The sequence below is a fragment of the Populus euphratica genome, unplaced genomic scaffold (assembly GCF_000495115.2).
Source record: "Populus euphratica unplaced genomic scaffold, PopEup_1.0 scaffold1.1, whole genome shotgun sequence".
Taxonomy (NCBI): Eukaryota; Viridiplantae; Streptophyta; class Magnoliopsida; order Malpighiales; family Salicaceae; genus Populus; species Populus euphratica.
This window is the reverse complement of record NW_011499845.1, coordinates 6,036,131-6,088,586: the sequence shown is the minus strand read 5'-3', so window position 1 is coordinate 6,088,586 and position 52,456 is coordinate 6,036,131. Positions and strand designations below refer to the sequence as shown.

Below are 52,456 nucleotides of genomic sequence, written 5' to 3'. Positions count from 1 at the left end.
CCAAGGGTAGCATGAGCACCAGGTCTTACGTTTTTTCGCTCAAAAATTTACTTCCAACTAATTTTTAATTGAAAATACTTAAAAAATATCATTGACATTTTAATAAACTCATATATAATATTTAATAACCTAAGAATAGATTGAAAACCCAAAATAAAAAAACTTATTGATGTCACGTCTACTTTTTTAGATAATTTAATGGTAAAATAAAATATAAACAAAACTTTTCTTTAAAAAAAAGTGTTAAAATCAACATTAATAGTTTTTATTATTTAAATCAGTGTCAGCCTACTATTTTTCTTTTATTATCTAAAATTAGTGATTTTTTCTCTCTTATCTCAAATAAAGAATTGAAAAAACAATAAAAATAAAGTTTTAGACGGAAATTAACTTTTCTTGAAATTTTAAAATTTAAAGAACCTAATATTACAAAAAACTATCAATTTCATTTATTGTTTTCACTTTAACCCTTTATTTCTTAATCACGTATTTTTTCAAAAAATCAAATCAAATTAACTTTTAATTTTAATTTAGTCTATCAGGACGAAATAAAAAATAATAATTACATTGTAATTGTCCAAGATACACTAATTCCGTGTCTACGGTGATGTGAGTGGTTTGCCCACACCTTTTACATCATAGTTGATGAAAAGGTAATGCAAAAGTGGGACATTTGAACCCAAATTTGCCATTAAAAAGCAAAGTGACCATGGATTCTAAAAAAAACCATTACAAGAGGAATTCAACAAAACTTAACATAAGCCCTTGCATGGAAATGAGTCATAGATGATGATGAAGAATTTTCCTTGGGGGCGGCGGGTCGTACTCTACTGATCCACGTCTTGTCTCTCTAGTGACTATACTTATGCGGAGGTGAAGTAGCTTTCTACTAGAGTGGGGGTGCGTCGACCGGTGGACATCAGACTTCCCAATTTGGTCACACCCCTTGAAAGCCATAAAAAAAAGAAAGAGAGAGACTAGGGGCATGGAAGAATTTAATTATTGATCAAAGAAGACGTCAACAAACAACATGATAAAGCACACGGAAAGGGCAAAAATGTGGGAAAAAAGCCTCCACTTTCGGCATACCCTCGGCAGCACACACGCATCTCCGGGGATGTTGTCTTCTCACCAAACCAATTCCCTCACTACCAAACCACCCTACCTTACCTGTAAATGTTGCATGAGACATGCCATCTTACACCACTTTCCTTCTATCAAATTCGGCTTTGAAATTTAGTGATATTTTATTCGAATACATCAAGACACAGTTTATGTGATGTAAACCTATAATGATTACAAGCGATAGCCAATGACGAATTTCATACATTATATAACACTGGATATAAATGGTGTCAAATCGAAGAAGCAACGAAGCTTTAGGTTTTTTTAAGATGAGCTTTGAAATTAAATTCTCCTTTCTATTTTTTTCATCTCCGAACGACATTGGAATTAAATTATAATGCAGGGCGTTATTTAACACTGGATATAAAATTATAAGTTGGAATTAATATAATTCCAAGAAAAACCCACCACCGAAGGACACAGATGAGCGCATTCTAGAATAGATGCTGCCCAGGAAGCGTGAAGCGCACGCTCGACTAGAAAAGCGTGGTGCGGTAATTAAATTGCGTGAAGAAAGAAATCTTCTTTATTAGTTTATTTCCTTTCTGTTTACCATAAGTAAAAAACTGCAAGAAAGAATCCTTCTTCCGTGGAAAAGAAACTGTGAGGCAGGTTTGAGCTCAGCTTGTTAAAGAGGGATACGGTTGGTTAGCATAAGTTTGTATTTAAACCTTTTTTATTTTTCCTATTAAATAAGGTTGAATTAGTTTGATTAATTCTTAATTAAAAATGTATATTAAGTTATTAACCACCAGAGAAAAAAAAAAAATATAAGAACGAGATCTGCAGGTTTAATTAATTACATATGGGTGCTGGCCAATGAACTGAGAAATCTTGAACTTGAAATGCAATAAAAAAAAATTCAGTACCCTTTAACACAAACCAGCCAATAGGAGAGGACAGCTGATATCATATTACAATAATGAACATCAAAAATCCGAATCCAAAAAACAAGTACCTGTGGAGAGAGAAAGGATCATGAAATGCTTCAAAACAAGAGAGAGAAAGAAAGTGAGGGTGCGCTGCTCATTTCTTTTAAGTTCTTGAGGAAGGATAAAGAGAAAAAATAGAGACACATGGAGTACCATTTTTATTAAAGAAAGTGAAGAGAGAGGATAATAATAATAAATAAAAATAAGAAAAAGAAAAGAAAGCAGGAAAGATGGTGGTAGCGTTACCAGGAGGAGTCATGGTATTAGAAGAAGAAGAAGAAGAAGAAGAAGTGCAGAAGAAGAGAAGAGAATAAGTAGTAATCGAGATGCGTGCAAAAAATAAGAAGAAGTAGTAATCGAGATGCGTGCAAAAAATATTATTATCAATAATAATAATAATACCAACCATAACCCGGACAATTTGTCCTCCTCCTTTTGATCCTCATTTTGCCCGGCATTTAACTTCTCTCTCCTTTTGTCTTTGTTTTCTTGGGATTTGATTCTTTCTTTCATATGCTCGAATCGATCTGCGGATGCATTCTTGATGAATCCGGCAACGGTTAGTGAGATGTTTCTTTTCTTTTATTTCTTAAGCTTCTTTCTCGTGCCTCCTTTGGCGGCTGCTGCTGCTGCTGCTGCTGCTGTTCTTGTTTAGAATATCTTTTTCTCGTTGTTGTTATTGTTGGTGTTATAATGGTGTTAACTTTAATTGTGGTGTAAATACTAGTTAACAGTTGTCAGATTTGCTAGTGACCATTGCTGTTGCTGTTGTAAGGATTCGTAAGCCCTCCCTGGATATATTTTGTGATTCTTGGAGGATTTTCTTAATTTGTTTCCTCTTCATCTTGATTTCTTCTTAATTACATCTTCAATATCAAGATACCATACAAATTAACCGCACCCACCTTTCTTTTCTTTTCTTTTTCCTTCTCGTGGATTTCAACACTAGTCAACCGAGTTCATTTCTTGATTTTCTTTCCAAATCCCCTCCAAATTCTGCTAAAGTCAAAGAAGAGGGGCTTTTTTAAACAGTGGGGGTCGTGATTTGATTTGGGCTGGTTTTTATTTCTATGGGAATACCTGATACTTCTCTATTGGATCTACTAGACAAGGTTAGGTCTTGGATTTCTTGGGGAGCAAGTGATCTTTCAGCATCTTGTTTGTCTGCTAATTTTCAGATGCCTAATAACGGAACTGTCGAGATGTGTCGTGAGTGTCATTCAAACAACAACCAGTTTTTTAATGGATACCATTGCCAAAGTTGTGGCAAGTGGTTGTGTTTCAATTGTATGAGAGGTTACCAATCAAATGGTGATTTTGGGGAGGCTATCAAATCTTGCAAGTTCTGTAATGGGGTTACTGTGAAACGTGATGGTGGAAGGAAGAATAGTGATAAAGTACACCCTAGTGACTCTCCTAGAGGTAGCCCTGAGCCACCATCACCTTCTTTTAGTGCCCAGCCAGTCCAGAGTGATCTTCTTCCCCTTTATCTTGAATCCAGGGATTGTGGGTTTTCTCCTAATGCAATAACCAGGAGCATGACTTCTTTAAGTGCTCGCCCGTCTCCTGTTTCTGTTCGTCGCTCATCAAGCAGGTAATAATTCTCAAAACTCCTAGTGTTCCATTAAAATTTTCATGTTTTCCTTCTATTCTGTGTATCATTTCAATTTTCCCGTGTCTGTCCCCCCTCCCGGTAGAGAATGGGTCTTTCATGTGTATTCACTAATGCAGGAGTGATGAAGAAGCAGCAGAGGATTCTGGGAAACTCCTTTACAGCCCATCGAGTGAGTACTGTCATGATATTTCAGATATAGATTCAAGTAGTGTTAGTGCTAGGCTTGAGTTTTACAATTGTAAGTCGGTGGGATCAAGTCCTTTAGACAGCCCTTCTCGGATTGATTTTAGTTCTTGTAGAGTTGGGCATACTGTACAGCAGCGGCGAGAAGGAAGCCCATTGTCTCAAAGTGATGGTCCCTTTGATCAAGAAAATATGGCTATTTTAAGCAGGCCTGACAAAAGGACTGAGGATCCAGAGAATACTGATGATTGCTCTGATGACGCGTCAGTTTTGAGGGATCAATATCACAAGTCTCCAAAGCCATTGGATTTTGAAAGCAATGGCCTTATCTGGTTTCCCCCACCTCCTGAGGATGAAAATGATGAGGAAGAGAGTAATTTCTTCACAGATGATGATGAAGATGATGATATTGGGGACTCTTCTGCAATTTTCTCATCGAGTAGTAGCCTTTCTAGCACATTTCTATCAAAGGAGAAACAGAATAAGATTAACAAGGACCCTACTAAAGCTATGATACAGGGGCATTTTAGGGCTCTTGTGGCTCAGCTTTTACAGGGAGAGGGTATCAACGCCAGCAAGGATGAAAACAATGGAGAATGGCTTGACATAGTCACAGCAATTGCATGGCAAGCTGCAGCTTTTGTGAAACCAGATACCAGCAGAGGAGGCAGTATGGATCCTGTTGATTATGTAAAGGTTAAATGTATAGCATCAGGAAATCCAAGAGATAGGTATGACTTTTACATGTTCTGCTGATGCATTATGTCAAAGGCGCCCTGTACTTTTCATTCAAACTTTGGTATGCCATTTTTTTAAGCTGGGGATACCTTTTGTGCTGCAGCGCCCTTGTAAAGGGAGTCGTTTGTACAAAAAATATAAAGCACAAGCGCATGACCACACAATACAAAAATCCCAGATTGCTTCTTTTAGGAGGAGCGGTCGAATATCAGAGCGTTGTGAATCAGTTGGCTTCTTTTAATACATTAGTGCAACAGGTACATTAGTAATTTGTAAATTTGTTTAGTTTCAAGTATATCAAGATTTATGGGTTGAGTATTTGTATTCTTGTCTTTGACACAGGAAAATGATCACCTCAAGCTGATCATGTCGAAGATAGAGGCTCTTCGCCCAAACGTTCTGCTGGTTGAGAAAAGTGTATCTCCGTATGCCCAAGAATATCTACTGGGAAAGGAAATTTCCTTGGTGCTGAATGTAAAAAAGCCTTTACTGGAACGTATAGCTCGGTGTACAGGTGCTCAGATTAGTCCATCGTTTGAGAATATTTCTACAACACGACTGGGTCATTGTGAACTATTCAGGGTAGAGAGAGTGAGTGAAGAACATGAGACAAGCAATCAGTTCAACAAAAAGCCATCTAAAACATTGATGTTTTTTGAAGGGTGTCCAAGGCGTTTAGGTTGCACGGTATGTAATCAACTCTAAATTATTATTAGTTTTCATTGAATTTGGATTCAGCTAGGTGAGGTTCTAAAATATATAGAGATGCACCTTGTCCAGTTATTTCCTCATTGCTGGTCTGTGTTGTGAATTTACCCCCTTTCAACACTGGAAATGGAGGTTTCTTTGACTTGTGTTTACTTCAGTCCAGACATGTGTAATAATGCATCCGGTTGCGTAAAGTCAATAGTGTCCGTGATCTTTTAAACATTCTGCAAAATGCAGTTTTCTGATTGTTTTTTCCTCCAAATAATTTACATCTTATAGAGTGGAATGCTTAAACAAGAATTGTTAGGGAGAGAATGTCACCTCGTTTTGGTTTAAGATTTCTTTATATACATTTGTGGAAGAATCTCATATTTATTCAACTAAAGCAAGTGCATGTGCTTCCCATATAGGAAATTGTCTCTTTTAATTCCTTTCCAGTTAGGTCTGGTCCATTTTACCAGGGTTAATGGACCACGATAATGAGAGAAAAAAAGATGTCTACTACATAATGAGGCCATCCTATGCTGCAGTGCTCAAAGCATGAAGGCTGCCCTTCCCGGGTATTTTACTAGCGACTTTGTGTAGACTATTGATGTATTAAATAAGTGAGAAAAGGAAGTATGCTGGCTTGTTATGTTGGTGATTCGGTTCATTTTGAACACTTTGATTTTGCTTCATTTTCACATGAAAGTTGCGTCATACTTTTGAAGCAATACAATTAAGTTTGGAGCTTCATATTTAAAATACATCTTCAAACACCCAATGGTTATTTTCTATCACCAAAATTATCTTGTAATTGCTCTGTGATCCTACATGGTCTTCTTAAGATTTGCAAAGAGAAAAGTTTCAGAGTTTGATTTTGGTTTCTGATAAGGTTGTTCCTGTCCATATCTTAGGTCCTTCTGAGGGGCACATGTCGTGAAAAGCTAAAGAAGGTCAAGCATGTTATTCAATATGCAGTTTTTGCAGCATATCACTTGTCCCTCGAGACTTCTTTCCTTGCCGATGAGGGTGCAAGTCTTCCTAAGATGACAATTAGACCCTCAATTACTATTCCTGAGAAAACAGCAGCAGATAATTCCATTTCAGTTATCCCTCCAATGATTTGCCATGCCGAAGTTGCTTTGTCTACTCAGGATGATGGATCACTGGGTCTTAAACCAGAGCATGAAGGATCAGAATCATTGACGGGGAACCTTGATGCTGGTGTCATTCATCCTTTATCTCCATGTTCCGTCCCTTGTAGGTCTGGAAATGAATTCTCTATTGCATGCCATGGTGATTTAGTGTCTAATGCGGGGGGATTGGATGCATTTTCTGCAAGTCGATGTGAGGGTCTAAAGATGTTTGCTGTTTCCCCTGGTATCAAAAATCTTTCACAGCCAGAACTACAAGATATCATGGCTGAAGAAGAGGGACAACTTTTGGCAACTCATGAACCAGTAAAATCTGAGAAGATTGAGGAAGATGAGGTTTCCAGTGAATATTTCTCAGTCTCTGAAACGTACCAGAGCATATTAGTATCATTTTCAAGTCGCTGTGTGCTGAAAGGAACTGTATGTGAACGCTCTCGGCTTCTGCGCATAAAATTCTATGGAAATTTTGATAAGCCACTTGGAAGATATCTTCGTGATGATCTGTTTGATCAGGTGACTCATTATCGGTTTCATTTATCTTTCTCATGACTTCTGTTACCCATCTGAAACCTAGATATTAATGGGTTTGTTGTCTCCAGAAATCATGCTGCAGGTCATGTAAGGAGCCAGCCGAAGCACATGTTCTGTGTTTCACTCATCAGCAGGGTAATCTTACAATCAATGTTAGATCCCTTTCCTCTGTAAAACTACCTGGAGCACGTGATGGTAAGATATGGATGTGGCACCGATGCCTAAGATGTGCTCATATAGATGGAGTCCCACCAGCAACTCGTAGACTTGTCATGTCGGATGCTGCCTGGGGACTTTCTTTTGGGAAGTTTTTGGAACTGAGCTTTTCAAACCATGCAACTGCCAATCGTGTTGCACCCTGTGGTCATTCATTGCAGAGGGACTGTCTTAGATTCTATGGGTAAATTTTGTAGTTATGGAATTATTATTTATCATTATTGGCTTTTTCTGTGTTGTCGGTATTCATGGAAAATCCTCTCAGGTTTGGGAGCATGGTTGTGTTCTTCCAGTATTCCCCTATTGATATTCTCAATGTCTCCTTACCGCCATCAGTGCTTGAATTCAACGGCATTGTTCAGCAAGAGTGGACAAGGAAAGAGGCAGTAGAGGTGCTTTTTAAGAATGCAGGCTTGCATACTGCATATTGTTAAATTAGACTGATTTAATGTAGAACTAATATTTTGAACCTTTTTTCTTCCCAAACAGCTCTTGGGGAAAATGGAAACCTTCTATGGTGAGATATTTGGTGTGCTTGACAGCATGGAACAGAGAAGTAAATATTTTGGAAGTGAATTGGCAGATACCAATGAGTTACAGAATCGCATCATGGAGCTGAAAGATCAACTCGTAAAGGAAAAAAACAATTACAGTGTAAGTACATGCTGATTCTTAAAACTTTCCCTTGGAAAATTAGTGTTAGCTCTTTTGATCTATGGAGTGTTATTACCTGAGGCGTATTGTCTAATGCTGTTATCAACCTGTTTATCCTTGTGCATAATGTTTACCATTTCCATTTGATGAATCTTTTAATCAGTCCCCTTGCAAACAGGGCATGCTACAACTGGCAGTTATGGAGAGTTTACAGTTGGATCAAACAGCCATGGACATTCTAGAACTCAATCGCTTAAGACGTACTCTTCTAATTGGTTCTCATGTTTGGAATCGGAAGCTTTATTCACTGGACTGTCTCATTAAGACAAACTATCTTGTCAAGGCTAAAGAAGGGGATGTGTCTTATACTGAGCTGAAAGATTTGAAGAACGATATATTTTGCGAGGATAGCAAGCTTGACCGTGATCATGAAGAAAATATCTCTGGCTATTCAAAATCACAGGAACATGTTGGGAATGATTTTCAGTCAGAGAAGAAAGAAGCAGGTCTGTCCTTCGAACATCGTGTTCTTGAACATTCGATGTTGCCATCATGTTATCATAACACAGAGGATGAAGTGCATGCAGATGAGGAAACTGCGAGTAAGACATTATTTAGTGACATCCCTTCCCATGCTTCCAATCTGTCTGACAGAATTGATTCTGCATGGACGGGTACTGATCAACTTCCAATTAAAGTTCAACCTCTGCATGCATCTCAGGCAGAGGCAGATGGATTCCAACCTGTGTCTGTCAGGCAGCCAAATTTGTTTGATAATGCTCCTTTTCGAAGGATGGTGGCACCAGAGAGAGTTCATTCTTTTGATTCTGCATTGAGAGCCCAAGAAAGAACCCAGAAGGGGTTGCCTCCATTGCATTTGTTGACTGCCAGATCATTCCATGCATCTGGAGATTACAGGAGTATGGTGAGAGATCCTGTTTCAAATGCAATGAGGACTTATTCCCAGATATTGCCACTGGAGGCACATAAGTTGAATTCAATGCACAGTTCCACGCACTCGTTTATCTCCTCTGCAGCTAATATGGCTGGAGGAGCTCGGTTATTGTTACCAGTGAGGGCCAACAGAGACTTAGTTATAGGCGTTTATGACAATGATCCTGCAAGTGTAGTTTCCTATGCCCTCAGTTCTAAGGAATATGAGGATTGGGTTACTGATAGATCAAATGAGAGTGGAGGGATCTGGAGTACAATTAAGCACAGTAAAGAAGATTCTGCAGCTTCCTCTTTTACAGCCTGGCAGTCTTTAGATTCCATGGACCTAGATTATATGAGCTATGGAAGTTATGGGTCTGGAGATCCTTTTTCAACCTTGGGCACCTTGTTTATGGATTCAAAAAAATCTCCACACTTGACAATTTCATATGAAGATGCTTCTTCAATTGCTGAAGGCAAAGTGAGGTTTTCTGTTACTTGTTATTTTGCAAAGCAGTTTGACTTTCTTAGGAAGAAATGCTGCCCTAGTGATGTTGATTTTGTTCGTTCACTGAGTCGCTGTCAGAAGTGGAGTGCGCAAGGAGGAAAAAGCAATGTATACTTTGCTAAGTCATTAGGTGAGAGATTCATCATAAAAGAAGTAAAAAAGACTGAGTTGGAGTCCTTCGAGAAATTTGCCCCAGAATATTTCGAGTATCTGATTGATTCTCTCAACTCAGGGAGCCCCACTTGCTTGGCTAAAATTCTTGGTATTTATCAGGTTAGACTTTGTCCTTTTCTTTTATGAGAATGTACAACTTACATGGGTGGGTGATGCTGGGTGTAGGTGTGAAATTCATATGATCTCATGTGAGTCTTATCTAACGAGTTTGGTGGCAGGTTACTGTAAAGCATTTGAGAGGTGTCAAGGAAAAAAAAATGGATTTGATGGTGATGGAAAACCTCTTTTTTAACAGAAATATTGTGAGAGTCTACGACCTTAAGGGCTCTTCTCGATCCCGCTACAATCCTGACACATCTGGGTCTAACAAGGTGTTACTAGATACGAATCTAGTGGAAAGACTGCGTACAGAGCCCATATTTCTTGGAAGTAAGGCGAAGAGAAGCCTTGAGAGAGCTATATGGAATGATACGTCATTTTTAGCAGTAAGCTTTTTGTTTAACATCTCACCACTGTAAACATGAAAAGGTTTGGAGTTTTGGCACTGAGTCTTTTATACTCTCTTTTTTGGTTTTGTTTTTCTTTTTTTAGTAATTGCAATAAACATCAAACATCCCGTTTCTGAAATTTAAATTCAAAAGCAGTAGCAGCCAGAACCCAGAAAGACCTGAAACTTAGGTTTTCATAAACAGTCGCCTTCCCCTCCCTGTTCAGTACATTCTTTTGATAATTACATGAGTGATCAAGGTCTTCAGTTAATATGTTAATAAACCGAACACTATTATGGTTGTCTTTGAATGATATGTAATCTTAAGCACTTCCAATCTTATCTTTTCTACTTAGAAATCTCCCATAAAATGCTCCCATCATATTAATTCTTCAATGCGGACCTCTGTATACTGTGAGAAACTAGCAGGTAGATTTCCAGGTTTTAATTGTCAAGACTGAAAGAAGGCTTGATATGCTTGAAACGAAAATGGTATTTGTTGTTTAATCAAAAATGAAGTCATGGCATCACTGGAAACCTAAATAATTTTTCCAGTTTTGGTATTGTTTAGATATCTTCTTTCTTTTCCTTTTCTTTTGTTTCGAGGACCTTGCTAAGCCATGGATCAATGAATTGCATTTTTCTTTTCTATGAGATCACTGTTATAATTGTTTTTCACGTCTCTCTATGCTTGTACAGTCTGTTGATGTTATGGACTACTCTTTGCTCGTTGGAGTGGATGGTGAGCGGAAGGAGCTGGTTTTGGGGATCATTGATTTCATGAGACAGTATACATGGGACAAGCATTTAGAGACGTGGGTTAAGGCATCTGGAATACTTGGCGGCCCGAAAAATGCTTCCCCAACAATTGTTTCTCCAGAACAATACAAGAAAAGATTCCGAAAAGCCATGACTTCATACTTTCTCACTGTACCTGATCAATGGTCTTCATGGACTGAATCACTGCATTCTTGTCATTCATAATCATTTGTTCATGAATAAGGAAGTCAGAGAGATTAGTGGGGAAGGGAGGGACGCCATCCAATCCCAGTAAATTTCTCTCTCTTCCCTTCTTGTTTTTTTTCTTCATTTGGGTGGAATCTTTCGTGTATGGGCAAAGTGGGGCCCAAACAAGAAACTTATATACGAGGGAATAAAAATTCCTTGTCGAGAGGTCTTTGTACATTTCTTTTTTTATACACGTGCAATTGCGACCTCGGAATAAGAAACCAAATTATGCTTTGCACTGTGATCTTTTTCCTTCGTTGGCAAGAATAGCTGGTAAACTTGGATTCGAAGTTCTTAGCATATGAAAGAGCAGATTATAACCCCGTGCATTCAATAAATTTGAATTTATTATTTCATCAGTACATTCAATATTTGTATTATTTCATGTTTACCATTGAATAAAGAGATGAGCTCGAAAATAATATATAAAATAAATTGTAGAAAATCAGAAAAAAATGGATTTATATAAATATACTCTTAAAAAAAGTCCTTTAAATAGGTCCGAATATTTTTTTCTTTCTGCACGTTTTTATCAAATCAAATTTTTTAATAAATAAATTGTGTTTATATATATATATATATATTCTTCTTTATGCACGTTTTTATCGAATCAAATTTTTTAATAAATAAATTATGTTTATATATATATATATTAACACCAGAAAAAAAAATTCTTTCTCATGCTAAATACCTTATTTATTCATTTTGACTTTTGCATTTTCAATACATAAATATCAAGAAATCATCTCAAATTAAAATCTAAACTATTTAGTAAATCTCAATGAATGGTGTTTTTTTAATATTACTCTTTAAAATAATACTTTCTCAAATGAATGATTTTTATATTACTCCTTAATATATCCATAAAAGCTTTTTAAACTTGAAATTTAAACACATCAATCAATATCTTATCAATCAATATCATGTATTAAATTTTATTGATTTAATTTGTAAGAATATAGAAAATAAAATCTAAATTATTAATTATTTAATTATTAAAGTTTTATTACCATGTCAAAGAAACATCAATTGTTAGATAAAGTTGACAAGTAAATTTATATTACTTTTACTGTTGAACTGTGATTGTTATTGCTAATAAAAGAGATCACTCCCAAAAAATACAACATATATTTTGTGATTAGAAGACAAACATAACTCTAGCTATATATCCTAGAGTGATTGTGGAATGTTTCTCAAAATAATTAATTTACGGCCAAAGACAGCTCTCTGATCAGCACTCTAAGCTCTTTCATAATGCTCAAAACCTCAAAGCTCCTTGGGTTTTATGCACAAGAACAAGACATAAAACCGAATATATATATTTGCGGTAAATGGGAATCAGCAGGCTGACGTAGAGGGAATGCGAGCAGCTAGGTTATCTCTTGATCGATCGCTTTGCTAATTTATTTAATAAGACTGCTTTTTCTTGATTGCATATTTGGATCATTTGCTAATAAGAAGCCACAGCTATCTGCATCTCTCCTTCGCTGAAAGGAAGGAAACTCACTCGCTTCTGCAAAACAAAACGAACAAAATTGTTTATTCATAAAATATATAGTCCAGACATTACTAGATTTGGGTATTTCAAGCTGAAGTTCGATAATAAATAACAAGAACAGAAATCTTAACTCAAACATTCAATGGTCATGTATAAAAATCAAAAGAAAACATAATAGCTAGGGATGTAAATTAAAATGCTCGGTAATTCAGGGTTTCTTTGTACATTCGAGCCTTAATTAATTAATGGTTCATATACGTACGTTGGCAATTTCTGTTTTGATGGCGTGCTCAACTAAATACTTAGTTATAATCACCAAGCAGCTCGTATAAGATAAATAAGTAAAATAATATATAAATTAAGAATGTATCAGACATTATAACATTTAAACTTTTAGATGAACTCAAATTTAATTATAAAATTCAACAATGGACGACTCGGAGCTTTTCTTTTTGGAATGAATAAAATAAAGAAAGATTTACATCAGAAAAGAAAATTACAAGTTGCATTTTGGTGTATGTGTAATAGTAAATTATCTAGGATAAGTGCATGCATGACGCCATCGACAACGTACAGGCTAGCTATTGGAATTTAAATTAATTGTCAGTCCATAATATTATTTTATTAGTGGCCTGTCGTCTTTTTACTGGGTCTAGGTTTAAACTCTCTAAAAATACTACTTAATTACAAAATAAAATTAAATCCACCTCCATTTGATACGAAAGTCAAATTTTGGTTGAAAATAATTTAATGAAACCGTGTCCCCCAACCTTAAGTCACAAAATTTCAATTAAAACCTCAATTAAAAAGAAAATGTTAACTAGAACCTTCATTAAGTACTTTTATTATTATTATTATTATTATTCTTGTTATTATTATTATTATTATTATACTAGTTCCCTAGCTCGAAAGAGTTCACATTTGCAAATAATCAAACCACATGACGTGAACCAAAAAAATTTCAAATCCCAAAAAATATTTTATAATCGAGACCTCAAATTCATTATATATATATAAAAGAAAATTAAAGGCAAAAACCTGTGAACATGCCACAAAATCAGGATTGATGTCGAAATGAACATACCTCACGTGCCTTAATGATCCCTTGGTTGCCGACTCTCCCGTGGCCGCTCTTCCAATGAACTTGTTGCGACAACCCACTCTCTTGACCATTTTGTGCAATTTCACGAGAGCTATTATTGCTGCCACCTGCGGTGTTTGCTATGCAGAGATCCAGAATCTTAGCAGCCGCCTCAGCCTCATCCTTACTTTCTTGCATCAACTTCTCCACTTCTTCCTTTGGTAATCTCATTTTCACCCTCATTGCACCACGTTTTGCCTCCTCGGAGACAATGCTAGAAGGTTTCATTATCGAAAGATCAGATGTTGATCTCCTAGAGAGCATTAGGCTCTCGAGCCTGTCTTTAGCACTCATGTTAATCCCTGAACGAACCCTTCTTGGAACCCTCTCAGTTGGAGTCTCTGGCAACTCTACTAGGAAGTAGAGCCTTTTTGGCACCAAATCTTGGTGTGCTTCCAATGGCTTTGCCCTAGTACCATAATGCTTAACTGCCTCAGATTCTAGCAAAACATGCCCTGGATAGTCCTTAACTACATCCCCAGCCTTCACTGGTGTCTTGAACTTGAATGTTTCACCATTTATCTTCATGACTTTTGCAGTCTTTTTCCCACCTAAAGTGTTGCCCATACTTGGTATTTTGGATTAATTTCACTCTTTTGAACACACAATTAACAAAATGATCGAACCCTTAATTAATCAAGGTGAACAACGCTCCTTTGTGAATACTTCATACTACTAGGGATCGGATCATATATAAAGCTGACAAAGAGGCGCCTGTGTGGTGGGTGGAAGATAAGGACGCCTCGATTTTGGTTAGTTGTTAATATTACAGTCAACGAAGAAGGCAAGATTTGAAATTGAAAGAGGCAAAAGTTTGACAAATGAAGAAAGTACGTATGTGGTTTGGTTTTCAATATTCCAAGTAAAACTGAAGGGTTATTTTTGTTTTCAGTTTAGTTTAATTATCTTAATTGTGAGGGTTTTTTCGTAGACTAGCACAACGCTTAAAACATAATTCCCAAACTAGCACAGTTCAGGCACTACATGCGTAATTAAATATGTTGCGTGGTTGCTGCCTGGGTAACTCATAAATTTAATTTCTCTCCTTGCATCTACATGATTTCCCAAGAGTTTTTATATATAAAATTCAATATGCATGTTTTTTAAAGTTCTAATAACCATATGAAAAACAAAAACAATCTAATAGCTAAAAAAACAAGATGACATGATATAAAAAACTAGAAATGATAATTCGGTATCATTAAAATATCTTAAAAATATAAATTTATAAAGAATATAAAAAGTTAACCTCAACAAAACAACATGCTTATTTATTGACATTTCATCATCAATTTCAAAGTTGATTTTTCATATTATTTATAATTTTTTTATTAAAATCTTTTTCATGATATATTATTAGAGTTTGATAGATTTATGATATTTTTTATTTAAATTCTTGTTTTTTGTGCCATATTATCTTTCTCGATCTATCAAATTATTATTTTTTTATTTTATAAACTTTTTATTTTGACTAAAAAAATTTTATTTTATAAACTTTTTATTTTGACTTTTGTATATTTACACTCTTTTGAAAGCATGTAGTAGCAAGGAGAAAAATTATATTTGTTCTAATGTGAAGAAATTCAACGGCTAGCCACATGTCTTGGAAAATGTACGACTAGCTAGCTAGTAACCTCCAAAAAACCCGTGGGTGGGGAAAATTAACGTTTCGATCTTGAAAACGAATATTAACTAACGTTAATCACGGCGATGTTTCACTTCATTGACTTGGGAATCGTTTTATTGGCAATATTAATAATTTATTTGATATCGTGATAATGATTATTTTTAATATATTTAAATAATATTTTTTATTTTTAAAATTTATTTTGTTATTAGAAAATTAAAACAATAAAAAATATAAAAAGAATAACTCTAAACAATGCCATGGTGGATTTTTTTTTATATACCTTTTGGATTGGATGAAAATTAAGTAATTTATTGGTCGACATAACTTTTCTTTGCCTTTCTTCGGTCTCCCTGGCTAGTCTAAAGAAAATAAAATGCATAAAAGTCCGCTTTAGAGAACTATAAATTAACACGTTTAATTGCTAGTTAAGATAACTACATACTGTGTTCCTACTTTAGAGAAGCAAACAACTTGAGTGTGAAATCACGGCCTTGGTCTAGATTGATACAACGCTGATCAACTTGGACGGGGTTGTTTCTTTCAAGGTTATCTTCAACAAGGAGCGAACCATCTCTGGCTTTCTTCATTCTGAATATAAGATCCCTCTGGCTTCTATTCCTCTTCTTCTTCTTCTTCTTCTTAGGCAGTATAAATGATTGAAGTTTTCAAAGAGACTATTTCAGCCCCAAGTTTCAGGGAAATAACCTTTAGCACTCCATGATATAATATCGTTAGAATTTCTATGAAAAAACAAAAATGTCACTAGTTAACACGTATATATAATGGTGATTTTGTAATAAATATAACGTTTTTTAATGGAGTGTAATGGCAATGCGCTGTGCTAAACAGTTATAAACTACATGATCTTTAAGTGAAAGTAACACAAAAAATATATAGAGCACATTGTAATTTTTTTTATTTTAAAAAAAGTAGGGTATGAAAATATTAAAAACACTGTGCCATAGGATACCTAAAGTAATTTTCCCTATCTTTTTTTACCTGTCAGGATCATAGGCTCGGTCTTTAGGTTATATACAATGATACTACGATATGGCTAGCCCTATCCTGTCACAGAGTCCCACCCCTCTTGGAATTTAACCTAAAATCTCTTCATAAAAATTCACAAGCATTAACTTACGGACTGTGCCCTCGAACGATTTTTTTCGTTTTATTGGACTGGATCAGTTGTGTTAGGCACTCGTGCAATTTGAGACAATATTCACTATAATCATACCTATTAAAGACGCATCACCACTAACATTTTAACCCAAAAGAAGGGATATTTGTAGTTTTTAACGAACGATTAAGAAAATTAGAATTATTCAACCAGGAAAGAAGGAAAAAAAGAACACCTTGGAGTTGCTTGGGTGTAAACAAGCTGAAAATCGTGCGAAAATGACAAAATGGTTGTTGAAGAGATCACTTGGAAAATGAAGACAATACTCATTGAGCTAATAATATATATGCATCCGCATCCTGCTCAGAAAAAAAGAAAAGGAAAGGACATGAACAATTATACTAGCATCATATCTATATATCTCACGCAGCAACCACTGCATAATCGTGGTCCTATATATTGTCTTTGGTCAACAACTGATCAAATTGAACCCAGAACCATACTCCATCGATCTTGCTAGTTTACCAGGTCTTCATGGTCATATCTGACATGTTTCTGTGCCCTCCATCACAAACAGTTTTTCCCACGTTTTATTTTACCCTCTCTTGCTTTTCTCCTACTTTGCCATATAATTTCCGTGTCTTTGTTCAATAGTCGCCCCATGATCGTGCTCGATCTGTTTTTCTCGACCTCGTTTATTAATAATCAAGGCAAAAGGAGAAAAGTCTACTATGAGCGACGGCTCCATGCTACTAGTGTTGTTAAAATCAAACATATGGACCCCGGTGTATATAAATATTAACAAAAGGCTAGCTGGTAAGGGATTTTTCAATGTAGCATAGCATTATTCCCTGCTAATTAGAGAGAGATTTTTACTGTAGTGTGTGAATAAAAACATTGTTATTTGAAATAGTATTTTCATGGTTTTGATCCTCACATTACAAAATTTAACACCGGTTATTGAGGCATTTAAAGTTTTTTTTAATGATACTTATTAGCTATTATCAAATTAATAAAAAAAAACAAAACAACTCAAATATTATTTCAAGAAAAAAAAATTGGTATCAAAAGATAGTTTTTTATTATCACAATAATTTTTTAGTTATTATCATATCAGCTAGGGTTAATTTAATATTTAACTAAATATAAAAAACACGATAAAATGATCAAAATATCTCTAATAAGCTAAAAAATCAAAACAAACCTCAAGGGATTTTTTTTTCTATTTTTTTACAATGGTATTTTTGTTATTATTAATTCTCACCTTATAAGCAATTTAGTAATTGATCAAAAATAAAAAAATGCTAAAAACAAATAGGGTGCATTTGGCACGCTTTTTTGTCCTGTGAGAGGTGGTTATGCTTTTCGAGCAATATGTGCAATGTTTTTTGGTGTTCAAAAATATTGTCCCGCCGTGTCGTGCTACCTCATATTTTTCTTGGAGGTGCAGTGTATGTTGGTAATATTTGTTAAGTTTGTTGCTATTAGATTTTTTTCCTCTCTTCTTTTTCTTTACTCCCCAGAAAATTACAGCTCGATCCTTGTTGTTATTGGTATATCAACTTCAGTCCTTTTTTATTTCATCATTTGATCCTAATTTGCTATATTTTTTTCTTTAATTTGGACCTTAATTTATTTTTTTAGACTTTTTTGTTGAATTAATTTTCTTTTTAATTTCACCTTTCAATCGAAAACTAGTGTTTATTTTTTATTTCAATTTCAATTTTTATTTTTTTATTGTTTTTTAATTTTTTTTTCAATTAATTTTTTTTTTGAATTTCACTCTTCAATAAAAAATAAATTTGCTTTTATATTTCAAATTTAATCTTCATTCTTTTAATTGTTATTTTGGATCATTTTGTTTAATTGATATTCATTTTCCAAGATAATCCTTCAATATTTAATTATTTAAAAATTATGTTTCGTGACTTCTTCAAATATGGTGCTTTTGATCTAACGCACTGAATCATGAGTTTAAAAGATTAACAGGGGTAGACATCATTTTTTTTACTTATATTCTTTCTAGCTTTGTGATTTCTTATATTTTCTTTTCCATTAGATTGTCTCGATCTCTTGACTTGGGCTGCAGATTTGGTGGATTAACTCGGGTTGAGTTGCCTCTTATTCCCCGAGTTATATGTTTGTCATGTTAACTCAAATTGACTCAAACTAATCTTTTTATTTTTTTATCTAATTTTATATTTTCATATTTAATGAGTTGAGAATTGAACTACATTATTTGTCTTTTTTTACAAAAATATTTTTTCTCAAGTTATCTTTTTTTTTTTAATTTAATCCATTTATTATTATTTTTTATTTTTTATTATCTAATTAAAATAAAATCAATTTATTTGACTCATTCTATTTAATAACAAGTTACTTTTTTTTTTGAAAAAATATATTAGCATCCGTAAATATCATTTTTAACTTTAAAAAAAAAAAGGCATCCGCATTTTAGCGAAGGTACACTGCTAGTTGATAGGCTAATTGGAAGGAGAAAAGGTGATCAAACCGTGCTCAATTAAGGTACATCTTCTGGGTTCCCCAAGTTGCCACCAAATAAATAATTAGTATTCGTAACAAAGTTGATCTTTTTTCAGCCTATTTGACTTTTATGAGCTCAGCTAATTAAAGAAGAAATTGTGTATCTTTAAGTGGACGTGCACACGAATTGAGCTGTGGTGCGTAGTTTTTAAAACAATTCTTTACTTAGAAAGTTTATTAAAATATTTATTTAATTTTTTTAATGCTAGTATATTAAAATTATAAAAAAACTAAAAAATATATTAATTTAATATTTTTTAAAGTAAATATATTTTTAAAAAAACACTCAAAAGCCAAAACTACCGCCCTTCCAGACGGTGGACAACCTTTTCAGTTCGACAATTACTCTTTTACCACTTAATCAAACTTCTATTTCAGGTAAAGCTAACTGTGTCCCCCTTTTTTTGATACTTGTACTCCACAATCCAACAAAGCTACATCGTTTGAATGTTGACTATCCATGTCAATTACCACCAACCGTGGAGCAAAACAGGATGCTGCCTCGTTTGTTTAAAAAACTAATTTTAAAACTAATATCCATGTCATTTATTGTGTGCCCGCCATTGTAGTTTGAGAGGTGGTTTCATATGGCTTTTGGCATAAAATATTCCATTAAAAAAAAAAAAACTGAATGTACATTAAGCTTTGGGATTGAATAAAATTGGTGAAATATATTGATATTGAATAAAATTTTGAAAGATCTTGGATTTTTTTATTTTTTCAGTAATTATTTTAATTTCAATTTAAAAAAATCAAAGATCAAATCTTTTTTCTTTTTTTTAAAAAATTATGTTTATTATTTGGAATTGTTTAGTTATAAATGGACATATCAACCATTTATTGAGTTAATAATTTTGATGTACACTGTAAGGCCCATAATCTATGTTTTGTGGTCGGCCTACTAGTTGAGGCCTAAATTTTATATTATCTTTGCTAGCCCAATAGATATATAAAACCAAGAGGTGACAGTGCATTCTCAAAAATACCATCTCCCTCTTTTCTTTCTTCAAACGCCAGTATACTCTTCCTCTTTTCTTTCTGCAGAGTTTCTTCAAAGCTCTAACTTGTGATGATTGAATATATAAGCTATCTTTTTGAGTAAGTTTTTCTTAATCTCTTTCTAATTGATATATATTCTATCTTTTTGAGTAAGTTTTTCTTAATCTCTTTCTAATTGATTTATAGTATTGTTTACGAGTCCTTTTCTTTACAATAAACTTGTTGGAAAGGTTAGGGTTTGTGTAATGTTAATTGACATGTTAGTGATTTTATTTGATGTATGGAATGGTATATGTGTATGAATATGAATTGAAATAAAACAGGAATGAATTGATGTATATCTTTGTTTAATTGATGAATTTTGAGTAAGACTTTAAGTAACTTAATATTAGACAGAAAATAGTTAAATATAGGATAATTGAGTTGAAAAATCAGCCTTGAAACCTGGAAAAAATCTGTGTTGAGGTTGAAGATGACAGAACTTCAGTCTGGCCCCCAATTTGTGAGAAGTTTAATTGTAATTTGAGCCCTGGAACGTATTTTGAGATCCTAGATAGACTGACAGTGAGGTTAATAAAGATGAGTTTCAAGTTTCACTTTGGTCATAAATTTATGATATTTTCAGTTTGGTCCTTAAACTGTGGAAATTATGATTTTGCCCCTGGATTTTGGAAAATTACAGTTTAGTCCCTGTTCATGAATAAAAAAAAAATTAAGATAGGTTTTAATAAATGATTGATATTTATTGGTGATTTATTATCAAGTTTTATGGTTTCCTTTTTAATTGGGAATTGATTTTACTTTGTGATAAAATGTGTTTTGGTACTTTGGAAGCCTCGTATATACTACTCCTATGTGATTGGTGGATGTTTATGCCTATCCCAGTTTTTTATCGTTGTAATATGCTATGAATAAATACTACTGATACATGGCAATGGGATTAATGCTAATATATGTATAATCATGAATATGAATAATATTATATATGAATTAAATTGATTGGTTTGCTTATTTATTTTTTATTTGAATTGTGTGATATTGGAATATTAATCTGAAATGGATTGTAGAGTTATACAAGTTATAATACCTACGCTAACAACAGGGCAATGTTAATTCATGTGCACATAGAAAAATTTGATTACCCTAGCTAGTTGGAGTTGAAACCAGCCTGTGTGAAAGAGCATCACACATATATGTTATGATGCTCTACCTAGCAGGGGTTCTTTTGCTATTTCTTCTGCTTTCCTTTCTTATATTTGATTTTCTGACTTATAACACCCTAAAAGAGCAACATAAATTGAATTATATTTATAAGTGTTATTGGTCTGCTTATATACACCCTTATCATGTATAGACTTAACATATCAATCACATCATAACTTGGTCTTTTATTTGCATATTTGATATTATTTATTCATTGAACAGTGGGAAATTCATCATTATATTATTTCAATCTTTTCTAGTATACAATGAGTTGTTGTCAATGCTCTAAGTTGGTATGCCCAACACCTTTTTCGTGTGGACTTTTTTTATTTTTTTACTCCCACCTTGTAAATATGATATGTGATTTTGTGTATAGCTTAAGATTCATCATTACAATAGTTCATGGGCTATCCTTTTGAGTTGGTATGTATACAAGTACATATGTATATGATCTAGTAATCCAGAGTGATGGTTGATCTCTGTATATTGCTTTAATTTTTAGTTAATATAGAATTATGTTCAGACCTGGAGCTTAGTATAGACGAGGCGAAACCAAGAGTGTCTTGACCTGTGTGATGTTCAGGTGCTCAAATTTAGGTTGTGATATCCATAAAGATTGCATAAGACTAGTAGAAGAACTCAAATCAAAACAATTCAAGGATCATCGGAACTAATTCTAGGTAAAACTCACATGTTGACAAGAACTTTCGGTTCACGTATGGAGTTCACAATGTTGCAAAGTCGGTAGTTGACGAAGACCTTGAAAAGCAGTTTCAAAACATTAACATGCATATTGAGGAGGCATGGTAAAACTCGTCCTTTTCCACCATTCCATGCCGAAAAGGTTTGTTTTTTCGTATTTATTGTGATCTAAAACCCGAAAATAACGGGGTGGAGTCATATAAATTTATCCTGGTACCGTTAAAGTTGAAATATAGGCATTCCTTTTTTAATAACGCAACTCATCAAACCCATTTCGATTTTGAAATGAAAACAAAAAAACGATTAAATTTATCCTTGTTAATTCTGTATTTAATCTTCTTGTTTTGCCCTAGGATCACTTTTAACACGATAAAAGGCAGATGAAGCTGGGCCAAATTTCTTTTGCAAAATCGTTGCCAAGTTTAATCTGGATTTGTTCCTCCTACTGGGGGGTTAGGTTAGTTTCACCTTAGACAATTTATATTTTTAGCCCTAAAAATAAAAAATTCTGAATTTTGCCCCCCTTAAAAAAAAAATTGCCACCCCTAAAAAAAACGCTATTCCTATCTTCGCCCAGCATGCAGTTATTAAGAACTCTTACTAGTGATGCAACCAGGGGAAAAGATAAACCCAAAGACATTGGCAGCAAGGAGCACATTGTGCATGAAAATATGCTTAGGTTCAAATCTACGCTAAGAGATCAAGCAGGAAGGCAATGTCGAGAGAATTTCCATAACAAAGAATATTACGGTATTTGTTTTTGCACGCGTAAAAAAAAGAAAACAATACACAGAGCAATGAGAATGACTTTGTATCTCACGCTCGTATTCTCAGTTTTCACACAATGAGCGGCGGTCATTGCCAAATAATTGGGGGAACAGAATTACGAAAAAAAATTGAAGATTATGAAAAAATGCCTCTCCTTACAACTACCTCGTCAGTGCTGTTGTAGCCTTCGAAGATGTTCCAACATCGATGTAGCCTTTCGTTTAGCCCTCTCCGTGCCACCTTTAGCGAGCTCTGTCAAAGGTATGACAGCACCCAGTCTACTTACACATGCAAGATTCTCGGAATCTCTCTTGCACAAGGAGAGCAAAATGGCTGCTGCACTCTCTTTGTTGCGCGGCCCTCCCGTTCTCAACAAATCTATCAGAACAGGTAGGGTGCTGGCTTTTACTATAGCAACCTTTGCTTCTTGGTTGCTAGCTAGAACTGAAAGAATGGTCAGAGCCTCATCAATCATACGGTTTCTGGAGTCTGTAAGCATGTTTAATAAGGCTGTAATGATCCCTGCCCTGACGGCCCTTCCCTTGTTCCCCTGATAAATGCAAAGATTGAACAAGGCCGTTGCAGCATCTTTCTTTCCTCTTGTGCTTCCATTTTCGAGCAATTCTACCAAAGCTGGTATTGCTCCTGATGCACCAATTATTATTTTGTTCTCATCTGCAAGTGACAAGCTGAAAAGGGTTGCCGCAGCATTCTCTCTTGCTTCCACACTCCCAGTTCTGAGAACTTGGACGATTGAAGGAACCGCACCAGCAAGCATTATCAGTCCCTTGTTATCTTCATATATAGAAAGGTTAAGGATGGAAGTAACAGTGTTTTCTTGTATTGATGTATCTTCAGATATTAAAAGACTGACAAGAACAGGAATAGCTCCTGCTCCTGCTAATAGTATCCTGTTATCTGTGCTTCTTTTAGACAATGATCGGATTTCAGAGACAGCAGCTCTACGCTCCTCAATGGACCGGCTTGAGAGCCTGCGGACAGTTGCCTGGATGGCTGCCATGTCCCCACTAACGTCACGGAAAGATCCATCACTCTTTTTTATCCTTCCATTTGCTAACCCTGTTGGTTGCTCAACCTTGTGCTCTGTACACCACTGAGTTATTAGACTTCTTAGGACATAATTTGGGGTCAGTGTCAAATGTTCAAGCTTCTGCTGAGTTTTTGGACATGTTGAGTTGTCAGTATCTATCCATCTCTGTATGTAAGACCTTTCATATGTCTGAAGAATTATAAGAGATAAAATCAGAAGGCAGGGATAATGAAGGTAGATTAGTTGATGTTTTCATGCAATATTTGTTGAAGAAAGATAAAAGTGTTGGTATTTGACATTGCTAACTATACCTGTCCTGTAGCTACAATAACAGGATCCCTCATTAGTTCCAATGATATGGGGCACAGAAAATCATGAGGGATTTTAAGTGTGTCGGGCTTCTTTAAGTCTTTAGTGCTCTTGTTAGGCAAAGAATATTTCTTGGCCAAATCAACAGCATTCGATTCACTGGCCACCAGATCTGCAGTGCGGTCTGTTGAGCCATTGCTTCCTGAAACAGAAGTCTCAATGTTTTCTGCAACTTTATGATTGACACTGCCACTATTCTCAACATGACAACTTCTCGTTAACCTGGTGCCCTTTTGTGCCTGATCGACATCTTTGTCAATCTGCTGGGAAAAGGGAAGAGACACCTCCCTTGAATTCACAGACCCATACCTTTCCGTGGCTCTTCGCAACTGAGCTCTCACCAATGCAACCTGGTAGAGCAACAATCCATAAAGTCAAGCTCAGACAATAGTGTAAAAATGAGAAAAGTGCAGATTTCTCAATCCATACCTGCTCCTGCACTTCCTCTGATATGTCAAATTGATCGTATGGTACATTAGCCAAAGAATTCTCCAGTTTCCATGTCACGCCATGAAAAAGGGTGACAATGTTCTTGCCAGTTCCATCCTTAATTAGATCAAGGTATAGAAATCTTCAGAAGAGATACCTCACCACATTTGCAAGAGAATGTGCATGAACACGACGATATTTTGGCAAAAAAAAAAAAAAAAGGTTTTCCAAGACCAAAATCTAGCGCGAGGGACAAAGCATTTCTTTCTAAAGATTGCATCAACTGCTGAAATTCTAGTTTTCATCATGACATAGAATTAGCACATACAACAACCTCCAATGCTCCTTCTTCTTCTTCATCAGAGTAAACAACACAAAATTTAGTGCTAGAATCATTACATAATAGGAAAATTCTGTGATCAAATTCATAAATATACCTAAAAAATATTTGATGCTTGTTGTTAAACTTTTTAATCGCCCGGATAATTGACTTCAAACATTATTTAATTCAAGCACTTGTCAATTTAAAAGACAATAATCAATAGATCAACCAAGTGGGAGGCATAAAATGAAAATGCCCAGCAAACATTCTAGGCCATCCCATCTCATTTCTTTCAAGCTCCCATTAATAATAATAAAAATAATAAAAATGCAGCAACAATTAAAAGGAAAAAAACGAAAGAAACGGGAAGAAAACATACAGAATTATTAGTGGATTGAAAAGACCCGGCAAGCGATAGGAGATTGTGAGCAGACTGGAGAGCAGCGACCAGATCAGACCACCAATTCATTTCCTTTGACGAAGAGGAAGAAGAACCCAATGCATCCAGTTTCCCTAGTTGTCCATTTATCTCTTCGAGAAAATGTGTCAACAGTGAGACCCTGCGCACCAGATCCATGCAATCCTTTCTAAAAACGCTGTCCTTTTTATTCTTGTCGCCGGCAACGGATATCCCCACAGAGCAAATCTGACGGACAAGGTCGAGAAGGAATGCCGCCGTGACCAGGTTGTCCTCTCCGCCGGCCATATTTTGCAGGGAGAGCTTTCCAGTAGGCAGTTAATGAGTTGGTTCTAGTAAGGTGGAGAAGAGGGGGTTAGGTTAGGTTAGATTAGATTAGATTAGATTAGATTAGATAAAAAATATAAGGGTGAGATGTCCAAGGCTGAAGAGAAAAAACAGAAGAGGGAAGGTTGTTTTTTGTTGCATTGGATTTCATTACCACCAGCCACAAGCCACAAGGACAAGAGCATAACATGGTTATAGTTTGGTTTGGTTTAGTTTAGAGAGAGAAAGCTTCGCGGGCGAAGCTGTGTTGCCGTTATGAGAGAGAGAGAGAAAGAGAGGGAGATGGTTGCGAGAGAAAAGAGAGGGTGGGCATGTGTATACAATACAGTTGGATATGGAATATTGTGAAGTGGCTTTCGATTAAAAAAAACAAGCAACGACACGTAGGAGGAGGCTGCTATTGCTATTTGCAATACAGGTGGCGCTTTTGTGATTTTATCACTCTGGGTGTTCGTTTGTGCGAACGAATGGATGTGGTGGTGTTTGTTCCTTGTTTTATTTTATCATTTAGGGAATATAAATACTTTTTATACTCAAAATCAAATCAAAGAATAAACAAACCAGAATATATATCTGGACTTGATCTGACACAATTATTTCCCATTTAGGCTTTGTTATAAGTTCTCTTAAAAAAAATACATTGCTGATAACTACACAGAGAAAACAATTGTTCATCGATCTTTGAAGAATTTAGATCTTTTTTTTTTAACCAAAAGGCTCTTGGAGAGCAATTAATTTGATTAATCAAGCAACAATGTCTTCGAAACAACCTAATTCAATCTCAAGGGGACAGCCCTAAAGTAAAGTGTAAGATGTCCATCGGTGGGGTTGTACAAAAGATTAACCAAATGATAATTAGCTTAACTGGAAATGTCTCTGATCTCCATCACTTATAATCTTGAGAATGGAGGATGCCTCTATTCTTGGCACAACAATGGCATGCAGCCATGTGTGGTCGTGCCATTCCGAGGTCAATAGAGTTTTTAGATAAAATTATAAATAAAATATTTTAAAATATTTTTTTTTATTTTATATTTTATGCGTGACAAGTAGAGCCTTGAACAATATTATTAAACAAGGCCAAACTTTATTTTATAAAATATAATTAATAAATATATTTTATTTATTTTTGAGTCTTAATAATTAAATGAGAACCTTGAACCATTGTTCAAGTTACTCATATGCTCTAATCAGAAAAATAAAAATACTATTTTCATTGCTGGTGAATTGGATTAGGAACTGAGAAGGTTAAAAAAAATCAAAATCAAAATAATATTACTTAAAAAATAATAAATTTCTAACTATATAATTCATTTTTTTCTCAATCCACGCCCCGTTTAAATTCCAAATTAACCAAAATGACGGAAAAGATTTGCCTTTTTCAAGGAAGCCGAATTATAATTTGTTTTTTATCCAGTCCGCCGGAGAAACATGTGTATAGCTGGCCAGCACCCAGTAAGTAAACTCTTTTCCTAATTTTCTTGATCATATACTAATATCCACGTGAAAAATAAGTCAAGTCAAGAGTAGCGGACAAGGTCGAGAGAGAGAGAGAGAGATTAATCATGCTATCCCCCTTCCTAGAAAACTGTCTTCCAACGGATTATGTCCTAAAATTCGGGCCAATCACATACTTTTTCTTGTCGCAAACGACACTTTATTTATCCCACTTGACAGTGATTTTTTAAAAAATATTTTTTATTTATAGTATGTTAAAATAATATTAAAAAAAGAATTTACATTTGAAATCAAAATAATATAAAAATATCAGATATTAATTTAACATAAAAAATAAAAAAAATTCAATTTTATTTCAAAATCATTTTCAAAACACAAAAACAGAGAACCTCTAAGTAGAAAAATTTACAAAAGAAAAAATGTTGTATAAATACAAAAAAAGAAAATCACCAGACAAAGAATCATACAAAAAAACTTACAAACCTTATATGCTGAATGATAGGTGGATAAGTGTAGGTCCTAAAATATAATAAATTGTTGATTAAATATGGAAAATGCAATTTCCAGATTAATATGCTTGAAAATTTTGTACTATATATGAAATTTCAAATATTTAAAACTATATTGAAACAGGAATGGTATATTTAAAACTAAAAACAGGTCATGCCAAATTAGAAGTTTCAATTTTATAGGATTTTAATTTTCTTGTCCCTCGACAAGATTAATCTCGTATGGGATACTAGTTCAAGCTGTCAGAGCCAGAGGTGGATCGAAGTGTCTAGAAGCATAATTCTAACCCTCTTTCTCACTCTGAGCTGTTAATTCCGACTTTGAGATTACATCCTCGAAATGCTATGTCTATCGAAGATGCAACACAACTTAGCACATCCAAATAATTTCTACCTTCGTGTTATGATCTGCATTATGGATGTGTTGCTTGTGGACTATGTAATGATATATGTTTGGTTTTATTTTTTTAACCCAGCTTAAGATTAGACTACTTAAAAAAAAAAGTAATTATTAGTAGGTGGATAAGTTGGTAAAGTAGATAAAAATCAAAGGATATATTTTTTTATGTGATTTCCAATTCAACTCTTTTTGCCCATTAATATTAATAAGCACAAATCACACGATGTAAATCTTGTTTTGCAAATCTTGCTCGAGATGTATAAAGTTAAGCATTTAACGTAATTTTAAGATATAAAAATATTGAAAATTTATCCATGAAGAAGATAAAAACTGAGATGTTTGTTGTGAAATATACCATGGATATTAAATCTAATAAATAAATGAAGCATCGAGTTCAAGATTATTTATCACTTACAAATTTATTTATTTATTTGTTAAAAAAGTAATAGGAGTGGCAATAGCAACAATAGAATTGCCAATAGCAGCAGCAGCCCTCCTCTCCTTTTCCTCACAAGATCCCCGACTATAAAAAATGTCAAACAAAGACACGGAGTCACGTCTTGCCTCTGTGGGGCTGTGTTATAATTAATCATACAAAAGCCCCTCGATCCCTTCCTGTAAGACTGTGGGGTCCACTAAGAAAACAGAAGGCGGAGGTTTAAGCGTTTGGTGATATACTGGAATCGATACAGCAAGTTTAATTGCTAATTTTCTTGTCGGTATTATGTTGTTGAACCTTTCTAATTATTTCAAGGATGTCTCTCATTGAAGTCTTGACGTGCTTCCAACAACTTGATGTCTGTTTCGTATGGTGGATGGCCATTGGCTGTATATCCTCGTAAAATGGTTTCTTTCGGTGGACATCCACGTATTTTCAACACCAAATCATCTTCACCCGTGTAGTCTAGCTATCTTGTCTTGCTCTATTTGCTAGACCAGACGTTTCCCTTTGTCTTTGTTATCGTTTTCTTCTCGAGAAGAATCATTTTTACTAGTGTTTGCTAGTTTATGCAGCGGCGCCGAGAGTAATATCTGGCGTCAATTGGAATGTATCGATCCCCTTTCACACCCGGAGTAAAAGGGTCAGGGGGTAGAGGATGTTAAGAGCTTATAACAAAGCATAACTCGAGATTTAACAAGTAATCCATAACACAGCTCTTTCAATTTATTTTAAGAAAAAACAATGGAATGCTCTGGTTTACCGACCTGCCTGTGTTCACGGAAATCCTTCGATTAGAACAGCCCTTCTGTTAAAACATTTATTCAATGGAACCTCCTCCCTACCCCCTCGACACCTGCATCGAAGTTGATCCAACAGTGGGTTAGAATAAGAAGACAACACATTTCTTTTTTTTTTTTCTTTTTTAATCAGTTCTTGTATATTTCTACCTCATTTTCTTCAGAATTCAGTAGGAAATAGTGCATTCTTGACGGGCACCCAAAATTTCGGCCGAGTTAAGATCAGGACCAAGCAGTGGATGTCTCCTGCCTCACCAAAATCTCAATTTCAATTTACCATTGAAGTGAACTTTTATATCATTGATGTTGTAGCCGATACATCCTATAAATATTTGAGCAACTGTTGCTGTATTTTCAATCCAAGTAAGAGCGCTTTTGGCCTGATGGTGATGAGAACTGAAATGAAATGAGAATCTCCACGGAAGCTTTGGGCTTTAGACAAGAGCACAACAATGGCTGGGTGAGGAATCTTTTAACTGTTATACGTTGGGTCTAAATCATTTCAACAACAACGAAATGACTTTATTGCATTTAAATGGAGATAGGATATATTCCTAGGATTGTTTTGGCTAGAACAAGATTATATTAAGATTGTGATTGATCGCCCACCAGTAATTAGGAATAAGATATATATTTCTTATAAATATATGCTTGGACTCGAATCTTTTTAGCATGATCTTGAATGTTTTTGCGAGAGACTGTATTATGAAAATTGGATGTATCTGAGATCTGAAAGTTTCTTAAAACTTATACTAGTTATAGTTATAGTATAATTCATCCTCTTCTATTATGAACGTAAGCATAACCGAATCACGAAAAATCACCTTGTTATGTATTTTTTTTTAGTCTATGTATGCATTTAATTATGTGTGTGATCCTTGGCTCCCTATGTTTTTAAATTCATCCATAACCTAATCATTGTCATCCGTTTCATATTATTATTTTTAGATTTATTATTATTTTAAAAACTAGAAAAATGTAAAAAAAAAAAACAGAACAGAGAGGGAGAAGAAGATGGGATGGAAAGATTAAAAACAGAACAGGGAGGGAGAAGAAGATGGGATGGAAAGATTGGCTAGAAAATAAGACAATTTATGGAACAAAATACTACTAAATCAAATATTCTGGAAACATTTGTATTCTATTTAGTCATGCTAGAAAGAATAGATTAAGATACATTTATATTCTATTTAGTTTGATTCTTAGGATGATAAAAAGATGTTTTGAGGTTGAGAATATGATTATTGAGTTTTTTTAATGCTCTGGAAACATTTTTAGGTTGAAAATTATATTTTAAAAATCTAAAAACTACGGCCCACTTTCCTAGTGGGTGGCAAGTTGTTTACACCTATGGATGAGTTGCTGTCCATCCTCTTAAAAAAACAAAAAACCAAGCAAGCAAGCCTAACTTTTTAGGCCCACACGCCCCCAGGCTGTTTTTATTTGAGTCGGGGGTGTGGGTATGTCTATTCCTGACCTTCTTTCTACTAAATTTGTATCATTTGATTTTTTATGAGTTGATATTTTAATTGCTTTAAGATTATATTTAAAAACCCACGATGTTGATAAAAAAATCATGACAATGAAAGGTTTAGAAAATATATAATTAAAAAGATAAAATTTTGACTGAATAAATGTAGTTTTATTATAGAATATAAATCATTAAACTGCTTTTAAATAATTTTAAATTAAATAAAAATAAGTTTTGAGGATGGCCAGCTACATCCCGAGGAGAAGGGACAAAAAAAAAAATAGCAGTGTCATTAACACTAAAGTATGATAAATTTTAAAGTCTATTTAAAAATGCTGTTCAATTCATTTTTCTAAAAATAGTTAATTTTTTTTGTTTAGAATTAATATTTTTTTTAATATTTTTAAATTTAATTCATTTTTCTAAAAATAGTTAAATTTTTTTGTTTAAAATTAATTTTTTTTTAATATTTTTAAATTATTTTCATATACTAATATCAAAAATAATTTTAAAAAAAGTAAAAAAACATCACCTGTATATATTTTTAAATAAAAAATATTTCAAATCATAAATGCCATATCCTCAAAAACACTCTTAAAGTCATGGATATCAGGGCCAATAAACATTAGCCAGCTAACTGTAAATATAAAAGGAAGTTGACTTGTGGAATTTAAATGCTTTTATATGCTCCTAGGGAGAGAATAATGAATAATAATAAAAAAAAATGGTGTTTCTACGTATAGGCGAATTTGGCGTGTAACTACCAATCATAGCACGTTCCAAACCCCCGTCTGGCTAAAATATGTGTAGGTAGCATGTTTCCTCTGTCTTGACCACCGTACACAGACTGCAACATTTTTTGTTAATTTTAATTTATCTGATCGTTATATTATGTAATGATAAATGATTTTTTTTTCATTATATGTACTATAAAATTAAACAAAACTTCTAATAAAAAAAAAAGCAGCCTATAGTCTGTGAGCGCAAATGTACTCGGATCTTCACCTAGAAATGCCGGTAATATAATTTAGCCCGCATCCGTCGAGACGATGATCGCTCGGAGAGACTTTTCTCTGGTTTTTGGCATTTTTAACCGTGGAAGATCACTTGAACGGCACTTGACCGGAAGTCATTATAATTAATTAAAAGAGGAAAAGAAAGGGTGCATCGACTGCGATTTATGATTAATAAGGTCTTAACTGAAACTATGAAACGCATGGTAGCAACCAGGAGGAGTGTGTCTAATCGCCAACCACATTATTGTTATTGTTATTAATTAACAACAACTAATAGAGGGGTTGATTTTACTCTGCATCGCCTCATGAAATACTCATTATAATATTTTTTTTTAATTTATACTTTTTTATCTTTTAAATTTATTATAAATTAAGTTTCATAATTTATTATAATTTATTTTTTATCTTGTTAATTTAGTTTCATAACTCATATTACAGGTTAACTTGATCGATCTAAATTTATTTTTTAATTAATATTTTTAAAATTTTATTATTTAATATAGAGTTGATTAAAAATTATACTTCATTATTTTTTTATTTATTTTCCATTAAGTTATCCCAGTCTCATGACTCACTTCACAAGTATTTTTTGTTAACCTAAATTGATTTCAATTATTTTTTATATTATTTTTAAATTTTTTTAACAATGAGTTGATCATTAAAAATTATACTTTATAATTTATTTATATTTGTTTTATACAGAGTTATCTTAATCTCATAACTTAACTCATAAATTTATCAAGGTAATTCAAGTTGTTTTTTGGCTTTCAATAAAGTTATCATTATTTCATGACCTGAATTATGGATTTGATGAGTTAATTCATATTAACTCAGGTTGTCTTTTATGTCCTTTTTTTCATTGATTTTGTCTCATGTTTGTAATTCATTTTTGGTCCCCTTACATAAAAAAGAAGAAAATATAAATAAAATAGTCAGAAAAAATTCAAAAAATAATAGCAATAAGAAGAAGATATCGAAGTGCCCATAAAATAGTCAAAGATTAATTGAAAAGATTCAAAAATATAAAAATTAAAATTAGATAATATAAATTTTCTCAAGAATTGTTGGGGGAATGTAGGTTTCTTTCTAAGAAGTACAACAAGTTGACTTGTAAATCCATTTTCACAAAGTTATATGGCTAAAGAACTAATATTGTCTCTAGTTTTCTTATCCAAACCATGACGAGGAATGAATATCAAGTTTTCTTTGTTTCAATTGACGCTTTGAAGACCCATACACAAATACATTTAAATTTGCTTCTAAAATGTATGGAGATTGTGTCATTAACAAATAAAGGAGTTTTGAAACCACAACAAAATCTTAAATTTTACCAGACAATAAAATAATACAACTTGTCTTAAGTATGTTATATTTTAGGTGCTAATATATTCTCCTTACGCAATCAGTCTTCGTACCCGATCTTTCAATACCAGCTAGAGTTTTTAGTAACAAAAGGCTAAATGACGACTCTCATTCCTATTTTTCACTGATAAAAGATAAGAATTTATTGTCTCTTTATATTTGTTAAATAGATACAATATTACCTGAGAGTGAACGATCGCCACGACGCCACACACGTATGACAAAATCAATGAAAAAAATAACATAAAAAACAACATGAGTTAATTTAAATTAACCCTTTAATATGCCAACTCAAATTGATTTAACATGTTATTTTAATATTTTTTTTTTTAAAATAATATCTTAAATTTTTTTTAGTTAAATTTATTTTGACTAATCATTTAAATTACTTTGAAAATTATCATGTCAAGTTAATCCTCTCAACATAATTAAATTTTTTTAATTAAAAAATATTAACAATATCAAAAATAAATTATATTAAAAAAAACTAATCAGACACGCATCTTCAATAATGGTTTCTATGACGTTATTGTCCCGGCAATTTCTTTCTGCCATTCTCAGTCCACATCAGGAGCTGTAAACGCACACGTGGTTTCTTGCCTCTTCTGTCATTCTTTCCGTTACATTCTCTCGTAGCTATTTATTGCTGGGACCCGAACGTTAGTAGCTTTACTGGATCAGGTCCATACTTAGATATTTTTATTTTAAATAAAGAATTATATACATAAACTTCTTTATTATGTTTTGGAGTTAAAAGTTTTTTAAATAAAAACTAAAAAATTGATACATAAATATAATTAAATAAATTAAAATTTATATGCGTTACTGAATAAAAAAATTTAAACAATAACTAAAATTAAAAATTAAAAAACAGAAGTCAATCACATATTTTAGTTTTTAAATAATAAACAATTGATTTCTAGGTTTTTATTATTATTATTATCATTTACAAGGAAAGAAAAACTTTGCGCTGGTAACGTTAGCAGCTCCACGGCCCTAGAGTTTAACATAATTTGAATAACCATTGCTTCAGTCCCTTTTTTTTTTAATAAAAGATTTCATTTGATATAATTTTTGTCAATTTAATTTTTTTAAACCTTTTAATTTATATAAAATTCATAAATATATTTAATTACAAATAACTTCTGATTTAAATAAAAAATTATTACAATATTAAATCACAATTTTAATTTAAGAAAAAGTTAAAATTTGTAATTTGTAATTTATAATTCATAAATTATACCTATACCACATCTCTTATTTTTCTTCTTCTTCTTTTGAAAAAATATTTTGAGTTATTTATACTAAATATACATCTTATTTTTTAAAAAATTAACTTAATTTTACCGCAAGTTAGAATTTGTTTGGAACTACTTATGAAAAATGATTTTTTAACTTTTGAGCCATATTTCATAATTTGTATTTTCATAAATAACTAATGCAAAAAAAGAAAATTTTAAATGATTTTAAATAAAAATTCTGTCTAGCAAAAATGATTCAAAATATTTTTTATAAAAAACAAACGTTATAGACAGAATTTATAAGTTAATAGTTAAAAAAATAACTTCGAATGATAGTTTTAAAAAAAACCAATAGTGCAATAAGAAAAATGCCTACAGAATTTGAACTTTAAATGTAATTAGGTTTTTTTACTATGTTTTAGAAAGTGAAAAGAAAAGTTTTGTTATTATTATTATAAAATTAAATTAATAGGTTATTTTACTTTGCCCTTATATATGAAATTACAAAAACAATCCTTTAAAACATTATTATAAAGAAGTTATTTTACTATGCAAAGTTGGCTCTTTATACGGAAGGAATAAGCTTTTGTTATTCAAGTGGATTTGGAGACTATGTCTATATATTTGTTTTTAAAAAAATAGTTTTTAAAAAATTTCTTTTTAAATTTAATTATATTTGTTTGTCATTAAAAAAATTAGTTAATAAAAAATATTCTTTTTAAATTTAATTATGTTTATTTGTCATTAAAAAAATTAGTTAGTAAAAAATATTTTTCAATCAAAGAAAAATTTGGCTTAGTTTCTAGAAAAATATTTTCCTGAAAAATTTGGGAGGAAAAAACTTTTTGAAAGTTGTGAAAAATTTAGAAATGTCATATTATTTGTTTCTCTTAAATTTTAATTTTTATGTTAAATTATGTTCTTATTTTTATAATTGTTATTTATTTTTTCTTATTATTTTTTATTGAGATTTTTATTTATTAAATTTGATTCTCATTCTTTTAATTATTACTTATTTTATTTGAAATAATTTATGAAATGTTAATATTATTATTTTAATTTCTTCATATTTTAGTTTTTTAGATTTAATCTCTATTATTTTTCAATTATTTATTTTAATTTGTAACATTTATTAATCAATAATTCTATCTTTTAATTTGTAACATTTATTAATCAATATTTTAATAAATTTTAAAAAATAAAATATTAATAATTTATTTTCTAACTTATTTTTCATAACATAACTAAATATTAAAAAATATTTACTAATTTATTTTTTATTATACTATCAAATATTAAAATATAATTTATTTTTTAGTAAACAAACAGGCCGCCAAGAGAACAATATTTTAGGGAGTTGGCAGCAGTTAGAAGCGGGCTTCCTTCCTTTTTTTTTTGGAAATGGGCTTCCTTCCTTCAAAGTCCCACTTTCAAAAACCTGGCAAGATATATATTCTATCATAAACTCCAACTTAGAAGCTTCATCTGTTCTGAAAATTGATTCCTTTTACAAGGTTGGCAATGGGGGAAAGATTCGTTTTTTGACTGATCATAAATGGCTACAGGTTGGGATTCTGAGAGACATATTTCCAAGGCTTTATTCTTTGTCTATTGTACCGGCTTCTTGCTTGGCTGAAATGGGAGAGTATATGATGGGAATTTGGCAATGACGGCTATATTGGAAAAGAAGGTTATGGTCTTCAGAACTGATCACCCAATATCAGCAACGTTTTCAGTTACTTGGTGAGGTCAGATTGAGTCCTATCAAGGAGGATAAGCGATACTGGAAAGCTGAGAGGCATGGAATATATACTGTCAAATTAATCTTGCACCAATATACTGGACAGAATTGCACATCCTGAAACTTTCTCTTTTGCCTCTTTATTGTGGAAAGGAATAGCTCCTCCAAAGGTGGAGATGTTCACGTGGCTACTTCTCCAGGGAAGAGTCAGCACAAGGGATTTCTTAGCACGAAGGAATTTAATCAGTTGGAGCTAATTTGTATGTCCTTTCTGTAATTAGGTAACTGAACTTGCTATTCACCTTTTCTTGCATTGTTATGCCACGTGGATAATCTGGCAGCGTTTTATGTATTGAATTGGTATTAGTTTGTATACGACGTTTTAGAAAATAATATAAATTATATTTTAAAATATTATTTAATAATGTTGATGATCAAATAATGATAAGTTTGAATCTCATCATCCCTATTTATTTGATAAAATTTAAGTATAAGGTAATATGAGTTTATGCAAGTTTTAAATCCAAAAGACTTTTATTTAAGGGGTGTGTTAGAAAATAATATAAATTATATCTTGAAATCTTACATAATAGTTTAAGTTATGGAGTTGAGATAATTCTTTGACATGGTATCAAAGTCTTAATGATCAAGTGGTCACAAGTTCAAATCTTATTATTTTTATTTATTTAATAAAAATTAAGCATAGGATAACATGAGTTTATGCAAATTTTAAATTTAATAAATTTTTATTTGAGAGAATGTTAAAAAATAATATAAATTATATTTTAAAATTTTATCTAATAATTGAAGTTATTGAATTAATATAGTTATTTGATAAGCTGAAAAGGACAGATAAAGTTGCGCTACAATGGAGTACAATGGTTAAAGGAAAATTCCAGCGGGTAACTTTCACAGTATTATCCTACAGTATTTTGTGGAGAATATGGAATGTTAATTAGGAATGATTTGGTTTTCGAGGATAAGAAACTAGATTGGAATAAGTTGTTTGATACTGTTTTGCATCAACTTGCTTGATGGATGAAGACTAAGAATGCATGAGAACTTTTTATACACTCGCAGTGACTCTTTTAGGGGATCTGAACGCATCTAGGCTGGGAAAATAAGTAATCCATGCTTTTCTTACATCTTGTTCTAGTGCAAGAAGGACAATATCTCTGTATTTCTTTTCATCCAAAATACCATTCCCTTAATGGTATTCTGACTTACTAATAAAGCTCTCGATTATTATGGAAAAAAAAAGAGTTCTGGTTTGTGTGAACATTGGAGATTAATTTTTGTAGAAGAAATCAGATCTAATTGAAGACGGAGACAACATTCCGATAAATATCAATGCCACTGTTCCATTGAATGGTAGCTGGATCAATATGTTCGCCAATATAGTTTCTACCACATGCAATGTTCTTTTCAGAGCATGTTAGCTGGTAGCTACGTACATTGGTGGTGCACATGTACATGCAAGGTGCAACTGCTCGAACTGTGGTAATAGAACAGAAGCTCGATAGAATCATGGATGTATATACATTACTTGGTATGGTAAATTCCCAGCCATTTTTTTATTGGAAAATACGGCATATATATCTTCCAACTTTATCTTCATTCTCGAATGAGTGTGTACTCCGTACTCTTGTTAACAAATGTGTTATAGGCAGTGACTTGGTAATTAGGAAGGGAAGAAGACGGATTTTTTACTGGAAGTAGTTTTACATTAGAAAGCTAGCTAGTATAACGATAAATAAACGCGCGAGATCGATAGTCAAGAAACAGGTGGTGCATTTTTCTAAATTCCTTAAAGCTCAATATATTAGAAGAACACCTTTCTGCATAAATAACTAAGAGGGAATTAAGAGATTCTTAGCCAAAAAAAAAAAATCAGTTAATTTATAGAGAATCAGATTAAAAAAAAACCCTAGATTTATGGACAGAATTGCCAATCTGTCCTGTCTACCATCTTCGATGTAATTTTTCATTTGACTGGTTTCTGAAGTTTGCGTGAATGGACCGAATCATCAAATCGATGACAATGATATGTCTAATTAATGGAGGTTGCATAAATCTAATTAATATTGGTTACTTCGAAATTTTTTAATCTTCCTTTTTATTATTAATACTAAATTTCATTTGAATCTGTAATATTACTTTTCCTATATTCACATGATTAGAATTATAAGCATTACTATACCCTGAGCAAATTCCAATTAACTTTGACAGGTGAATAGGTATAATAACAGTAGCAATATTATTCATGGAAGGTAAAAATATGAATGCAAGCCCAATATCTCAGGATTAATAGTTTGTAACATATTTTCTACATGAACTCTAAACAGAGATATTGCATGGAACTTGCTCAATCTCATTTTCGGTGAGATACATGGCTGCATGTATCTATGCCAGGATTCATAATACTTGAATCCTCTTAATTTTTTGACAGAAGATGATTTTTTTGATAAAAAAATATGTTAGAAAATTAATATAAAATCATTCTTCTGACCTTTCCTGGTCATTTTAATTATCCTTTAAATTGAAATGATTCTTTTACATTGACAAATTACAATTAACCTTTGGTAATAGATAGCAATACTAATCATGGAAAAGATATGCTTGCATGTCCAATATATAATATCCCAGGATTAATTGTTTGGTGCATTGTGCTTATTCGCATTTCTTATGACCTGAGCCACATGTACCATAGGGTCTGGGATTAAATTTATCAAGGAATTGAAGGAGGTAAAAACATAATGACATACTCAATAGAACAAAATCCAAAAACATGAACAAGGATCAAATTTTCAAATATTAATCATGCATATTTTCTGCAATTCTAGCTGCTATTGACACATCATAATTTATGTCTAACTAAGCGATTTTGTCATTGCGACAGACAATTAATTACGACCTTCACGAATCCATGCACAGTGTGAATGAACAATGCCTTGATCGAGAACTTCGGGTAACATCAAGCAACGGATTACTCATCTCTGAATACTAGTGACCTGAAACCATCCACTCTCTTAATATATAGATATATATAGCATCTTCTGATCTTGCAGTAAGGTTGCCTTGCTTTTTTAATTTCTCATGATGTTTCCGGAAGAGGGAACTCCTATATATGATGTTTCCAAACAATCAAGATTTAAAAATGATGCTTAACTCAATCATCAGTCCCTCCTAAACGGGTGCCTTTAATTGTTTATTGAAAGAGAAGAAGCGTGGGAGAAGGGGCAATATCTAGTGGCCTCGAATCCTTTAGATTGCCTTCAACGTGGAGGATTGAAGGATAATGAAAGCTCTCCGTGAGATCAAGGTTTAGGTCAGGCAAGGCACATGGATCATCCTCTACGCAACTTAAGGCATCCGACACTTGCTCCTTATCAACATGAAGTTTTGTTGGCTGCTGTGTGGCTTGAACTTTCAGTCCAGATGATGATGCACTAGCAGGGTTTGGTGGGTTATGAGGGCGCAGGAGATTCTGTTTCAAATGATGATTATTTGGATCAACCCCCATGTTTATAAGCTTTCTCCTTAAATGAGAATTCCAATAGTTCTTCACTTCATTGTCTGTACGCCCAGGCAATCTCCCCGCTATTAATGACCACCTGAAAACATTTTAACAAGTACGGAAAAGTCAAATGTGATGTAGTTGTAGTATTACCATTTTTTTCTTTGTAGAATTACTAGAAGATGACTTGTAATTCAGCATTAATGAAATCGTATTTCAAGACACATGCCATGCATGGTGCAATTTAATTCTGTATTACCATTTTTTTCTTTGTAGAATTATTAGAAGAGGACTTGTAATTTAGCATTAATGAAATCGTATTTCAAGATACATGCCATGCATGGTGCAATTTAATTCTTGTGTAGGAAATATATAGTCTCGTCATTAAAGTAGGATTTGAAACTGAAGGGGGGGAAATTAAAATGTGGAATATGAATATATCTCACCTGTTTCCTAGGAGCGCATGAAGCTTGATGATGAGATCTTCTTCATCTTCACCAAAGTTGCCTCTTTTAAGGTCTGGCCTAAGATAGTTTATCCATCTTAGCCTACAGCTTTTACCACAACGAAGTAGGCCTGATCAATCAACATGAAAACCAAATATTTTTAATATTTCTCTAACAATGTTTTTAATTAATCATAACATGCTTACTTAAAATAAAACGAGAGAGACTAAATGGTTAATGAACTTAAATAGTTCGAAAGCAAGTTTTATATAGTAGAAGGAGAAACCTGCAGCCTGCGGAAGATAACGCCAACAGCCTTCGCCATGTTTTCGAATATAATCTGTGAGTTTCTGGTCTTCTTGCTTAGACCAAGCTCCTTGGTTTTTGGCTTGTTTATCACGGCCAGGCTTCCCCATTATCTTAATACGGAGTTTCTAAAAACAAAAAGAAATGACTCAACTGGAAACGAATGAGAGAGCAGATCATACCCAAGAATCCTATATATATGGGGAAGAGAGAATATCAGTTGAAAATGGTGGTATTTATTTTCTTCGAAATTTGCAAGGAAAAAGGGTTGACTTGGACCGGTGGTTTGGCGTGCATGTGCCTCTAATAGAGGTGTATCCTAAGCAGTTTTACAATTTATTTATTTATTTATTTTTATTTTTCGGGGTTAGGTTAGTCGGTGAACGTTAGGTATAAGTCCATTACTGATCATTAGACACTCCAATATTTCTCTAACAATGTTTTTTTTTTTTTTTTGTTACGAATATTGAAAGGCTAGTGGCCCATTGACGAGTCTCGAAAGCATGAGTCTCTCTGGATTTTGATAAGAAAAACAATTAATCATTCTTTATAAAGTACCTCCTCGACCAGTAAATGGGTTGTGATCAGAGGCTAGACAGGCTGAAATGGGACAAAAGAGGGGGAGACCGAGCTTCGGTCAAGAAAATTAAAAATCAGATAAATAAGTACGAGAACAAATAAATTAAGGAAGATGGCGCTGTCACATGTTTTCGCGTTGACTGATAGTTTCCAACGAGATTTTAGTAGATATATAGAGAAGGATGATGAGACTGTTTAATCTTTCTTATTAACAAACGGTCATCGCTCATTCTGGATAACTTCCTGGCCTTTTAATTTCCACAACTTCCAGCACACAGTTCTTTCCATGTACGGATCGTTTTGACATGTAAAATCCCCTGGAGCTCGTTCGTTTTGGGAAAACATTTATTAAAATGACTAACCCATATGTATCTAGTAAATATATATTTTTAAGAAAAACACAGGCAATATATATATAATATTGAGAATTAATTAATGAACTAATTTAAGCAATATCGCAGTTATTATTATGTACTTGAAACTTTTGTACCAAAACAGACGCAACCTTTTATAGATTCTAGAGTCTATTTGTGAAAAAGCTTTCTTCCAATGGGAGATATCTAACCTATAATTTGAGTGGCTTATAATGAACCAATCGTACATGCATGATACGTACCAAACCCATCTATGTCTATATATGGATATTTATACTATTGAAAGAGAGTACTTTGTATTTATTTCTTTTAGTTTTTTTAATTAAATTTTGACATAATTATTTCTTTTAATGTTCATAATTAACTTAATATTTCATTTTAAATTTATTTCTTCTAATTTTTTTAAATACATTCTAACATTTATGACTGAATAAAATTGAATAATATTTATTTAGTTTAATTTAAAATATAATTATTTTATTAATATTTATATGGTTTTATTAACAGTTATAATTTTAACATGTTATTACACAGAGAATATTTATACAAAACAAACTCTCTTTTTTTTATCTTTTTTTTTATTCTTTCAAGGGTCTAGATAACTTAGTTATTTCCTGAATGTGATTTCTATGTGAAACAAATATATATATATATATATATATATATATATATATATTTTATATATATCGTTTTTATACCTCTAAGTGAACTTTTTATTTGTTTTTATTCTCAAACATATTCACTAGCATTATGTATTTATGTAATTATGCTCATCGTAGTTTATCCAGTTGACAGATTGGGTTGATGTATTCAAAATCCTAACAAGAACCATTGGAGAGCCATGTATAGAGTACTTCAATATTTGGTGATGCTACTTGGATGTTAGATTTAGATATTGAGATGAAGAGCTCTAGTTGCTAAATATATATTTAATTAATCTTGATGGAGGTGAATTTCTTGGAAATCCTCCAAACTAAATGTTGCACTTAATTTTTGTTATGCAATGGAGTCCAAGTTAGTTTATCGCCTTTAGAAATGGCAGATTCTAAGTTTGAGTGTCTAAAAACTCTCTCAGTAGATATTCCTCAATGGAAGAAACACCAAATCCTTGCGGTAATCAAACAATTATACATAATTATTAGCCATTGTCAAATATTTTATTACCTTTGACCTTACGAGGACCAAGTTTAATATGGTTGAACTCCTTAAGAAAGCAAATAAAAAATCAGTAAGTTGAACATAGCTATCAATAGTACTGAGGATCCTATTCGCGAGGTTACACGAGTACAATATTGATGCAGACCCAACCTATATGATAAGGGATCATGCTCGTTAGGTTCATGGACGTGGTGTGCTAACAGTATTATTTTGGAGAGTTGCTTCCTACTATTTATGGACGTGGTTTGCTAACAGTATTTTTTTTTTTTTTATTTATGTGGGGTGTTCGGGCTAGCTTGCGCACACCACGACTAATTCTCACGGCCCACTGAATACCTTGCAAACTCAGTAGGCATGTAAGACACCACAAAGATGACAGACGTGCACGCCAGGACTCGAATCTGGAACATAGAAGAGAATAAAGATTAGGTTGAACATAGCTATCAATAGTACTGAGGATCCTATTCGCGAGGTTACACTAGTACAATATTGATGCAGACCCAACCTATATGATAAGGGATCATGCTCGTTAGGTTCATGGACGTGGTGTGCTAACAGTATTTTTTTTTTTTTTATTTATGTGGGGTGTTCGGGCTAGCTTGCGCACACCACGACTAATTCTCACGGCCCACTGAATACCTTGCAAACTCAGTAGGCATGTAAGACACCACAAAGATGACAGACGTGCACGCCAGGACTCGAATCCATGTGTAGTAGAAGGAGACAAGTCCTTTCCACCGCTAGATCAAGCCCCTCGATGTATGTGCTAACAGTATTATTTTGGAGAGTTGCTTCCTACTATGACGATATTTATAAGGTCGAATATGGATTTATATCGGTTACCACAGTTATTATGAATGGTGTGTGTGTTATAGCTACATGTTTGATGATGGATACATTGTATTAGAATATTTTTTTTAATTTTTAATATTAGTATATCATCTAGAAATAAAAAAGAAAAATTGATAGTTTTTATATAAAAAACAAATGCTTTGAAAAACATGTAATAACATAAAAATAAAAATTCTTAACCCCATACAGTGATTTGAACTCTAGTGTATAATTTTTTTCTATTTAAACAGTAGCTTAGCTGTGGAGATGCAATAAACAATAATAATAAAAACTGGACAAATTAGAAGTAAAAAAAAATTCAAACATAGATTTTGGTTTTAAAGAGACTTTATCCAGTTTTTTTAAAAAAACAAAATCATGAAGGGTCGATGTCAAAACTTATATTTTATGTTATCTTAAGGCAAATTGTAATGTGCCCCCGAGAATGTACTGAAAGCCTAGTTCTTCACTTACAGATAAAATTAATTTATATCCAGCACCTAGCATTGAATTGCTGGAATAGCTCAGTTGGCTAGAGCGTGTGGCTGTTACCCACAAGGTCGGAGGTTCAAGCCCTCCTTCTAGCGTATGTCGATCTATTTTTAATTCTCGCTTTTCCACAACAAGATTACCATCATCAACCTGTTGTTGAATTTGTCTTGAAGTTTTTAATGTTAATATAATTTGTTCATGTTTCACACACACATAAATACGGAAAAATACATTAATACATATTTCTAAGTGTTTGCATAAAAAAACGATAAATTCATAATTATCGCTTTCATTGAGATTAATGTGGGTGTTTCATGAAATCTCGTCTCTGTCTGCCCACATCCTCTGTTCATGACTATTGCAGTGTCCTTCTCTTTTCTTTCTGCTTTTCTAGTCCTCTGTTCATGACTATTCATTCTTCTCTAGTCCCTTTGACATTAGAATTATTATCTAGTTCCCACAGTAAATCTCTATTCCCTTTGACGATAGAATTATTATCTAGTTCCCACAGTAAATCTTAATTCAAGTTATTAAGTGAAAGATTTCTGAAAATCAGTGATTTGCCTATTTTTATATTGTTAAATTAAAAAATCTCTTAACAACAATAAGAAATGTCAAAGAAAACGATAAGACTATCGATCAAAATGAAAATGAAAACCCACAATGTAACTATGTGAGTGAGGATTTGAAAAACTAAGTTGCAAAAAGAAAAGAAGATGAGAAAGAAGAATTAATTCTATTATAGTATTTGAAAATGATAATAGCATTTGGAAATTAAGTTTAATCCTTAGCCTGGAAATCCAGATTTTACACAATAGCATTTGGAAATTAAGTTTAAAGGAATCCTTAGCCTGGAAATCCAGATTTTACAATATCCTCGCTTAAAAAAGAAAAGAGAGGTGCTAGTTTTTTTCACTTGACAAAAACTCGAACGTGCTAGAATCCATAAATATTGTTGTAAGACCTCGTGATTTTAATCCAGAAAATACTGATAGCTGTGCAGTTTTTCCTTTTTTTTTTCTTTTTTATACAAGTATCTGTAGAATGTCTGGACAGCATGTTGTATTCAAGAAAGAAACTCCAAGATTCTGCAAATCGTTGCGGGTTTAAGCACTGTTTAGAATAGTGTGGAATGAGGATGATTATTTTCCGTTACATTTAATTTGTATTAAAAAAGATAATTAAACTATTTTTTTAAATAAAAAATCAATACTAATTCAAACTAACTATTTTTAATTTAATTTGGTTATATTTATTTTTATTTTTGATTTGGCTCGATTTTTACTATTTTCTTTAATTTACTTTTATTTTTTCAATTTGACTTGGTTTTTTTATTTAGATTTGATTTGCTTTTTTAGGTTTTAAGTTTATAAAACCAAACCAGTTAATTTAAAAAAAAATCTAATTAGTTTTTTTATAGTTCTAATTTTTTATGATTTTATCAATTTAATTAATTTTTCGTTTTTTCGTTTTCCTCCCAAGTTAAATGAAAACAAAAGAATGAGGGGCCTATCTGTATCAAGCCCATTTAATTGTAACCTTAATTGATTGTGAAGTCCATGGTACAGAGCTCAGTAACAATGGGCTTTGTAGTCACGGCCTCATCGATTTTTGTGACGGCTTTTCTTTTGCAAAAAAGGCCTGTAATTCAGTAGATGAATAGAGCCTCCCCCCTCTCCAACGCCAATCGAAACCTTGAGCGAGGTCTAGACTAAGCTTGCGCCACAATGCCCACATTGCCATTCTCTTTTCATTGTTTCTGGTGTCTGTTTTTTGTTGTTTTAATAAGAAATGCATGAGGACTCGACAACGAGGTTGTGATCTTAGCATTAGAGGAAAAGACAACTTTTTTTTCCCTGACGAAATGGTGCGGGATCAGTATTGTTCTGTGATCTAAATGCTCACTAACCCAAAAATAAGAAAAAAAACAGTTTGATCCGTAATTGAATGCAACTGCAAGCTGACTTCAGCTATGCCTTTTCCAGAATTAAGTGAAGATCAGTATGTGCAATAGCTATTGCTTCTAATACAAAATAAATCCATGTAAATTGATGCTTTTTTGCAACCAAGATTGTCATCGAACCAATTCAATTTAATAATTTAAATTGTTTATATTATTTTTTAATATTTAATATTAAGTAAAGTTTTTTAATCTTAAAACTTACATGTATTTATTTTATTTTATATTTAATTTTTATTAAATAAATAAAAATAATAAGATTCTAAACATAACAGCTTAAAAAAGACCCTGACTCAACACATTTACTTACTCTCTTCAATGCATTCTTCCCGATTTCCAATTTCTCACATGGAAATCATTGCTTCGTTGACTTTTCCTCGAGCATGGTTCATCCACTTTCTTCGTCTGATCTGTTGCCTCGTATGTTTTTCCTGCTTTAGTAGTGGGCAAGTGTATGATGACCCTTTCACCTTTAAGGAGACTTCGGTAACCGGCCACCAGGTTATCGTTCAGTCACTTTTGCCTTTCGGTGTACACGACATTCTTTGTTGGTGCCTTTGTGGCAGAGGCTAACCCTACGTAATTGCTTCAGTTTTTAAGCACTTTTGTAATTTTTTTTTATTTGTTTTAATTAACATGGGTGTCCGGGCTAGCTTGCACGTATCACGACTAATTCCACAGGCCCTGAAGTTAACGACGACATTCTTTGTTGGTGCCTTTGTGGCAGAGGCTAACCCTACGTAATTGCTTCAGTTTTTAAGCACTTTTGTAATTTTTTTTTATTTGTTTTAATTAACATGGGTGTCCGGGCTAGCTTGCACGTATCACGACTAATTCCACAGGCCCTGAAGTTAACGACCATATAAGTCTCCAGTGGCCATCATATAAGCAACCAAGGACTCGAACTTGAAACCATAAAGGGAGCAAATCCCTTAATTCCAAGTTCTTACCACTTAACCATCACCTAAATGGTTACACTTTTGTAATTTCTTCCCACTTGTTTACATGGTGCTCTCAGTTTGAATCACTGTTTGCGTGCTATGGGTTTGAACAAAGAAGCACGAGCCTACAATATTTGATGAATGATACGTTGAACTTGACTTAGGCCCTTCCAAAGTAATCATATTGATGAAGGGATTTGTTTGAAGGGATTGTTTGCTAATCTTGCCAGTTTCACAACACAAGTTCATTGACTACAGCTGTTTGCTAATCTTGCCAATTTCACAACACAAGTTCATTGACTACAGCTGGTGCATGAAATTCCAGCTTGTCATGTATACAAGGATCTTTCTTGCAGCGCTGAATCAGGAGCCTTACAGCTGGTATCATCCTCCTCTTCATGGACTAGTTCAGTTGATTGTGGTTTGTCGCTTTGGGTCGGGGCCAGAAAAAGGTCCACTTTGGCCAGCTTTATATATTGAGCATCTCCATAAACCGATTTTGCAGCCACAGAGGTGTTGCTAGGGAATGCATCGAAACATAATTGTTAAACTCTATGACTCTATAGTAGACAAGTATTCAAATCGTAAGGTCATCGGATCAATGGGACGATCACCGGATCTTTTACCTATGGTCAACAGAAGAGCTATTAAGTTTGAATGGCCATGAAGGGCAGATGATTTGGAGAACGAGAACCAACAATGCCAGGGTTAACCATACCCGATTACTTTGTCTTGGCTAGCTAGAACCATTTCGAGGGGTTGGGAATGTTGGTGTCTTGTCGGTTAAACAATTGCACAAGTTGCGCACGCGAGGAACAGGTGTGAGGGAAGCTAACGTGCGCCTACAGACCACTCAGATGCATTTGTCAACCCAACTGCTCCTCCCTACCACTCTCTGCACACTGGCCCATAATGTCCCTGGTACTGTATACAGTAACCAATGTCTTCTTGTCTGTTACGGGAATAAACTGAAGGTACTCCAAAATTGACCAGTGGAGTGGTTCCCATAGAATATAACAAACCATGCCTCTCTTATCTTAAACAAAGTGATCTGATGCACGATACTTATAAAAATGTTTTCCAGAAAAATATTAAAAAGATGCTCTTAAAATTTTTATTTATTCTTAACATTAAGATATCAAGACAATAATTGATGTTTTTCAAGGAAAAAAATAGTTTGAGACACGAATTGGAAACGGAACAAACACACCAAGAGACAGGAACAAGAGATAGAGCCGGACTAATTTAAAAAGAAACACCATCTTATCAAACTTCACAACACACCGGTTAAAAAAAAAAAAAAAAAAAACAGTACTGAGAAACCTATATCTCAACCCGACCCGTTCCTCTAATCTAAAGACCATGACACTAGAGAATGCTGTCAAAAGCCACTAACTCCACCATAACATAAAATTTCCAAGTCAATACACCAAACTTATTTTATTCTTTCTACATTCTCTTTCATTACATTATGGAACAGCTGCTGGTGTTCTCATCGCTTAACATTTCGGTTGATGCAGCAGAGTGATCACCATTGTAATTAGGTTGTTCAGTGTAGGGGTCAGGGTAAGGGTAAGGGCAAGGGTAAGGGGCAGGACTGTAATTATAGTAATAGCCAGTGGTAGGTGGATTATAAGGAGACCTGTGATACATCATCTGGGGGGGTGGTTGCGAGACATTCCTATGTTGCATGTTCATCATCAATGCTGCTGCTGTCGGATTGTTGTGCCCATTCATGTTCATCGATGATGGATACTGACCCGTGGCATATCCACCAGTAGGGAATCCTGCATTATTGTTGGATTGAACTTGTAAACCTCCTAGACCATTGGGATTACCTCCTAATGCAGCAATGGCAGCAGCAGCAGCAGCATTGCTAACATTAGCACCATTTCCATGAAAACCTGGAAGGTTGATCATGGCATCCATGTCATTTCCCCTTTGGAACTCCCCAGCACTGATACTTCTGCCACCTAATTGGGCATTTTTCATTTGCAACGCTGCCATGGCTTTTTGATCTATCCCCCCACCTGGATTGACCTTCATTCCTATATTCTGATTTGGGTTTCCTTTATTTCCAGCATTCCCATTTACAAGATTGTTCATCTTATTACCGTTGTTGGAAGTTGCAGCAATGGCACCAACACCTTTCTTTGCATTGTTTGCGTGCATGGCTTGCTGCCTGAGAAGAGCCAGTTGGTTTGGCCCGAGAAACATGAGGTCATCCCCATCCTCTTCTTCATCATCTAGATAGTCATCATCTTCTTCAGCGCAGAATGCAGGGAATTTCGGCTGGTTCTTGAAGGCCTCAAGGCCCTTGACCGAGCCTGGCTTTTGACTTTTAATGTTCCCGTCGCAGTTATTCTTTTGCTTTTGCGTTTGGTTGGACTTTTGGAACCAAACCTCAGCATGCTTACCGGCTCTGACTAGTTTCTTAATCAAAGTTGCAGAATCTACAGTTCCTGATATCGTAACTTTATGTTGCTCAGCATCTATGTTTACTTGGTAAACTCCTGTACAAGAGAGTTTTAGGGAAGGGGAAACAGGAGAAAATTTTAGAAGTTGGACCAGCCACAAGAAATTCACCAAACCTAAGTCAACCTTCTGTTTTCTACAAAAAAATCCAAGTCACCTTATCTTTCTAATGTGCGAATATCTCAAACTCCGTGGCTACGGAAAAGCCTAAAAGAATGGTCATTCCTCATGTGGAGCTACAGTTGATAAATCCAGATAATTAATCATTACATTTTACAATTTCTGCGGGAATTATACATTTGACTCATTACCCCCATCTTAACCCAAAAAAAGAAAAAAAAATGTCAGAAAGACCAAGAGTAACTCAATTTAAGGAAAATCAATAAAGCCACATGATAAAACATAATCATTAATCTATTCTTGACAAGGAAAAGAGTAGAGCACGGCCACTAGCAAAATTGTAGGGTTATAATTTTAGCCTTTTTAATTCCCATTTCATTCGTTCATAGTGCTCTGTTTTTCAAGAGGAATCCACCTCCAAAATCCAAGCAAAACTATTCCTCTTTTGCTAGCAATTTATTAGCAAAAAGACTGCACTGTAAAAATGAAAAAAGAGCAAGCTAAGCAGTCCAGAATTCCACATCAACAAGGAAGAGGGTAAGAATATTGCAATATAGATTTTTTTATTAAAAAAAAAAAGACGATGAGAAAGTCAGAACCTTCAATCCTCTGAAGAAGTTTCTTTACTTTCTGCTTACACCCATCACAGTGCATGTTCACTTTAAGAACACAAGTCTGCACATAAAAAAAAAACACAAAAAAAGAAAACAAACAACAAAAATGAGAAGGAAGATACTTGAGGAAAAGGGCCGCCACAAAACTTTGCAGCAGATATGGAAAAAACAACGAAAAAAATGGAGTTAAAAAAAGGACAGAAAGAATGTGGCCAAGAGAGGGAGAGGGAGAGACCTGTATCTTGAGTAGCTTAAAGTCATCTTCTTTAGTCATCCCTTCAGAACTTTTTGTAATGGAAAGAGGCACAAAAGACTCAGCTAAAAGAGAGGAGGAGAAATAAAAAAAACAGTTAGCACATTTTGTTCTATCTATAGATGAGCTTGTGAGAGTAAAAGGTTATAGGGTTCAAGCAGCACAGCCACTTATAGATAAATAGATAGAGAACGCAGATTCTTCATTTCTTACTTCTTTTCCCTTCTCTTCTTCTGCTTCTCAAAAGCAAACAAAACAAAAGCACATGGGTGTTGTTTTAGCTTCCTCAAACTTTAGTATCCGTTAGGTACAGGTTTCAAAGAGTTTCTTTTTTAATAAATTAATTTTTTTAGTATTTGTAAATTATTTTAGTGTGTTATATTAAAAAATATATTTTTAACTGAACATCATCATTTTTAAAAGGTCAAAAACATCCTCTGAATATCCCCTTAATAAATAATAATAATAATTTAAATTTAAATAAACAACCAGCAACACAGAAACCAATGCCAGCTGCCAGGACAAGCACAGAGAAAAGGCGAACATCCAGTCAGAGAGCGGGAGGTAAAGTCAAAAGAGGGGAGGGGAGGGACATAAACATACTGCAGCAGCAGTAGTCGACGGAGGGAGTTAAAATTGGGGGAGTTAAAAAAATCAATTATATTTTGTTTTAAAATATATTAAGATAATATTTTTTATTTTAAAAATTTTATTTAAAATATTGAAAAATTGAGATAATTCATGAACATGAAAAAATTTAATTTAAAATTAAAAGATTTAAAAATACGGTTGTACTGTAGCACCACACAACAGCAGCGAAGAGGGATGATGCTCTCTGCGCTGTGAAATCTGAGGTGATGTGATTTAACGTTAAATACTGAAGGAGAGAATACAATAAAAGAACAGCGAATTGACAGGCCGACTTCTATCCCTATCCAGCTTGTCACAAGTATTGATTTTTTTCTCGCGAAAACAAGAACACGGACACTAGTAAGGTACTGATTGGATGTTTTGAAATAAAGTTCAAAACTGGTTGATTTACAAACGAGCAAAGAGACGATGGAGTCAATCCTTTTGATTCTTGGACCCAACACCAACGGGTTATTACGTTTATTATTTTTCAAAATATTTTTTATATTAAAATAATATTTTTTTTATTTTAAAAAAAATTATTTTTAAAATCAACAAATTAAAAAAAATTAAAATACATAAAAAAATTATTTTTTAACAAAAAATTTTAAATTTTAAAAACATATAATTTACACCATATTTTCAAATAATTTATTAACATTAATGACTTCATGTATTTTTAAGACTACATTGTGTTAACAATTATTCTTTGAATTATTTTTTATTTTAAAATATATTAAAATAATATATTTATATTTTTAAAAAATTATTTTTGTTATTAATATATTAAAATAACTTTAAAATATCAAAAATATATTAATTTAAAATAAAAATAAAAATAAAAATTATTTTTTTCAGAAACACTTATTAAACAAGATGTCAAATACATCCTTGGAGGGCACGGTGATATCCTTCTTGCTAAGTAGACACAGTTTGTTTTTATTTTTATGTTTATTTTAGTGTTTTAATATTATTTTAATTTATATATATTGAAAATAAAAATTCTATTTTAATATATTTTTAAATAAATTTTATGTTTTAAAAGTATTTCTTCAGCTCTTCGTTTGCTAGATTATTAAAATTCAGTTTCAATCAATAAAAAAATACTAATTTGATATTTTTTAGAATTGAAATAAGAATTCAGTCATTTAGATTTTTATTGAAGAATATGATAGAAATTATATTTTAAGATATTTTTTATTTGAAAACATATTAAAATAATTTTTTATTTTTTAAAATTAATTTTAATGTTAACATATTAAAATGATAAAAAAATCATTGATAAAAATAATTTTTTCAAAAATAACAAAATATATATTCAACAGAAAAACTAAACAAACCCTAAATATATCCACGTGGTCGAGACATGTCAGAAAACGCAAGAGATTAGGATCATGCCCCGTTGAAAAATTGAAGTCTGACTTGAATATATTCACCTGGTATCACTGATAATTTTCTTTCTTTTTTCTATCTTCGTTGTTTTATATTTATCTCGCTTGGATTTTAAAATTTTTGAAATTTTAAGTCTGTATTGTTGATCATTTATTATCTTGAAATTTTGAAATTCTAGATAATTACAAACATGCTTTTTAAGGGATGGAATCTACCACATTAGAGAGCAATACATATCACTCTAATAAAAGTTTATTAAAGAGTTTAAATTTTTAAATTATAATAATTTTTTAATGTAATACTATAGACTTAATAATCAAATGGTTATTTATTTGAATACTACTATCTTTATTTTCTCTAGCAAAATCAAGTAAAAACTATAAATAAATCTATATAAATTTAAAATCTAGAGTGGTTTTTATTTAACTGAAAAATATTTCTTGAATTTATTTTATAATTTAAATT

At 33.0% G+C, this 52,456-nt stretch overlaps 5 protein-coding genes, 1 long non-coding RNA gene and 1 other non-coding gene across 11 annotated transcripts; 3 read left to right on the top strand and 4 right to left on the bottom strand.

The window, feature by feature from the left end:
* The first annotated feature begins 2,022 nt into the window (after positions 1–2,022).
* On the top strand, positions 2,023–11,307 carry LOC105124743 (putative 1-phosphatidylinositol-3-phosphate 5-kinase FAB1C). 3 transcript variants are annotated; one of them, XM_011024857.1, is made up of 11 exons: positions 2,023–3,651; positions 3,789–4,586; positions 4,697–4,850; positions 4,936–5,280; positions 6,198–6,950; positions 7,037–7,368; positions 7,450–7,576; positions 7,674–7,838; positions 8,002–9,552; positions 9,672–9,938; positions 10,640–11,307. In XM_011024857.1, the coding sequence occupies exons 1-11, from the start codon at positions 3,128–3,130 to the stop codon at positions 10,922–10,924; spliced, it is 5,301 nt and encodes a 1,766-aa protein (XP_011023159.1). In that variant the 5' UTR covers positions 2,023–3,127; the 3' UTR covers positions 10,925–11,307. The 3 variants fall into 3 exon arrangements, with proteins under 3 accessions (XP_011023159.1, XP_011023165.1, XP_011023174.1); XM_011024863.1 differs by having other exon boundaries at positions 2,025–3,651; positions 8,017–9,552; XM_011024872.1 differs by lacking the exon at positions 2,023–3,651 and having other exon boundaries at positions 3,789–3,841; positions 3,972–4,586.
* A 719-nt stretch (positions 11,308–12,026) lies between these two features.
* Positions 12,027–14,285, bottom strand: LOC105124735 (uncharacterized protein At1g66480-like). Its single transcript, XM_011024849.1, has 2 exons — positions 13,531–14,285; positions 12,027–12,461 (listed from the first exon to the last, which is right to left on the bottom strand). The coding sequence occupies exons 1-2, from the start codon at positions 14,152–14,154 to the stop codon at positions 12,399–12,401; spliced, it is 687 nt and encodes a 228-aa protein (XP_011023151.1). The 5' UTR covers positions 14,155–14,285; the 3' UTR covers positions 12,027–12,398.
* A 5,570-nt stretch (positions 14,286–19,855) lies between these two features.
* Positions 19,856–22,668, top strand: LOC105124714 (uncharacterized). The gene is made up of 2 exons (XR_842104.1): positions 19,856–19,976; positions 22,136–22,668. It is a non-coding gene; the product is annotated as an uncharacterized LOC105124714 (long non-coding RNA).
* Positions 22,490–25,505, bottom strand: LOC105124719 (U-box domain-containing protein 11-like). Of its 2 annotated transcripts, XM_011024838.1 has the most exons (5): positions 25,101–25,505; positions 24,400–24,516; positions 24,193–24,320; positions 23,913–24,156; positions 22,490–23,790 (listed from the first exon to the last, which is right to left on the bottom strand). In XM_011024838.1, the coding sequence occupies exons 1-5, from the start codon at positions 25,425–25,427 to the stop codon at positions 22,720–22,722; spliced, it is 1,887 nt and encodes a 628-aa protein (XP_011023140.1). In that variant the 5' UTR covers positions 25,428–25,505; the 3' UTR covers positions 22,490–22,719. The 2 variants fall into 2 exon arrangements, with proteins under 2 accessions (XP_011023140.1, XP_011023132.1); XM_011024830.1 differs by having other exon boundaries at positions 23,913–24,320.
* A 13,045-nt stretch (positions 25,506–38,550) lies between these two features.
* Positions 38,551–40,387, bottom strand: LOC105124705 (transcription repressor MYB4-like). Its single transcript, XM_011024810.1, has 3 exons — positions 40,153–40,387; positions 39,867–39,996; positions 38,551–39,517 (listed from the first exon to the last, which is right to left on the bottom strand). Exons 1-3 carry the CDS (start codon positions 40,280–40,282, stop codon positions 39,112–39,114), a joined length of 666 nt encoding a protein of 221 aa, XP_011023112.1. The 5' UTR covers positions 40,283–40,387; the 3' UTR covers positions 38,551–39,111.
* Positions 40,388–43,627: 3,240 nt separating this feature from the next.
* On the top strand, positions 43,628–43,701 carry TRNAN-GUU (transfer RNA asparagine (anticodon GUU)). The gene has a single exon. It is a non-coding gene; the product is annotated as a tRNA-Asn (tRNA).
* Positions 43,702–47,803: 4,102 nt separating this feature from the next.
* On the bottom strand, positions 47,804–50,278 carry LOC105124691 (uncharacterized). Of its 2 annotated transcripts, XM_011024801.1 has the most exons (4): positions 50,183–50,278; positions 49,952–50,034; positions 49,702–49,777; positions 47,804–49,020 (listed from the first exon to the last, which is right to left on the bottom strand). In XM_011024801.1, exons 2-4 carry the CDS (start codon positions 49,988–49,990, stop codon positions 47,972–47,974), a joined length of 1,164 nt encoding a protein of 387 aa, XP_011023103.1. In that variant the 5' UTR covers positions 49,991–50,034; positions 50,183–50,278; the 3' UTR covers positions 47,804–47,971. The 2 variants fall into 2 exon arrangements, with proteins under 2 accessions (XP_011023103.1, XP_011023098.1); XM_011024796.1 differs by lacking the exon at positions 50,183–50,278 and having other exon boundaries at positions 49,952–50,173.
* Positions 50,279–52,456: the final 2,178 nt, after the last annotated feature.

What these genes read in the sequence shown, in the direction of transcription:
- LOC105124743 (XM_011024857.1), top strand. Translation starts at nt 3,128, where the DNA reads ATGGGAATACCTGATACTTCTCTATTGGATCTACTAGACAAGGTTAGG. An exon ending in CAAGGCGTTTAGGTTGCACG is followed by an intron (nt 5,281 to 6,197) that starts GTATGTAATCAA and finishes TCCATATCTTAG; the next exon opens with GTCCTTCTGAGGGGCACATG. An exon ending in GTGATGATCTGTTTGATCAG is followed by an intron (nt 6,951 to 7,036) that starts GTGACTCATTAT and finishes TGTTGTCTCCAG; the next exon opens with AAATCATGCTGCAGGTCATG.
- LOC105124735 (XM_011024849.1), bottom strand. Translation starts at nt 14,154, where the DNA reads ATGGGCAACACTTTAGGTGGGAAAAAGACTGCAAAAGTCATGAAGATA. An exon ending in GGATCATTAAGGCACGTGAG is followed by an intron (nt 12,462 to 13,530) that starts GTATGTTCATTT and finishes TTTGTTTTGCAG; the next exon opens with AAGCGAGTGAGTTTCCTTCC.
- LOC105124719 (XM_011024830.1), bottom strand. Translation starts at nt 25,427, where the DNA reads ATGGCCGGCGGAGAGGACAACCTGGTCACGGCGGCATTCCTTCTCGAC. An exon ending in TTCAATCCACTAATAATTCT is followed by an intron (nt 24,517 to 25,100) that starts GTATGTTTTCTT and finishes GATCTAATTAAG; the next exon opens with GATGGAACTGGCAAGAACAT. An exon ending in CAGAGGAAGTGCAGGAGCAG is followed by an intron (nt 24,321 to 24,399) that starts GTATGGATTGAG and finishes TTGCTCTACCAG; the next exon opens with GTTGCATTGGTGAGAGCTCA.
- LOC105124705 (XM_011024810.1), bottom strand. Translation starts at nt 40,282, where the DNA reads ATGGGGAAGCCTGGCCGTGATAAACAAGCCAAAAACCAAGGAGCTTGG. An exon ending in TTATCTTCCGCAGGCTGCAG is followed by an intron (nt 39,997 to 40,152) that starts GTTTCTCCTTCT and finishes TTGATTGATCAG; the next exon opens with GCCTACTTCGTTGTGGTAAA. An exon ending in CATGCGCTCCTAGGAAACAG is followed by an intron (nt 39,518 to 39,866) that starts GTGAGATATATT and finishes AAATGTTTTCAG; the next exon opens with GTGGTCATTAATAGCGGGGA.
- LOC105124691 (XM_011024801.1), bottom strand. Translation starts at nt 49,990, where the DNA reads ATGACTAAAGAAGATGACTTTAAGCTACTCAAGATACAG. An exon ending in TTAAGCTACTCAAGATACAG is followed by an intron (nt 49,778 to 49,951) that starts GTCTCTCCCTCT and finishes TTTTATGTGCAG; the next exon opens with ACTTGTGTTCTTAAAGTGAA. An exon ending in ACTTCTTCAGAGGATTGAAG is followed by an intron (nt 49,021 to 49,701) that starts GTTCTGACTTTC and finishes TCTCTTGTACAG; the next exon opens with GAGTTTACCAAGTAAACATA.